Genomic DNA, 52731 nt, shown 5'->3' with positions numbered 1-52731 from the left:
GGTTTGGTTCATTATATGATTATTGTCCATGACTTTTATAATCAGTGGACGGGTCATGGTGTTGAGTTGGTGTGGTTCATTATATGATTATTGTCTATGACTTTTATAATCAGTGGACGGGTCATGGTGTTGAGTTGGTTTGGTTCATTATATGAATATTGTCTATGACTTTTATAATCAGTGGGTGGGTCATGGTGTTCCGTTTGTATGGTTCATTATATGATTATTGTCTATGACTTTTATAATCATTGGACAAGTCATGGAGTTGAGTTTGTGTGGTTTATTATATGATTATTGTCCATGACTTTTATAATTAGTGAACGGGTCATGGAGTTGAGTTGGTGTGTTTCATGGTATAATCATCGCCCATTACTTTTATGACCAGAGGATGTGCACTGGAGATTATGCAAAACTAGAGGCTCTAAAGAGCCTGTGTCGCTCACCTTTGTCTATATTGAATATTAAACAAAGGACACAGATGGATTTATGGCAAAATTGTGTTTTGGTGATGGCGATGTGTTTGTTGATCTTACTTGACTGAACATTCTTGCTGCTTACAATTATCTCTATCTATAATAAACTTTGCCCAGAAGTTACAGTGGAAAAAGTATTTATGAAAATGGTTAAAAATTTACTATAAAGGGCAATAACTCCTTCGGGGGTCAATTGACCATTTCGTCGATACATACTTATTTTTAGGTCTTACTTTGCTGTACATTATTGCTGTTTACAGTATATCTCTATCTATAATAATATTCAGGATAATAACCAAAAACTGCAAAATTTCCTTAAAAAATTCAGGGGCAGCAACCTAACAACGGGTTGTAAATTTTAGGGCAGATAGATCTTCACCTGATAAACAATTTTACCCCATGTCAGATTTGCTCTAAATGCTTTGGTTTTTGAGATATAAGCCAAAAACTGCATTTTACCCCTATGTTCTATTTTTATAGCCATGGCGGCCATCTTGGTTATGTGGCCGGGTCACCAGACACATTTTTTAAACTAGATACCCCAATGATGATTGTGGCCAAGTTTGGTTTAATTTGGATTAAATTTAGTTTCAGAGGAGAAGATTTTTGTAAAAGTTAAAGACAACGACAGACGACGACAACAGACGACAGACGCCAAGTGATGAGAGGCTATTGGTACTTTACGGAACGAAACGGAACGGAACGGAACGGAACGGAATTTCATTTAAGGTATCCAAAGGGGGCATTTATCAAAATTTCGAAAAATCTTTAAAACAAAACAAACTTTAAAATTTCTGTGTTTTACGGTTTTCCATATACAAATAACACAAATGTATACTTAATCTCATCTTCACAGGTGATAATGTAATAATGTATAACATCGGGAAATATTCTGTAGATGAATATGTCGGATTGTCCTGATAAATTATCATGAAATTAACGCATTTGCAAGTCATGCATTATGATATCTAGACTGACCTCACGTCGTCCTTGATTAGAGACAGTGATCAAAATGAATCTGATTTAAACTTTTTAATTTATTTTTCCGTTCCGTTCCGTTCCGCAAAGTACCAATTGCTCTGAGGAATTAGTATTTAACGGAAAAAACGGAAACATACATCTTTAATGTAATTAAAGCAGTATGATAAAAAAAATTGTCTGACACCTCTTTTTGCATGAGTGGTATGTGTTTTAGATAGCATTTTCGACTTGATCAATAATAAAAAATTTAACACAAAGGCAGGTTACACAAAAAGTCTTTCTCCTTCCATCGGTAATTATATTTTAAAAAAGGGGCCTTCAACAGCCCGTTCCGACGATGATGAGAGACAGTGATCCAGTTGGATCTGATGTAAACTTTTTAATTTATTTTTCCGTTCCGTTCCGTTCCGCAAAGTACCAATTGCTCTGAGGAATTGGTATTTAACGGAAAAAACGGAGACAGACATCTTTAATGTAATTAAAGCAGTATGATAAAAAAAAAATTGTCTGACACCTCTTTTTGCATGAGTGGTATGTGTTTTAGATAGCATTTTCGACTTGATCAATAATAAAAAATTTAACACTAAGGCAGGTTACACAAAAAGTCTTTCTCCTTCCATCGGTAATTATATTTTTAAAAAGAGGCCTTCAACAGCCCGTTCCGACGATGATTAGAGACAGTGATCCAGTTGAATCTGATGTAAACTTTTTAATTTATTTTTCCGTTCCGTTCCGTTCCGCAAAGTACCAATTGCTCTGAGGAATTGGTATTTAACGGAAAAAACGGAAACAGACATCTTCAATGTAATTAAAGCAGTATGATAAAAAAAAATTGTCTGACACCTCTTTTTGCATGAGTGGTATGTGTTTTAGATAGCATTTTCGACTTGATCAATAATAAAAAAAATAAGGCAGGTTACACAAAAAGTCTTTCTCCTTCCATCGGTAATTATATTTTAAAAAAGGGGCCTTCAACAGCCCGGTCCGACGATGATTAGAGACAGTGATCCAGTTGAATCTGATGTAAACTTTTTAATTTATTTTTCCGTTCCGTTCCGTTCCGTTCCGCAAAGTACCAATTGCTCTGAGGAATTGGTATTTAACGGAAAAAACGGAAACAGACATCTTTAATGTAATTAAAGCAGTATGATAAAAAAAAAATTGTCTGACACCTCTTTTTGCATGAGTGGTATGTGTTTTAGATAGCATTTTCGACTTGATAAATAATAAAAAATTTAACACAAAGGCAGGTTACACAAAAAGTCTTTCTCCTTCCATCGGTAATTATATTTTAGAAAAGAGGCCTTCAACAGCCCGTTCCGACGATGATTAGAGACAGTGATCCAGTTGAATCTGATGTAAACTTTTTAATTTATTTTTCCGTTCCGTTCCGTTCCGCAAAGTACCAATTGCTCTGAGGAATTGGTATTTAACGGAAAAAACGGAAACAGACATCTTCAATGTAATTAAAGCAGTATGATAAAAAAAATTGTCTGACACCTCTTTTTGCATGAGTGGTATGTGTTTTAGATAGCATTTTCGACTTGATCAATAATAAAAAATTTAACACAAAGGCAGGTTACACAAAAAGTCTTTCTCCTTCCATCGGTAATTATATTTTAAAAAAGGGGCCTTCAACAGCCCGTTCCGACGATGATTAGAGACAGTGATCCAGTTGAATCTGATGTAAACTTTTTAATTTATTTTTCCGTTCCGTTCCGTTCCGTAAAGTACCAATTGCTCTGAGGAATTGGTATTTAACGGAAAAAACGGAAACAGACATCTTTAATGTAATCAAAGCAGTATGATAAAAAAAATTGTCTGACACCTCTTTTTGCATGAGTGGTATGTGTTTTAGATAGCATTTTCGACTTGATCAATAATAAAAAATTTAACACAAAGGCAGGTTACACAAAAAGTCTTTCTCCTTCCATCGGTAATTATATTTTAGAAAAGAGGCCTTCAACAGCCCGTTCCGACGATGATTAGAGACAGTGATCCAGTTGAATCTGATGTAAACTTTTTAATTTATTTTTCCGTTCCGTTCCGTTCCGCAAAGTACCAATTGCTCTGAGGAATTGGTATTTAACGGAAAAAACGGAAACAGACATCTTTAATGTAATTAAAGCAGTATGATAAAAAAAAATTGTCTGACACCTCTTTTTGCATGAGTGGTATGTGTTTTAGATAGCATTTCGACTTGATCAATATTTAAATAAACAGCTGCGCCATGAGCGCATGATACGCCCGTCGTCTTGTGAAAAAACATAAATCTTTTTTGAATAACACAGGGTTGTACAGGATGTCATGCTTAGTATATCCTGACTCATTCCTTATTCCCGCTCAACAGGAAGATTGTACAAGATGTATTTGGAAACCCGACGCAACATTAGCCTGTTAAGTTTTAAGCAATAGAGATACAGCGCAACATGTGAAAAAAACCTCTTTTTTTACAAAAAACTCAATAACTCGAAAATATAAAAATGAATCATCACCAAAAAGTATACAGATCTTTAGATTAATATAACAAAGAAGTGTGTAAAGTTTTAAGCAATAATCATAAATCGTTTTTGAGATATGGTGCGACATGTAAACCCCCCCTTTTTTTTTCACAAAATACTCAATAACTCAAAAATGAAATTTTGAATCATCAGCAAAAAGTATACAGATATTAAGATTAATATAACTAAGAAGTATTTAAAGTTTTAAGCCATAATCAAGAATCGTTTTTGAGATACGGTGCGACATGTGAAAAAAACACACCCCTGTTTTAGTTACAAAGTGCCGTAACTCAAAAAGTTGTAATCTTATTTTCACAAAAAAGTATACAGATCATTTTACCATCATAAGAAAAAACTATGTTAAGTTTCATGATATTTGGATAAGTCGTTCTCAAGTTACGGTGCGACATGTTTACACCGGACAGACGGACAGACGGATGGACGGACGAACGGACACTGGACATTTGTATACCATAATACGTCCCGTCAAAATTGACGGACGTATAAAAAATAACACAAAGACAGGTTAGACAAAAGGTCTTTCTACTTCCATTGGTAATTATAAATTAAAAAAGGGGCCTTCCGAAGATGATTAAAACAGTGATCAAGTTGAATCTGATTTCCGTTCCGTTCCGCAAAATACCAATTGCTCTGAGGAATTGGTATTTAACGGAATCGAACAAAAACAGGCATCTGTAATGTAATAAAAGCAGTCTTGATAATATCAGTGCAAAGTTTTTAAAAATTACTTCTCATCTTATTCCAGTTCCCTTATGTCAAATTTTTAATTCAAGCTTTAAAAAATCAGTTTATCCATCATTATTCAAACTAGCTAAAGTCATACCAGTTTTTGAAAATAAATGTTAACCAGATGCTCCGCAGGGCGTAGCTTTATACGACCGCAGAGGTTGAACCCTGAACGGTTTGGGCAAGTATGGACACAACATTCAAGCTGGATTCAGCTCTAAATTTGGATTGTGATTAAATAGTTGACACAGCATAGGTTTCTGACACAGAATGAATGTGTTCTAATGAACTTAAAATTTTTGTTTTCTCTTAGAGCAATTCACTATGCTGTTGAATATTAATCCTCTCAAAAAAATGTTTGAAGAAATTTTCTTTTTTATTTATGAAATTTCAAATGAGAAAAATTGAACCCAATTTTTTTAATCACATCACCCTTTCCCTTATTCCAAAACATATCTCAATTAAAATTTCTAATGGAGTTTGCAACAATAACTACTCATTTAAATACATCATAAAATATTAAGATGTAAAAAAACTGCTTGTTATCACTGAATGGTAAAGATTATTTTAATTTATCAGTTGGTAGTAAAAAGTGAATATACATTGTATATTGTATATAACAAAGATTTAAGTTGATTCTGGACAAAGAAAGATAACTCCAATTAAAAAAAAATCTTGCTATTGCACAATATTTTGCAATTAGATATTTCTTGCTTACTATTCTGGACAAAGAAAGATAACTCTAATTAAAAAAAAAATTGCTATTTCACAATATTGTGCAATTAGATATTTCTTGCCATTGCGCAATACTGTGCAATTGAAAAGACTTGCTATTGCACAATACTTAATATAATAATTTTAGATCCTGATTTGGACCAACTTGAAAACTGGGCCCATAATAAAAAAATCTAAGTACATTTTTGGATTCAGCATATCAAAGAACCCCAAGATTTCAATTTTTGTTAAAATCAGACTAAGTTTAATTTTGGACCCTTTGGACTTTAGTGTAGACCAATTTGAAAACAGGACCAAAATGAAGAATCTACATACACAGTTAGATTTGGTATATCAAAGAACCCCATTTATTCAATTTTTGATGAAATCAAACAAAGTTTAATTTTGGACCCCGATTTGGACCAACTTGAAAACTGGGCCAATAATCAAGAATCTAAGTACATTTTTAGATTCAGCATATCAATAAACTCATCATAGATACCAGGACTAAATTTAGTATATACGCCAGACGCGTTTCGTCTACAAAAGACTCATCAGTGACGCTCGAATCCAAAAAAGTTAAAAAGCTAAATAAAGTACGAAGTTGAAGAACATTGAGAACCAAAATTCCTAAAAGTGTTGCCAAATACAGCTTATGTAATCTATGCCTGAGGTAGAAAAGCCTTAGTATTTCAAAAAAATTCCAAAATTTGTAAACAGTAAATTTATAAATATAACCATATCAATGACAATTCATGTCAGCACAAAAAGTGCTGACTACTGGGCTTGTGATACCCTCGGGGAAATAAATCTCCACCAGCAGTGGCATCGACCCAGTGGTTGTAAATAAACTCATCATAGATACCAGGACTAAATTTAGTATATACGCCAGACGCGTTTCGTCTACAAAAGACTCATCAGTGACTATCGAATCCAAAAAAGTTAAAAAGCTAAATAAAGTACGAAGTTGAAGAACATTGAGAACCAAAATTCCTAAAAGTGTTGCCAAATACAGCTTATGTAATCTATGCCTGAGGTAGAAAAGCCTTAGTATTTCAAAAAAAATCCAAAATTTGTAAACAGTAAATTTATAAATATAACCATATCAATGACAATTCATGTCAGCACAAAAAGTGCTGACTACTGGGCTTGTGATACCCTCGGGGAAATAAATCTCCACCAGCAGTGGCATCGACCCAGTGGTTGTAAATAAACTCATCATAGATACCAGGACTAAATTTAGTATATACACCAGACGCGTTTCGTCTACAAAAGACTCATCAGTGACGCTCGAATCCAAAAAAGTTAAAAAGCTAAATAAAGTACGAAGTTGAAGAACATTGAGAACCAAAATTCCTAAAAGTGTTGCCAAATACAGCTTATGTAATCTTCCTTTTGTAGTCATTAACATTGTGTTTAAATTTCATTGATTTCTATTTACTTAAACTAAAGTTATTATGCGAAAACCAAGAATAATGCTTATTTGGGCCCTTTTTTGGCCCCTAATTCCTAAACTGTTGAAACCAAAACTCCCAAAATCAATCCCAACCGTTCTTTTGTGGTCATAAACCTTGTGTCAAAATTTCATAGATTTCTATTAACTTAAACTAAAGTTATAGTGCGAAAACCAAGAAAATGCTTATTTGGGCCCTTTTTGGCCCCTAATTCCTAAAATGTTGGGACCAAAACTCCCAAAATCAATACCAACCTTCCTTTTGTGGTCATAAACCTTGTGTTAAAATTTCATAGATTTCCATTCACTTTTACTAAAGTTAGAGTGCGAAAACTAAAAGTATTCGGACGACGACGACGACGACGACGACGCAGACGACGACGCCAACGTGATAGCAATATACGACGAAAAATTTTCCAAATTTTGCGGTCGTATAAAAAATGATGTATTTAATTACAGACCAATTGCATTTTTACAATTAGTATCTAAAATACTTGAGAGACACGTAAAAACTTATTTAATGAACTATACGGACACATATAATCTGTTGTATGTCCTGCAATCAGGTTTTCGTTCGAACCATTCCTGTCAAACTGCCACGACAACTTTGTTAGATAAATGGTTAAAAGCAATTGATTAAGGCGAATTAGTAGGAGCAGTATTTCTGGATCTTTGTTAAGGGCCTCTTTTTTAAATATAATTACCGATGGAAGGAGAAATACTTTTTGTGTAACCTACCTTTGTGTTAATTTTTTTATTATTGATCAAGTCGAAAATGCTATCTAAAACACATACCACTCATGCAAAAAGAGGTGTCAGACAATTTTTTTTATCATACTGCTTTAATTACATTAATTAAAAGATGTCTGTTTCCGTTTTTTCCGTTAAATACCAATTCCTCAGAGCAATTGGTACTTTACGGAACGGAACGGAACGGAAAAATAAATTAAAAAGTTTACATCAGATTCAACTGGATCACTGTCTCTAATCATCGTCGGAACGGGCTGTTGAAGGCCCCTTTTTTAAAATATAATTACCGATGGAAGGAGAAAGACTTTTTGTGTAACCTGCCTTTGTGTTAAATTTTTTATTATTGATCAAGTCGAAAATGCTATCTAAAACACATACCACTCATGCAAAAAGAGGTGTCAGACAATTTTTTTTTATCATACTGCTTTAATTACATTGAAGATGTCTGTTTCCGTTTTTTCCGTTAAATACCAATTCCTCAGAGCAATTGGTACTTTGCGGAACGGAACGGAACGGAAAAATAAATTAAAAAGTTTACATCAGATTCAACTGGATCACTGTCTCTAATCATCGTCGGAACGGGCTGTTGAAGGCCCCTTTTTTAAAATATAATTACCGATGGAAGGAGAAAGACTTTTTGTGTAACCTGCCTTTGTGTTAAATTTTTTATTATTGATCAAGTCGAAAATGCTATCTAAAACACATACCACTCATGCAAAAAGAGGTGTCAGAATTTTTTTTTTATCATACTGCTTTAATTACATTGAAGATGTCTGTTTCCGTTTTTTCTGTTAAATACCAATTCCTCAGAGCAATTGGTACTTTGCGGAACGGAACGGAACGGAAAAATAAATTAAAAAGTTTACATCAGATTCAACTGGATCACTGTCTCTAATCATCGTCGGAACGGGCTGTTGAAGGCCTCTTTTTTAAAAATATAATTACCGATGGAAGGAGAAAGACTTTTTGTGTAACCTGCCTTTGTGTTAAATTTTTTATTATTGATCAAGTCGAAAATGCTATCTAAAACACATACCACTCATGCAAAAAGAGGTGTCAGACAATTTTTTTTTATCATACTGCTTTAATTACATTAAAGATGTCTGTTTCCGTTTTTTCCGTTAAATACCAATTCCTCAGAGCAATTGGTACTTTGCGGAACGGAACGGAACGGAAAAATAAATTAAAAAGTTTACATCAGATTCAACTGGATCACTGTCTCTAATCATCGTCGGAACGGGCTGTTGAAGGCCCCTTTTTTAAAATATAATTACCGATGGAAGGAGAAAGACTTTTTGTGTAACCTGCCTTTGTGTTAAATTTTTTTATTATTGATCAAGTCGAAAATGCTATCTAAAACACATACCACTCATGCAAATAGAGGTGTCAGACAATTTTTTTTATCATACTGCTTTGATTACATTAAAGATCCTTTCTCAATTTTATGTTTCCGTTTTTTCCGTTAAATACTAATTCCTCAGAGCAATTGGTACTTTGCGGAACGGAACGGAACGGAAAAATAAATTAAAAAGTTTAAATCAGATTCATTTTGATCACTGTCTCTAATCAAGGACGACGTGAGGTCAGTCTAGATATCATAATGCATGACTTGCAAATGCGTTAATTTCATGATAATTTATCAGGACAATCCGACATATTCATCTACAGAATATTTTCCGATGTTATACATTATTACACATTTCACCTGTGAAGATGAGATTAAGTATACATTTGTGTTATTTGTATATGGAAAACCGTAAAACACAGAAATTCTAAAGTTTGTTTTGTTTTAAAGATTTTTCGAAATTTTGATAAATGCCCCCTTTGGATACCTTAAATGAAATTCCGTTCCGTTCCGTTCCGTTCCGTAAAGTACCAATAGCCGTGATGAGAAAAGCTCACCTGGCCTTAAGAGTAAGAAAACATAGCCAAGTGTCTGTACTTGTTTTTCAGTGAACTAAGGGCCTGCATTCCATGAAACTAGCTGAATTTGCTAGGAAATATTTGTTATATACAATCAGCAAATTTTACTTTCAATTGGCTGTTTAACAAAAAAGAAGAAATAATTTTTACATAAATTTAATGAATCGTATGAATATAAACAAGGTTTTGGCAAGTAGAGATATTACAACACTACACATTAATGCTGCAACAAATATAGAATGATCAATATGCTGTAATGTAAAATTGACACCAGAAATTAGGTTTTTTAATCGCTGTCTTTCACCTTAACACTTTGAGCAATTACTGTAAATACTTTTTCCAAATTAACATTTCCTGGCCTTGTAATCAAATAAAAGTGTAAGTCATAGCCTCTTAAATATTCTCTTTTCTTCATACAGAACAAAGTTATATAAATTACAAGGAAATTAAACCAATGTTCATCAAGTAATGAAAAAATAACATGCATTTCAAAACATTAAGGTACAACACAAAAATGTTAAATTTCAGATCTCAAAACAGAACATTTTTTTTAAATGAAATACTTTAATTTGTAACTGAAGGGATAAGTTCACAACTGTAGACAGTTGCTATGGAAAATAAATAGTAAGCAGGTGGTCTTGGGTGGCTGCACGCCCCCAGAAGATGATTATTTATAGTAAAAAATTCTTATTGAAACAAGATGGTTTTTTTAAATTATTTTTAAGCCCATGCCTACAAAGCTACACTTGTAGACAAAACTTAAAGCTATAAAGCTTTTTGCACAGGATTTTTAATGAGGAACCGGGTCAGGTGTCACAATATACATGCATAGAAGGAATGGATTATTCTAAAATCATTAAACAATTTACCCTGACAATACACTCTCTTTAAAATAAAATTTATTTTAGCTTGAAAATTGAGCAGATAAAACATAAATAAACATCTATAAACCGCTGTAGGAGAAGACAAACAATATTTAAAGAAAAGACTAGGGTTAACTGCCAGACATTTTAAATCTGACTACATGCACATAAAGAGGACCTTTTGGATGCGCATTAACATAATGGAAAATAAACATTCTAGTAAAGATAAACTGCTGGAGATGTACAGACAAACTATGTACAGACAGGGGTAAAACAATATGGTTGTTGCATGGGCCCAAAACAAATAAAATAAACATCAACTTTCTAAAAGTGGCTCGAGATGGCCTTACATCTATGGAAAGTAACTTTGAACAAGTAAAAAAGGATTTTCATTATCTGATGGTATGTACATGGTGATTAGCAGATATGCTGTAAAGATGTCATACAAAAGCAATAAGCATTCTGAAATAGCAAATTATACCGGTATACTATATAGCTTATTAAACAAATCAACAATATATATTTGTAGTAAATAAATAAATATATTTCTTTATAAACAACATAAACAAAATCCTCTGTAAAGGAAGACTGAGGTATTTCATACTCATTTATAAGTTAAACCATTAACTACCATGTCATTTCACATAAACTCAGGACCATCGGAATTGTCTTGTTCTAAACAAAAATCAAATTGAAAATTTTGGAAAGGGGTAGGGGTTCTGATGTACCAGTAGGGCATCCAAGCAAAGTTCCCAAATCCTGGTTTATGGTTATAAACTTCATGATAATGCCAATTTTTCACAGGTACAATATGCTAGTTCAGGGGAGTTTTTGGAAAGTTCAATTCAATTTAGACCCACCAGTGATAACGTATTAAGAGAAAACTATTCAAAGACTTAATTTTTAAATATAAAACCTACCCCCACATACAGTAACTGGTTTTTTTTCACTCCCAAGACATACACAGTAACATGGCTCACCCTTGTCTTCTAGTGTGTATAATTCTTGTGTTACTATTAAACAACATTCAGATCATGCATGGAAAGTTAATTTCCATCATTAAGTGCTAGGTAAGAAAATGTAAAATATGTAATGTGACCAAAGGCACTTGTCTCAGAATTTTTCCCCCTATAGGTATATAGGGGGGGGGGGGGAAATCTGAGACAAGTGCATGTGAATGTGACTATGAAATACTTCAGTCTTATATTCACACAAACTATACATAACAATGAAAAAACACAACCCTTCTTTGGTAAATACACAAGAAATTCAATAAACAATTTTACTAATATACATACATTTTTACAAATGACTATTCAAATACATGTAGTGAGAATTTAAACTTATACAAATCTATATCAACATTTTGCAAAAGGTAAATTTTTACACGTCTTTTTTAAAAAGATCAATATAAAATAAATAAGAAGTAATGCTTTTGAAACTTATATGATCTTTGAGAATTAGATTGCTTTTAAAAAAAACATTATGCTGAGCTTTTATATAGTAAAGCACCTTAACAATAAACATCCTCAGCTATAATGTATGTGTACTGGTCCGAAAATTATCTCCCCTGTCAAACAGGCTAAATAGAGATAATTGTCTATTCAATGTTAATTTTCTATACGTAAATCGTTTGAAAGAAACATCATTTATAATTCTTATTATAAGAAATATTAGTCAAATGTAAATGTAACGAGTTCTCACTTTGGTTGTTTATATATATGTGACCCTTTTTAATAAGTTGAGCAAAACAAGGGTAAAAAAGTACATTAATACATCAACCAAGCACCAATTTACAGATATCAAATATAACAATATAATACAATAAAAATAGTATAGCTAAATCTTATTAACAAGTACAGTTGTATATGATATAAACAAACGTTCATGAGAACCTTCAGTCTGAATTTTACTGATCACAATTCTTTTAAAATTTCCTTATTGAAAAATCTGAACTAGTTTAACATGCCGTACTGAACTTTGAAAGTCCCCATAAAATAAGCTAACTTATGGATCGCAAATTTTGAACAGCAAATTGTGATACATATATTATATCACTGTTGGTGTGTATAAGGAGATTTCAAACATTCACACTTGCTCTTCATCTGTGCCAATCTTCAAGGTTGTTTCATGTTGGCCATTTTTTTTTAGATTTTAATGAGTCTCCTCATTTGAGATTACTGACTGTCAGAATCAAAGGTTGAATTCAGTCACATGCTCATGGATTCTGACACATCATACATTCAAATGTCAAATTAAACATGTAGATTTCTAGACAGAATGTTGATGGTTAGGTTGTTCTTGTCACAACAAAGAACATTCAATAAAGTATTCTGTAAATATCTGTACCAGGTTAGTCTAAAGGCATATCAATCATCTTACAAAACTCACTTCACAAAGTTTATACAAGTATTAGTAGTCAATCAAATCTTTGGTGCAGATCTGTCCTTTGTTTCAGTCTTCCGAAGTTGTATTCCAGCAAACTTAGGATTTTTCTTGAATCTAGTGAAAAAAGAATTAATAATAAAATATATGACAATAATTATTAAAACTAAGTATTCTAATTCTATATCTATAAAGTTTAATTTTATTATGTTGTTCATAGCTCTAAGATTTTAAACTTGTAATATAAAGTGTACAGTGTATTTTAAAAGTATTTATGAAATAAAGAAAAAGGTATTGTCAGAGACTGTAAAATATTGTTAAATGGAGGCTACAAAATATATCCTGTATTGTTCATATGCAATATTGTAAAAAAAATTGACTTATGGAATTAATAATAATCATTGTTATTAATTGTTTGTAATTATACTGCTCTCTTAGGGCATCCTTGATTGACAATAAAAAGATTGTATTGTATTGTATTGTATTTAGAAAATAATTATCAGGGGTTTACCATACAAAGTCGGTTGTTTGCATTTTCCCATTAATACTGCCTTATAACAATATAACTTAAAAAAAAAAAATTGATTTTGTTATTTGCATTTGATTTTAACCGAAAAAGAAATTTCCTTTACCAAGCAAAAGGTCAAAAGCAGGTCAATCTTACTGCAACTTACAAAGTATTGTAAACTACTCACACACATATACACAAAAATTCAATAAATTGTTGTAAAAAAGTCAGAAAATAACATAGACAACTCCATTTTTCAAGGAATGCTTTGTGATCAAGGGTTGTTTTTGAAGAAAAAAAACTCAATCAAAACTAATGACAGTGTTAGAAGTAATAATTTATTACATAATTGCCAAATTTAAAAGAATATCCCCTTCAAGGTTTACTGGAAACTGGTTAAAAATGACCTTTTCCTAATATTTTCCTTAGTCCCATGGCTGTACTAGGGGTAATGTACCTTACATTTAACCCTATTACAACTATAGGGCTGAGATGATAACAACAACATAACTTACATATAAAGATCTACTTGCTTTTTCATTATTATGTATTTAAGGATACAAAAAAACTACACTATGTGTAAAGCAATAAAGAAAATTTATATATTTTTTTAATCACATTTTTCATGAAATCTTCTGAACCCTTTCCTAGCATTTCTAAAATTAAATTTGATTATTGCATTTGAAGTCTTAGCTCAAAACATAAATATCTAAATCTAAAATGAAACCATCACCAAACTGCATGATATACCAATGTATAATTACATGCATGTAAACATTCTCTAATATTAGTACAGACTTGTTTTTGGACATTACAGCCAGGAAAATCTTAGACCAGAATTTTTATGAGAGGTTTTCAAAAGGTTAGAAAAATTATATTTGGCTAATCCTTAAAGCTAATGCTTCAGAGTTTGGAGTAGATGAATGGAGTTTAAAAAATTTGAAGAATTATAATAAACTTGTACATCAAAGCAACTGTTTCCTCAGTATTGAACTTGAAACAATGAAGTGCAGAACACAGTAATTTGATTTTAGGTAATATAAACTGTTATTACTTGATTCCCTCTTTTTTAGCCTGGGAACCATTGGAGTCATGTTAAATTTAAGATCTGTAAGGCGTAAGGAAAAATATCTTATCAAAATAAGATAAAAATAAAATCTCTATGTACCAAATTAAAGTTTAATTTCTGGCCCTTGGAATTGTATTACTAGGAGTTAACTAAATTTAATTTGAACAAAATAATCTTGTAAGTTTATCCATAGTTTTAGGGAGGAAAACAAATCTTAAAACAAAATTATTGTTGGCCTTTATAACTGGTATACAAATAAAATTATTTTCACATCATGCTGTTTCATGCATCCCATCTCCTGGGTTATATTATATACTATATAGCGATACATCTATATGAATATGTTTAATAGTATGTAATGTATTGTAGAATAATTCAGTTGTATTTTATTGTGGTTCATAATTTACAGTCTACTTATAAAATATTGATATGTAGAACCTAAATGTATTGCCTGATGACTAATAATTGTGAAAAAACTCCACATTGACATAACTGTAGTCAGAAAGAAATAACTTGAAATGTGTTTTACATACTTTTTTTTAATCTTTGGGTGGGAGTTTAAAAGAAAAACGCAAAAAAAACCCACACAAAACATAACTCAACAATGAGTATTAGATATGAAACATTACAAAAAGCAATTAAGGATCCTATCTAATCTCTATGAATGAAAAATGTGTGACAATTTGTTTCAGACAAAAAAAAAACTACCCGCTCGAAAAGTAGTTATCCCTTCCTCAAAAAGAACCTTTTCAATAAGCTAGCTTTATTAAATGAAATGATTCTTTTTCTTCAAATTTTAGTGTAATCAAGTTGTCTTCAATAGACGTCGGTCATTTTAAGACGTATCAACCGTATCATATACGTTGGCGTATACGCATCTGCAGATTTACCTATACACATTATGTGATCCAGAGCTTTAATTGTATATCCTTTCAATAATGCAGATGGACAACTGATTAATTTCTTATGCTAGTATTAAATTATGTAGATGACTTAATTGTTGGAACAGAGGGGCGAACGATACCGGAGAGACGGAGGGAAAACATATAATATTCTTAAGCTCTGGATCACATAATATTTTTTGGTATATCTGCAGATGCGTATACGTCAACTTATATCATAGGGTTGATATGTTTTTAAAGACCGACCTCTATTGTAAAATATATCAGAATATAAAGAAATAATCTAACACTGGTCATTTTTCACATATTTTTTTCATCTGTGCAAATTGTAATACTTTGCACTATCTTCTTCTGTGTGGTTGTAGTCTGCTACTGGAGTACTTGGTGGCGCCATCTTTGGTCCTGGTCCGGGAGGAGGTGGTGGTGGAGCTGGGGGAGGCTGGCTCATCTGTTGTCGATTGCTGTAAGCTGCTCCATTCTGAGAAATGACAGAAGATTTAGACTGTGCCCCAGGTAAAGGAGGGGGAGGGGGAGCAGTTGGTATAGGAGGTGCTGGGGGGATAGCAGTGCCGTGAGATGGTGCTGGGGGGACAGCAGTGCCGTGAGATGGTGCATGGAAGCTTGGTTTCCTACTTAGGGCAGGAGAAGGGAGGCGACTGGCAGAGAACAGAGTGGCAAGAGATGTAGCTGGGTTAGAAGATGTAGTGATTGGAGGGGGAGGTGGAGGAAGTGGGGGTGAGGGTGCAGAGTGTCCCATGTTATGGCCTCGTTGCTGTAACTACAAAGAAAGAACAGACTATCCTAAACATGCTATAGATCAATAACCAATGTTAATATTGACATGACATTATTCTCCTAGATTTATTATTAAAAACAAATTTAAAAAATAATGAATTGCAGATTAAAATATTTGTAAAGGATTTGATAATTTTGGTTGTATTAACTTTATTTTGTTTTTTACTTTCTTGAAATAAGTTTATAAATGTAACAAATTCATACAATGCATAAAAAGCATTTTGAATTTTTGAATATAAATTCTTTTCTTAAATACATTAATATACAACAAATAAGCATTACAATACCAAAAGGGAACTCAATTATTTGTCCAGGTAAAGAACGACAAAGTCATACCTTTATTGCAGACTGAAATACCATGATTAAAAAAACTTTTAATTTTTACAACAAAACACAATTTTAATAATATATTTGTTAATTTCCCGATTTAAACCAAATCATGCTGTTTGAACATATCTAAATATATTTAAAGCAAATATATGACATTAGACAGGAATGTATACACCAGATATTTGGACATGCTTGATACAATAGCCATATTACAAACATATACTGAGCATGCCCAGGACTACCTGAGAAAGAGGCGGTTGTTGAGAATAATGGGTATGATACTGTCTGGCATCGGCTGGATGCCGCGGTAGGGAGTAATAACCCTGGTGTACAGGAGGGTAATCAACCCAGTCACTATAAGGCTGAAAATTACAAATGCAGTTGAAAGGTAATAAACTGAAGACTTTCTCATCACAGAATTCTAGGATGTAAGTTTTATACATGGAAAGGTTTTTTTTTCTTTAAAAAGGAAAACATAGTCTACTATAAACAAATTAACCAAGAAATCTAAATACAGTTGACTCTCTGTCAAATTCATATTCATACATCATCAGAAACGGAATTAAATAATAATTAGTGTTCAGAATAAATTTATTTTGTTTGTTATTGAGGGTCAAATAAAAATTTATCAGTTAATTTAAAACATTTAGATACAATTTCTGTTGTGAGAAAGTCTTTTCTAGCTAAAGGAATAGAAAAAGCAAATAAAGTAGACAAATTCTAATGAAATGCATTGTGTAAGTAGTATAAAGTATATGTAGCATTTACAGATAATAAAAATAAGAGCTTAAATAGCTATTTAATATTTTAAAAGATATTTTTAAAGTATTATAATCATCAATCTTTATAAACAAACTTTATTTTAACCATAAATGTAATAAATAAATTTCAACTTTATCTTTGACCTTTACAGCTTGATTTAAGTTTTAAGTACTGTTCAATGTTATTTCTCATGTCAGTAAGATACCAGGGTCATTAACTAAATTCAATAATGCAAAACAATATTCAAAACAACAAATGTAACCCGATATATTTGTAAAAATTTACAAAAATGGACCAAAATTCCCATGCAAATAAAACCCAGTTAATACATACCTGATTTGTGGCGTTTACAAGTCTGAGATTTGAGCCCTCGTACATAGATTTAGGTCGTGAGGTTCTCCCTGGAACATCATCCATGAGGAAATCACCATGGTCTGACAAAGACCTGTTATCTAACAGATCACCCATACTCTTCACTCTCCCATTTAACCTAATTTAATATAAATATAGATAAATAACAAGTATAAAATGGAATATTTTTTTAAATGTTCTTTAAATGTTCAGATTAGTTATAAAGAAATTCAGTTTAAATCACTTTAAATACAAAGAAAACTTATTTTAGTTCATTTGTTACAAGCCTATGTAATATTTAATAATAAGTCTCTTCTTTAATGAACTGATGAACTGATAAATTGGACAAAGACAGACAAAACTGATTAATCCAAACACAGCAATAACAGAAAATGCATGTTTCTAAGGTAAAATAAGTTATCGTAATACTGTGGGTTGTATACTGTCACTAAAGAAAATCAACAGTCAAAGACAACTCTTTAAACGTTCCATGAATTCATTATCTTCTGATTTTTTATAATAAAGATAAATTAACTTACTGAGGAGGTGGTTCTCTTGGAGGAGAAACCGTAGGTTCTGTGAAGGACATTGGAAACCAACCATATCTGTAAACAAATAATCAACAATGTATAAACATTCTTATTCATCTAAGAAAACAGATACACTACAAAAGAACATTAACAATAGTGAAAAAAATATTCATTAATTCTAGCTTTTAATAATTTTGAAATTTCTACAACAAATATACAGTGGTTGCAATCACATTGCCAACAATTTGAATTGTTTCCCTGGTACATAATGTGAAAACAATCTGAGTTATATCCCATTGTAGTTATTATACAGAACACATTTTTTCACCATGTTACCAAAAAATTTAATTATCCTGTAAATTTTAAGCTTCAGCATATATTGCCATCAAATTGAAACATGTAGCAAACAATTGTAATCATTTTCCTTGTACCTACTGTCCCTTTACGTATTTATAGTATACAGCAAACCTTAACATTTTCCCACTTGTTCACAATGATTTTAAATTATAAGAATTATCTCCCTTGTACTAACTGTCCACTACAAGTATTTACATCACATTCAATGCAAAGCATTAGAATTTTAAATCTTATGCTTATTGCCAACATTGAGTATAACCCAACATAATTATCTCCCTTGTACTTACTGTCCACTACGAGTATTAACACCATATTGCCAACCCTCTGCTGGTTCACCTATCACATTAATTAGATCACCTTCTGTAAAACTTAATTTCTTATCTCCCTCTCCAACATGACTGTAAATTGCACGAACCTGCATGGTACCAGGTGGAGCTGCTGGTGGCACACTTATGCCACGGGAATGTGGCATTGTTTTGGCTGGAATTAGATAATTAAACCACTTATTTATGAGAATGTGGCAATGTTTTAGATGGAATTAAGATTATTGAAACACTTATGACACTTCTTCCATGAGAAAGTGGCATTGTTTCAATTGGAATTGGATAATTGAAACACTTCTTCCATGTAATGAGAATGTGGCATTGTTTTGTCTGGAATTAGAAAATTAAAACCACCTATCCTACGATTTATAGACTACTAAGATTTGTTTTGTCTTGTTTTCACTGATGGATATATCATGCATTCTTAGTAATGCTTCATCTTCTGGCAAAGAAGAAGTTTATTAATGCTGATTTTTTTTTATTTTCAGAGGAACATGTCCAACTCTACTTTAAACACTTTTAGGTATTAAGCGTTTATAAAATATTTACCTCCAAAGTTTCCAGCATAAAATGATTCTGGACTAGCATATTCTGACACAGGTCTCCGCTGCATATCATGAGCACTATTGGACCGTCTGTATGGACTACCAAGAGATCTGGTCTCGTCAGGTAAATGTCCATTACCCCAATATACACTGCCATTGCCTACTTCTTCCTATATTCAAAATAAAACAAAAATAAGATGTGGTGTGATTAATTATAATTATCCACCTGAAACCAAAAGTACTTAGATGAAAACTACACTACCCCATTCAAATATAAGCAAAACAATCCTGACTTTGTGAAGGACTTTTTCAGTCTATATTAAAATAAGAAGATGTGGTATGATTGCCAATGAGACCACTCTCTACCAGAGTCTAAATGATATAGAACAACTAGAACAACTATAGGTCACTGTGTGGTCTTCAACAATGAGCAAAAAAATCTTTCTCCAAGAACTTAAGATTATAGTTGTAACAAAACATACTTTTGTTTGGTAAAGAAATCTTTCTGCCTCTGGAGGTAATATCTGAGGCCGTGATGACAACTGTTTCCATTGAGGCAAACCCGCCAGTAAGGTGTCTGCAGACTTAAAAGTAAAGAATATAATAATAAGTGTTTCCATTGAGGCAATTCAAAGATTCAGATTTCTGCAGACAGCAAAGTCAATGTTATTATTTAATAAAAGATTACTAATAAAAAAATCCAAAATAAGAAAATTACAAAAATTTCATTCAATTTTAAAAACTAAAAAGGAATAGTTATCTCCCTTTTCATACAGAAATTTCTTGAATTAAATGCACATCTGAAACATTGTTGACCTGTCATGCATATATAATGAGTTCCAGAGGAAGAGATCTAATTTTGAAAACCTAACCTGAAACGTGGAAATAAAGTCAAGGCCTTACAATATCTATAATGTCAGATGGACTTGTATCAACATGCTCAACTATACCTGTTTATGATGATTTGCATATAAATAAGCTACTGCACTGAGTCTATCTAATAAGAAACAGTGACATTTTCTGTCCTCTAATAAAGCCTACAAAACAAATAAAAAACACTTATTATTAGGATATTAAATTATTCATTTAAATAAACTTCTTTTATTATGTAATGCATGCTTTGATGCTTTGCTACAAATTGGTTTTTAATTGCCTATTTCATTATGCTAACAACTTGTTGGGGTTTTTTTTTTAAATGTTTTAAACCAAAGTATTTAAGACCTATTTGTTCTTCAATGAAAATTTGATTGGTATTTTTTTAAATCATGAGAAAAAATTTAATTTTAATATGAATCATGATTTTTTATTTGATTATTGATGCATTTTATTGAATATATTTATTCAAACACCACTCAAGTGTACGGTTATATTACTCAAATTAAATTCATGTAAATAATAGTTTTTATAAAAAAAATTGTTCTCCTTAATCTCTTTTTTAAATTTCACAAAGTAATTAGTGTTAGACTATGATGCAGTGAAAAAGTGTAAAGAAAGTAGAAATAAATATTAGATTTCTTCATTAAATACCTAAATTACTTTAAAGTGATGAGCAGGAGAGATGATATTTGAATGATATAAAAGGGGGACTATCTGATTTTCTTTCAATGTAGATTTGTGGTATGCCTCTTATGTGTTGAAATAATACATCCAAACTTACTAATGTCAACATAGAAATTATTACATATACTTATGAGTTATCAGCAGAAAATGCCAATTTTTATGTTAACATAATAATCTACTTGCACATGCATGCACATGTCATTGGCGGATCCAGGGGGAGAGGGGGTTCCGGGTGGTTCAAACCCCCCCTTTTTTTGGATGATCAATGCATTTGAATGGGAGCATATAGTTGGAACCCTCCCTTTACTCTGGGTTGGGAACCCCCCCCCCCTTTTTTAAAATAGCTGGATCCGCCCCTGCATGTGTCCTTTTAGTTTTGTCAAAATACCTAACCATCATTAGGTATACTAAGCTATCATTGGTTTATTTAGGAATTTTGAAAGGCAAGAGCTTAATTGTCTAAAAAGAAATAAATACTGCGTTGCTTAGCGAGGTTAAAAAAACTGTTTGGACAATTTTATGCTTAAACATAACACATTTTCCAATCAAAGGGGTTGGGCACACCTTTTTATTCTCTCTCCTAAATTTCCAACTGGCTTTGGATACATTCAAAATTCAATTAACCAGTTGCAATGTAATTGGTTACTACTTGTATGTTTCATGATATAATAATAATTTTATCTGACGAAAATTTACATTCCACTGCAGCTAAGCTTTGTTCATGAGCGATATTCATAATTCTTTAATAAATTTATCTATATAAAGTACAGTAGTTTTAAAATGATCTTCCTGTAAATATCTGATTTGATTGGACCTTTGTGACATTCAGGATGAATCTAATTATCTATATATCAGTAGTCAAACATCCTATTTGGTCAATATTTATATTTGTATAAGTTATCTTTAATTGATATGTTATCGATAAAAACATAACAAACAGCTTTCACACCAAATATGGTCATAACTACTATGTACTGATGTATTGGTAACATGTTATAGTCAAAACAGTACAATAAACAGATAAGAGATATCAAGATAGTGGGAGTGGGGATCTAGGCATTAAAAATATTACCTTATTTCATTTCTGAACTTTAAACCTAAAACTAATTACAAATAGAAAATTTGACAAATTTCATTCTAATACATTTATTTGTTGATTTGTTAATTTTAGAACTTTATTAACTTCCAATGACAACAAAATTCTACTCTCAATTGTTCCACATACAAAGTGATAGAATCAAGGATGTTTTTTAAAAGTCCTTGAAGGAATATAGCTGTCAATATAACATAAAATTACCAGTTTTAAACCCTGTACTCTGTATTCATATAATTTTTCATGACATCTTTCTAATGCGTTTATGTACTGAAAAAAATAAGAAAAAAGCATAAAAACATTCATATAATACGTTTTTAATTATGGTTGTGGTTGGAAATTGTTTTTTTTTTATTTTCTACATAAATTAGGAATTTAGTTTTCTCTTATGAATTGTTTTATATTTGTAATTTATGGGCCTTTTATAGATTTCTATGTAGTATGGGTTTGCTCATTGTTGAAGGCTGTATGGTGACCTATATTGGTTGTCTTCTCTGTCATTTGGTCTCTGGTGGACTGTTGTCTCATTGGCAATCATACCACATCATATTTTAACAATTCCACGTACCATCCCTGTTGATACCTGAACCATCTGATGCTTTACCAAATAAATATCAGATTCAGATTGATAATTTTTCAAGATTCTTTGTTTTGTCTTTCTATTTTTGAAATCCTTTGTTTTCATGAGATTTGATAGTAAATCTAAATCATCTGATAAAAGAAATGTCACTGATCAAGGTTAAATCTGGATAACATGAACTTTGATTCACCTCATCTTTTTTATCAAATCTTTATGAATTTCAGTTCCTCTTTCTTTAATCCAGAACTTCAAATTGATGGTTTCAACATATTCAAATCCACCTGTTACCTTGGGGTGTAGGTGCTGACCTTGTCACCAAACATCTGTAGAGATCTGATGATGAGTCAATTTTCAAATGTGACCTTGTGATCTCAGAGAGTTACCTTATTGCAGTCACAATTTTGTCTAATTTGTCCCTAGATGAAATGATGTTATTTTTGTCTGTCATATATTGCTTGGTTGCTATTTCATTGGTGTTAACCCTTTGTTTTCATTTATACCTGAACTATAACTGCTATTCTTTTATCTTTTTATATAAAGTTTTCCCTAATCTTGAACTTAATACTATGCTTACATGAGCTTCTTTTTGGTCGTCATATACCACTTTATTCTTTGTTTTCTTCCTGAACTTTTTCAGATTATCGCTGGCCTTGACATATGGACTGATGACTGCTTTGTGACCTTGAGTATATCTTCTGTGTTGTGCCTGTAGATATATCATCAAATAAGGGAGATAAGAACAAAAACTCTAAGTACTTCTACACTCTTGTATGTTCACAGATTTTAGGATTGGTATACGCTACATTCTATCTTTTAACATTTTAATTTTTAATTAAAATTTGAAGTGTATCTTTAGTATAATTGTTTAAGATATTCAGACTGAATCATAGCTACCATTTCAAACTCCAGTCAATACAAGTATTATATAATGTTTGCTTTTATAATTATTGTAAAGTGCATAGCTTCCTCTTTTTAAGTATTAAAGACACATTCAGTTAGCTTTGCAAATTTATGTATTGTTTATGCACAATACGTGACAAAGTATACAGAAAGTCATTTGGTTACCATTACTCAATATTTTTGTTAAATAAATTCTTTATGATAAATGTCAATTCAGTAGATAAATCTTATACAGAAAACTGATTAGAATTACAGTTTTACCACTTAATTATCTATAAATATGTCCCTATAACCAGGAAAAAAGTCTTTTTCAAAACAGAATATAAGTCCATCCATCAAAATATTTTCTAAAATTTGTTTGTTTTTCCTATGTTCCCATTGATTTTAGAAGAAAATATAACACCATGAAAGCCACCATGATATGGAACCTTTTTACCCGCACTTAAAAAGATCCTGGTTGCCCTTCATGAATTGAAAAGTCAATGGCTCTTCATATCAAATTAGAGTTTAATTGGTTACTTCTATACATTGTATTTTACAGCCAAAGGCTCTTCTAATTGAGTTAGAGAGTTTAATTGGTAACTCCTATACATTGTGTTTTACCATAAAAAAACAATAAATGTCTTCAATGGTATAATCCATCATGACTGAACCTAGCAACCCAGTATTGGATTGATTAGTCTGTAAGTTTACTATGTTATTTAGGATAACATTTAGCTTGACCTTGACAAGGACAACATACCTAGGACTCTGTGGGCCTACCAAATCTTCATATAACTAAAAGCTTTAAATAAATACAAAACTGTCAATGTAACTTCCTTATTATTACTCAGACATCAATTTGGGTACATTTATCTACTAGTAATATTATTTTATAATAGCTCTATAGGCTATTTTGGGGTGGCCATCTGTTATTGGCGGAGGAAGCTGGACTGCAAGGTGAGAACCATGACCTTTGGCATGAAATTTAATTCTGCATACTGGAGCAGGACTCCTAAGCGCATAATAAACTGGAGGACTCACATAATGAAAGCTTTGGTTTATTTGCTTCATCAGTTAAGGATTTAATGGCCATTTTATTTTGTATATGAAATGTGATTTTTCATATATGTACTTCAATGAACTATTGTAATTTTGGTTTTTAATATGAATGAAAGTAGTAGTAGAGTATAGGTCAGTGAGAGACAGCAACCCTAAATCACAACATAGAGTAGTAGAGTATAGGTCAATGAGAGACAGCAACCCTAAATCACAACAAAGGAGTAGTAGAGTATAGGTCAATGAGAGACAGCAACCCTAAATCACAACAAAGGAGTAGTAGAGTATAGGTCAATGAGAGACAGCAACCCTAAATCACAACAAAGGAGTAGTAGAGTATAGGTCAATGAGAGACAGCAACCCTAAATCACAACAAAGGAGTTGTAGAGTATAGGTCAATGAGAGACAGCAACCCTAAATCACAACAAAGGAGTTGTAGAGTATAGGTCAATGAGAGACAGCAACCCTAAATCACAACATAGAGTAGTAGAGTATAGGTCAATGAGAGACAGCAACCCTAAATCACAACAAAGGAGTAGTAGAGTATAGGTCAATGAGAGACAGCAACCCTAAATCACAACAAAGGAGTTGTAGAGTATAGGTCAATGAGAGACAGCAACCCTAAATCACAACAAAGGAGTAGTAGAGTATAGGTCAATGAGAGACAGCAACCCTAAATCACAACAAAGGAGTAGTAGAGTATAGGTCAATGAAGGACAGCAACCCTAAATCACAACATAGAGTATAGGTCAATGAGAGACAGCAACCCTAAATCACAACAAAGGAGTAGTAGAGTATAGGTCAATGAGAGACAGCAACCCTAAATCACAACAAAGGAGTAGTAGAGTATAGGTCAATGAGAGACAGCAACCCTAAATCACAACAAAGGAGTAGTAGAGTATAGGTCAATGAGAGACAGCAACCCTAAATCACAACAAAGGAGTAGTAGAGTATAGGTCAATGAGAGACAGCAACCCTAAATCACAACAAAGGAGTAGTAGAGTATAGGTCAATGAGAGACAGCAACCCTAAATCACAACATAGAGTATAGGTCAATGAGAGACAGCAACCCTAAATCACAACATAGAGTATAGGTCAATGAGAGACAGCAACCCTAAATCACAACAAAGGAGTAGTAGAGTATAGGTCAATGAGAGACAGCAACCCTAAATCACAACAAAGGAGTTGTAGAGTATAGGTCAATGAGAGACAGCAACCCTAAATCACAACAAAGGAGTTGTAGAGTATAGGTCAATGAGAGACAGCAACCCTAAATCACAACATAGAGTATAGGTCAATGAGAGACAGCAACCCTAAATCACAACAAAGGAGTAGTAGAGTATAGGTTAATGAGAGACAGCAACCCTAAATCACAACATAGAGTATAGGTCAATGAGAGACAGCAACCCTAAATCACAACAAAGGAGTAGTAGAGTATAGGTCAATGAGAGACAGCAACCCTAAATCACAACATAAAGTATAGGTCAATGAGAGACAGCAACCCTAAATTACAACAAAGGAGTAGTAGAGTATAGGTCAATGAGAGACAGCAACCCTAAATCAAAACAAAGGAGTAGTAGAGTATAGGTTAATGAGAGACAGCAACCCTAAATCACAACATAGAGTATAGGTCAATGAGAGACAGCAAACCTAAATCACAACAAAGGAATAGTAGAGTATAGGTCAATGAGAGACAGCAACCCTAAATCACAACAAAGGAGTAGTAGAGTATAGGTCAATGAGAGACAGCAACCCTAAATCACAACAAAGGAGTAGTAGAGTATAGGTCAATGAGAGACAGCAACCCTAAATCACAACAAAGGAGTAGTAGAGTATAGGTCAATGAGAGACAGCAACCCTAAATCACAACATAGAGTAGTAGAGTATAGGTCAATGAGAGACAGCAACCCTAAATCACAACAAAGGAGTAGTAGAGTATAGGTTAATGAGAGACAGCAACCCTAAATCACAACAAAGGAGTAGTAGAGTATAGGTCAATGAGAGACAGCAACCCTAAATCACAACAAAGGAGTAGTAGAGTATAGGTCAATGAGAGACAGCAACCCTAAATCACAACAAAGGAGTTGTAGAGTATAGGTCAATGAGAGACAGCAACCCTAAATCACAACATAGAGTAGTAGAGTATAGGTCAATGAGAGACAGCAACCCTAAATCACAACATAGAGTAGTAGAGTATAGGTCAATGAGAGACAGCAACCCTAAATCACAACAAAGGAGTAGTAGAGTATAGGTTAATGAGAGACAGCAACCCTAAATCAAAACAAAAATCAATGTTTACTATTCATGGATAATACAACTATTAATTAACTGATATATCTGTGATATGACAAATTAAAATAACAGAATCTTAAATTTTTAGATTCATCTGGAAAATTCTGGTTACCATAGTTATGAAGTCAATATATTCTAATATTTGACATTTTTGCAGTAGTTTAAAAAAAAAATGTTAAGTACAGACATCTTAAAAACCACATGAATAAAATATGACATCTAAATTAATAGTACAGAAATGTGATATTACTACAAAAGATATTTTGGAAATTTTAAATTATGTCATACTTTTTAAAATGACATGGAACTCAATGTTAACAATCTGATCAACCTAAAACAGTTTTGTATTATTTCTAAATGAAGCTGTTAAAATAAAATTGCCTTTTAAAATTCAATTCAATTACTTTAAATTTCAATCACCTATCAAAAAGTGCAGGTTTTATCTGTGTCAAATATGTTTATGAATGTAATTTATAGAATTATAGCCCAACTCTGAGTACATACAAATTTGTAAATGTTCATGACTAGATTTTTTTCGATAACTTTTAAATTGCTCAGAAATTTCTGGTGTTTTAAATAATAACTAACGTATTTGCATCTTTTCATAACTTGATTTTTATATAACTATAGTTTATATTCTGTTTAACTAAAGTTTTCCCTGTAAATGCAATTCTACTCTTTTTCAAAAATATTTCTTGAAAAAAAATATCAGGAAATAAATCAGTTTATTGTACCAAACTTATCGAAAGAAGTGTTTATTTAAATATATTTTTGAAAGATGCATAGTTAGTCTCTTTCAAAAAAATCTTGGTACAAATCAGCTAGAGAAACAAATTCATGCTCAACTTTTCATTAACTTTAAGGTTATAGCACTTTTTTTTATAATTGTTTGGTGACAAAAATATACTAAACTATTTTTAAGTATAACATTTAAAAGAAAAAGATAATTAGGAGAAAATAAACAACGATTTAATGATAATTTCCGTGAGTAAACAAACATTTAATAGGATTTTACCTAAGTAACTAGACAGGCTGACAAAACTCTCTCATTAACAAACAATTGACATTCTCAATGTTCAAGTTTTGTAATGTAAATTGTCAAAATGAGAAAGGTGATTTGTCCACAAACATTGAGGGTAGAAATTAGGTCCTCATCAGCGCAATGAGACAAAACTATGATGAATATGTTTAAGGTTTTATCTTAGAATGTGGAAAGTGATTTGTTCACAAACATTGAGTGTAGAAATTAGGTCCTCATCACCCCAATGAGACAGGACTATGATGAATATGTTTGAGCTTTTATCTTAGAATGTGGAAAGTGATTTGTTCATAAACATTGAAGGTAGAAATTAGGTCCTTGTCACCCCAATGAGACAAGGACTATGATGAATATGTTTGAGCTTTTATCTTAGAATGTGGAAAGTCAACAACACTTAACATGGCTCTTCAAACCTATTGACTATCTATAGATTTATCATCATCAAGATAAAGACACATTTGTTGTGTACAGTATGATAGATAATCAGATGTTATCCGGGTCTTCAATTATCAAAGAGAAGAACCCTATATTTAAAGGTGTAAATTTTGATGTATCATTTAATTAGTGAAACAGACATTAAAACTGTCAGGCATCAATTACAAATAGTTTGATCCAATGTAATTTTCTATTATTCAATTTTCTTTCTTTTAAGTCTGTTCTTTTTAAGAAAGATTTTTCTTATTAGGATCATATAATTTTATAGACAAAACATTCATGACAGAATAAATTGTTGACAGCCTTAGCAGCCCTCTGCACCAGGTCATTCAGGTTAAATTAGTTTCTGTTTATCAAAGGTAGCGTTCATTGTAATGTAGTTGATAAAATTGTAAAAATCAAACTTTTTCTACAAAAAATCAGTATTTACCATATATTACTCAAATGTTGTTACTTGCAATGGGAAAACAAACGCATGAAATTTATTTCAATGGTATGACACACACACTCTTTTTTTGCCAGCCCTTATATTTTAAATCCATCCTGGTCAATGTGGTTGTCAGACTTTATAACTTAAAAGTTTCTCATGAAAAAATATTCTTATCATACTTTCTTGAAGACAACTAGTTAAATTTTCCATCTTATATTCCTTCTTTAATTAGGCCATGAACTATGAACTTATGTACAAGGTGTACTTTAAGTAATTATAAATATCTTAATACTAATATGTCATGTTTATAACATTTTTAGAGTGGGCTAAATCTGGCTTACCCTAATAGTCTATATATCTTTACATAAAGAGGCTTCACTACAATAGCATCTTGAAGAATCACAACAATACAACAATTTGATAATTTACTACCATTTCTTTTCTTATTGATATCAACCTTCTTTTAAACCCACAGAATGTGATACAGATTACTACAGCCATTAATAACTTTATTTCTCTAGTTTTTACATATAATATAAACCATATAAACCAGTATAAAGTATTAGGGGGTATAGGTGATAACAATCACAATAAGTGCTGGTATCTAACCATTTATGAAAGGACAATGATTTTTATTGCTGCACTTCATCTGAACGATTACAGTCTCATGAGATATTAGACCTATCTATCAGTTGTCTCTAGTCATGGGCGGATCCAGCCATTTTTAAAAGGGGGTCCAAACCCAGGATAAGGGGAGGGTTTCATTTATATGTCCCCATTGAAATCATTGATCGTCAACAAAAGGGGGGTTCCACCCCCGACCACCCTCCCTGGATCCTCCACTTCTAGTAATACACCTTTATAGTACATTCAACCAAGGAAGTTTGATATTGAGCTTCCTGAATGTAATCAATCAATAGAGATTGTTTATGAACCAAGGTATCAAAGTGCACTATAGTTGATTGAACATTTGATTTCCACCTTTGGATAGACATCTCACATATACATTCTACAATAATTTAATTGTTATGTCTTTCTATTGTGTTCTATACCAATCCATCTACAAGAAATGAATATCTAACTACAAAAGACTTACAAAGGTATGTCATATACAGAAAGATCAAAATATGGGCGTGGTTCATACAGGTAATCAAAAGTGATTACAACCAAAATTACAATCAAATCTTACCGAAGATCTTTTAAAGTCATTTTCTAATCTCTGCTCCAAGGGGAGGATAAGTTCTGAAAACAAAGCTTTGCTCTGTAATAGAAACAGCAAATAAAATTAATTTAATAGGATCATTATAAAACCTAGAGATTTTCTCTTGTTGAAGATGAAATCTCTGAATAAATAGAATATGTAATAAAGATATATTTGTTTTGTTCATGTTTTAATTCTTTAAAGAATTTAAAGTTCAATGATGAAAATTTTTGTTTTTCCTCTTAAAATTTTGAATGAAGAAACAAATTGCATTACCTCTAAAAGAAAACCTTTTTTTTTATTTTAGAAAAAAAAAGCATAAATAAAAAAGCCTAGTAAGTACCATGGTGGATTCAGAAATTTCTCACAGCTGATCAGATCCAGAACTATTCATTTTGACCAAGATCACATATTTACATATATAATAAACACTCACAATTTATTATTACTAAATTTTTGAGTTTTTTAAGTTGAATAATGTCCTCATATTGAATTGAAAATCTGTTCAGAATATGAAAAGAATATTTTAGTACATAGTTTTATTCATTTTATAAGAACTGTCTCCATGGTGACATTATGCTTAAAAAGTATTTAATATGTTCTGACTTATTTCTCAGTGCTTTACAAATATAAAAGTTCAATCCCAGTCTTAAATTCATTGACAAAAAAAATGTAAAGATTACACCTATAATTAAAATTTACCTGAAAACTTATGTTAATATAGGGGAGGGCAGACATAATACACTATATTTAAATGCATCATATTATAAATGTTTGATTTAACAATTATTCTTTTCAATATTCATGGTCTGTTCACTATTTCAATAAATATGCACTTTTGAAAATTTGCATCTAACTGGTGCATGTGAAGTGTAAAAAAGTAGGTCCTTCAGAATTTCAATGGCAAGTGGATTTAAAATATCAATTAAGCCATGAAAAATTCACATAAATTTTGTTATCTGTAATATGAATAAAACGAGTTTTGGGGACATATGAATAGGACAGCAGCCAAACAATACAAAAAGACATTAAGATGCCATCAGATGCCCACTATATATTTTAAGGCTCTAATAAACCCAAATCTAGAAACAAAATGTCAATAGATTTACATCTACTCACAGATCTATCACCAAAACCATCAGAGGAACACATCTTAGCTTTGTACATTTTGTTATTTCGCGGGGGAAAATTTTCTCAATAAAAACGTATGGAATGGTAACACAATACCAATATTGAGTATAAGAAGATGTGGTATGTGTGCCAATGAGACAAATCATTTGTAAAAGTAAACCATTATAGGTCAAAGTACACTACGTTTTTTTTCTTTCATTTTTTCCCTTCATATTTCTGTTCTACACTTTCCTATCAAAATAAAATTCCTGAGCTCATACTACAATATTCCAGGAACGGTTAGTTAATGGCTGGCCTGCTAACCGTTTGATAGACGAAATTATGATAATACTCACATTTTCCTCGATTCTTGACTGGATTTCTTTTTGAGCTTCGGCAATCTGATATATAGCTTCACCTACAAAATAAATTTGTACCTTTATATGTTATATTCAGGTTATATTTGTGTCATTGGGACGCTGTTTCGTTGGTACATGAGATCGTACATACTAACCCCGATGATATCCATCTAGACATTAGAAGATGTGTTATGAGTAAATGGCTTAACTCAATCAAAAGACATATTAACACAAGCGCCCTGCACTAAACGAATAAATGTGATGTGTACAATAGAGCCCTTTAATTGGTACTAAAATGTTACCTTTTCTTATTCTTATACACACATATGCAGTCTTTTTGTAAGTCTTCTTCTCCTGACAAAGTCATATCCATTACAAGAAAAAGGACAGCGTATCAAGAACCAAAAGAAAGTATTCAAAAGGACTAACAAGTATGCAGATCCTGCTCCACATGTGGAACCTGTCGTTAACAAGGTTCACATCTTTAATGGCATGTTTTCTTTTATGGTAAATAAACATCGCAATAACATTTAAATAATTTACGGTGTCAAGATGGGCTCTGCAAAACTAGAAGCTGGGGTGATTACTTGGGACAGTATGACTATATTGGTGTTCATAGCAAACAGTTACACGAAAACACCATGGATTCATATATATGCAGATATGCATGCCGCATAAACTGAAGAAAATAAAAGATTTTCTCATTAGCGTACACAACAATACTACATTGCCTTATTACAGCCGAAGTGTGCATTCGTCCTCCTAATAACAAAAGCCTTAATTTGCTCTGGTTCTCCGTGTGAATGCAGATGCAGTACTTTTAACAAATTTAAATGATTTAAAGGGATATTGTATATTAAAATAACTCTTATATTCAAGCCATTATGTAATATGTATACAGGTGACTTCTAGGTAACTTTTGTTTTCAAAACAAATCATAACAAAGATATTGATAGGCAGGTCTTATTTGATTTTCCACTGACGCACACACAGACAGGCGTTGGAACGGAAAATAGTTAACCGATGTGCTAAATCTTGTCTGTTTGTAGTGACATCGTCTTCGGTGATCGGAAATAACATTAGGATGATAGAAATGTAAATAAAGTTAATAGTTTAATGATGACACGTGTGTCCTGTCTGTAGGAAGTTTGTAACTGTTTTAAAGTTCAATGTCTTTAAAGTTAACATGTAAAATAACAAACTTATCCATTACAGGGTTACGGTGTTAGTCAGTTTAACTGTCGAAAAAATGAAAACTCAGTTCAAATCCTAATGCATCACACTTTGTGTCTAGTATTCAGAGGTATACTCTGGTAAAATCATAATGCAACACACTTTGTGTCTAGTATTCAGAGGTATACTCTGGTAAAATTATAATGCAACACACTTTGTGTCTAGTATTCAGAGGTACACTCTGGTAAAATCATAATGCAACACACTTAGTGTCTAGTATTCAGAGGTATACTCTGGTAAAATCCTTAAGCATCACACTTTGTGTCTAGTATTCAGAGGTATACTCTGGTAAAATCATAATGCAACACACTTAGTGTCTAGTATTCAGAGGTAAACTCTGTTAAAATCCTTAAGAAACACACTTTGTGTCTAGTATTCAGAGGTATACTCTGGTAAAATCATAATGCAACACACTTAGTGTCTAGTATTCAGAGGTATACTCTGGTAAAATCCTAATGCAACACACTTTGTGTCTAGTATTCAGAGGTATACTCTGGTAAAATCCTAATGCAACACACTTTGTGTCTAGTATTCAGAGGTATACGCTGGTAAAATCATAATGCAACACACTTTGTGTCTAGTATTCAGAGGTATACTCTGGTAAAATTATAATGCAACACACTTTGTGTCTAGTATTCAGAGGTATACTCTGTTAAAATTATAATGCAACCACTTTGTGTCTAGTATTCAGAGGTATACTCTGGTAAAATTATAATGCAACACACTTTGTGTCTAGTATTCAGAGGTATAATCTGGTAAAATCATAATGCAACACACTTTGTGTCTAGTATTCAGAGGTATACTCTGGTAAAATTATAATGCAACACACTTTGTGTCTAGTATTCAGAGGTATACTCTGGTAAAATCCTAATGCATCACACTTTGTGTCTAGTACTCAGCGGTATACTCTGGTAAAATCCTAAAGCAATACACTTTGTGTTTAGTATTCAGAGGTATAATCTGGTAAAATCCTAAAGCAACACACTTTGTGTCTAGTATTCATAGGTATACTCTGGTAAAATCCTAATGCATCACACTTTGTGTCTAGTATTCAGAGGTAAACTCTGGTAAAATCCTAAAGCAACACACTTTGTGTCTAGTATTCAGAGGTATAATCTGTTAAAATCCTTAAGCATCACACTTTGTGTCTAGTATTCAGAGGTATACTCTGGTAAAATCATAATGCAACACACTTAGTGTCTAGTATTCAGAGGTATACTCTGGTAAAATCCTAATGCAACACACTGTGTCTAGTATTCAGAGGTATACTCTGGTAAAATCCTAATGCATCACACTTTGTGTCTAGTATTCAGAGGTATACTCTGGTAAAATCCTAATGCAACACACTTTGTGTCTAGTATTCAGAGGTATACTCTGGTAAAATTATAATGCAACACACTTTGTGTCTAGTATTCAGAGGTACACTCTGGTAAAATCATAATGCAACACACTTAGTGTCTAGTATTCAGAGGTATACTCTGGTAAAATCCTTAAGCATCACACTTTGTGTCTAGTATTCAGAGGTATACTCTGGTAAAATCATAATGCAACACACTTAGTGTCTAGTATTCAGAGGTATAATCTGTTAAAATCCTTAAGAAACACACTTTGTGTCTAGTATTCAGAGGTATACTCTGGTAAAATCATAATGCAACACACTTAGTGTCTAGTATTCAGAGGTATACTCTGGTAAAATCCTAATGCAACACACTTTGTGTCTAGTATTCAGAGGTATACTCTGGTAAAATTATAATGCAACACACTTTGTGTCTAGTATTCAGAGGTACACTCTGGTAAAATCATAATGCAACACACTTAGTGTCTAGTATTCAGAGGTTTACTCTGGTAAAATCCTTAAGCATCACACTTTGTGTCTAGTATTCAGAGGTATACTCTGGTAAAATCATAATGCAACACACTTAGTGTCTAGTATTCAGAGGTATACTCTGTTAAAATCCTTAAGAAACACACTTTGTGTCTAGTATTCAGAGGTATACTCTGGTAAAATCATAATGCAACACACTTAGTGTCTAGTATTCAGAGGTATACTCTGGTAAAATCCTAATGCAACACACTTTGTGTCTAGTATTCAGAGGTATACTCTGGTAAAATCCTAATGCAACACACTTTGTGTCTAGTATTCAGAGGTATACGCTGGTAAAATCATAATGCAACACACTTTGTGTCTAGTATTCAGAGGTATACTCTGGTAAAATTATAATGCAACACACTTTGTGTCTAGTATTCAGAGGTATACTCTGTTAAAATTATAATGCAACACACTTTGTGTCTAGTATTCAGAGGTATACTCTGGTAAAATTATAATGCAACACACTTTGTGTCTAGTATTCAGAGGTATAATCTGGTAAAATCATAATGCAACACACTTTGTGTCTAGTATTCAGAGGTATACTCTGGTAAAATTATAATGCAACACACTTTGTGTCTAGTATTCAGAGGTATACTCTGGTAAAATCCTAATGCATCACACTTTGTGTCTAGTACTCAGAGGTATACTCTGGTAAAATCCTAAAGCAACACACTTTGTGTCTAGTATTCAGAGGTATAATCTGGTAAAATCCTAAAGCAACACACTTTGTGTCTAGTATTCCGAGGTATACTCTGGTAAAATCCTAATGCATCACACTTTGTGTCTAGTATTCAGAGGTAAACTCTGGTAAAATCCTAAAGCAACACACTTTGTGTCTAGTATTCAGAGGTATAATCTGTTAAAATCCTTAAGCATCACACTTTGTGTCTATTATTCAGAGGTATACTCTGGTAAAATCATAATGCAACACACTTAGTGTCTAGTATTCAGAGGTATACTCTGGTAAAATCCTAATGCAACACACTGTGTCTAGTATTCAGAGGTATACTCTGGTAAAATCCTAATGCAACACACTTTGTGTCTAGTATTCAGAGGTATACTCTGTTAAAATCCTTAAGCATCACACTTTGTGTCTAGTATTCAGAGGTATACTCTGGTAAAATCATAATGCAACACACTTAGTGTCTAGTATTCAGAGGTATACTCTGGTAAAATCCTAATGCAACACACTTTGTGTCTAGTATTCAGAGGTATACTCTGGTAAAATTATAATGCAACACACTTTGTGTCTAGTATTCAGAGGTATACTCTGTTAAAATTACAATGCAACACACTTTGTGTCTAGTATTCAGAGGTATACTCTGGTAAAATTATAATGCAACACACTTTGTGTCTAGTATTCAGAGGTATACTCTGGTAAAATCATAATGCAACACACTTTGTGTCTAGTATTCAGAGGTATACTCTGGTAAAATTATAATGAAACACACTTTGTGTCTAGTATTCAGAGGTAAACTCTGGTAAAATCCTAATGCATCACACTTTGTGTCTAGTACTCAGAGGTATACTCTGGTAAAATCCTAAAGCAACACACTTTGTGTCTAGTATTCAGAGGTATACTCTGGTAAAATCCTAATGCATCACACTTTGTGTCTAGTATTCAGAGGTATACTCTGGTAAAATCCTAATGCAACACACTTTGTGTCTAGTATTCAAAGGTATACTCTGTTAAAATCATAATGCAACACACTTTGTGTCTAGTATTCAGAGGTATACTCTGGTAAAATCATAATGCAACACACTTTGTGTCTAGTATTCAGAGGTATACTCTGGTAAAATTATAATGAAACACACTTTGTGTCTAGTATTCAGAGGTAAACTCTGGTAAAATCCTAATGCATCACACTTTGTGTCTAGTACTCAGAGGTATACTCTGGTAAAATCCTAAAGCAACACACTTTGTGTCTAGTATTCAGAGGTATACTCTGGTAAAATCCTAATGCATCACACTTTGTGTCTAGTATTCAGAGGTATACTCTGGTAAAATCCTAATGCAACACACTTTGTGTCTAGTATTCAAAGGTATACTCTGTTAAAATCATAATGCAACACACTTTGTGTCTAGTATTCAGAGGTATAATCTGGTAAAATTATAATGCAACACACTTTGTGTCTAGTATTCAGAGGTATACTCTGGTAAAATTATAATGCAACACACTTTGTGTCTAGTATTCAAAGGTATACTCTGTTAAAATCATAATGCAACACACTTTGTGTCTAGTACTCAGAGGTATACTCTGGTAAAATCCTAATGCAACACACTTTGTGTCTAGTATTCAGAGGTAAACTCTGGTAAAATCCTAATGCAACACACTAGTTAGTCTAGTACTCAGAGGTATACTCTGGTAAAATCATAATGCAACACACTGTGTCTAGTATTCAGAGGTATACTCTGGTAAAATCCTAATGCAACACACTTTGTGTCTAGTATTCAGAGGTATACTCTGGTAAAATCCTAATGCAACACACTATTTAGTCTAGTACTCAGAGGAGATCTCCAATCACATCTTAAGCAACACACTTTTTTGATTAGAACTCAGAGCAGAACTCTTGACACTTTCTAAAGCAACACACTGTGCTGATCAACACTCAGAGGAGAACTCTAGTCACACCCTTAAGCAACTAGATTGTTGTCTAGTACCGAGAGGAGAACTCTGGTCACACCCTAAAGCAACAAACGAGTTTGGTACTCAGAGATTAACTAGGGTCACTACCAAAAGCAACTGTTTTGTCTAGTACTCAGAGGACAACTAGGGTCACTACCAAAAGCAACTAACTGTTTTGTCTAGTACTCAGAGGACAACTAGGGTCACTACCAAAAGCAACTAACTGGTTGGTCTAGTACTCAGAGAACAACTAGGGTCACTACCAAAAACAACTAACTGGTTGGTCTAGTACTCAGAGGACAACTAGGGTCACTACCAAAAGCAACTAACTGGTTGGTCTAGTACTCAGAGGACAACTAGGGTCACTACCAAAAGCAACTAACTGTTTTGTCTAGTACTCAGAGGACAACTAGGGTCACTACCAAAAACAACTAACTGGTTGGTCTAGTACTCTGAGAACAATTAGGGTCACTACCAAAAGCAACTAACTGGTTGGTCTAGTACTCAGAGGACAACTAGGGTCACTACCAAAAACAACTAACTGGTTGGTCTAGTACTCAGAGGACAACTAGGGTCACTACCAAAAGCAACACACTGTTGTGTCTAGTACTCAGAGGACAACTAGGGTCACTACCAAAATCAACTAACTGGTTGGTCTAGTACTCAGAGGACAACTAGGGTCACTACCAAAAGCAACTAACTGTGTTGTCTAGTACTCAGAGAACAACTAGGGTCACTACCAAAAGCAACTAACTGTTTTGTCTAGTACTCAGAGGACAACTAGGGGCACTACCAAAAGCAACTAACTGTGTTGTCTAGTACTCAGAGAACAACTAGGGTCACTACCAAAAGCAACTAACTGTTTTGTCTAGTACTCAGAGGACAACTAGGGGCACTACCAAAAGCAACAAACTGTGTTGTCTAGTACTCAGAGAACAACTAGGGTCACTACCAAAAGCAACTAACTGGTTGGTCTAGTACTCGAAGAACAACTAGGGTCACTACCAAAAGCAACTAACTGGTTGGTCTAGTACTCAGAGAACAACTAGGGTCACTACCAAAAGCAACAAACTGTGTTGTCTAGTACTCAGAGAACAACTAGGGTCACTACCAAAAGCAACTAACTGTTTTGTCTAGTACTCAGAGGACAACTAGGGTCACTACCAAAAACAACTAACTGGTTGGTCTAGTACTCAGAGGACAACTAGGGTCACTACCAAAAGCAACTAACTGTTTGGTCTAGTACTCAAAGAACAACTAGGGTCACTACCAAAAGCAACTAACTGGTTGGTCTAGTACTCAGAGAACAATTAGGGTCACTACCAAAAGCAACTAACTGTTTTGTCTAGTACTCAGAGGACAACTAGGGTCACTACCAAAAACAACTAACTGGTTGGTCTAGTACTCAGAGGACAACTAGGGTCACTACCAAAAGCAACTAACTGGTTGGTCTAGTACTCAGAGAACAACTAGGGTCACTACCAAAAGCAACTAACTGGTTGGTCTAGTACTCAGAGAACAACTAGGGTCACTACCAAAATCAACTAACTGGTTGGTCTAGTACTCAGAGGACAACTAGGGTCACTACCAAAATCAACTAACTGGTTGGTCTAGTACTCAGAGAACAACTAGGGTCACTACCAAAAGCAACTAACTGGTTGGTCTAGTACTCACAGAACAACTAGGGTCACTACCAAAAGCAACTAACTGGTTGGTCTAGTACTCAGAGAACAACTAGGGTCACTACCAAAAGCAACTAACTGGTTGGTCTAGTACTCAGAGAACAACTAGGGTCACTACCAAAAGCAACTAACTGTTGTGTCTAGTACTCAGAGGACAACTAGGGTCACTACCAAAAACAACTAACTGTTTGGTCTAGTACTCACAGAACAACTAGGGTCACTACCAAAAGCAACTAACTGTTTGGTCTAGTACTCACAGAACAACTAGGGTCACTACCAAAAACAACTAACTGGTTGGTCTAGTACTCAGAGAACAACTAGGGTCACTACCAAAATCAACTAACTGGTTGGTCTAGTACTCAGAGGACAACTAGGGTCACTACCAAAAGCAACTAACTGGTTGGTCTAGTACTATGAGGACAACTAGGGTCACTACCAAAAACAACTAACTGGTTGGTCTAGTACTCAGAGGACAACTAGGGTCACTACCAAAATCAACTAACTGGTTGGTCTAGTACTCAGAGAACAACTAGGGTCACTACCAAAAGCAACTAACTGGTTGGTCTAGTACTCAGAGAACAACTAGGGTCACTACCAAAAGCAACTAACTGGTTGGTCTAGTACTCAGAGGACAACTAGGGTCACTACCAAAAACAACTAACTGGTTGGTCTAGTACTCAGAGGACAACTAGGGTCACTACCAAAAGCAACACACTGTTGTGTCTAGTACTCAGAGAACAACTAGGGTCACTACCAAAAGCAACTAACTGTTTGGTCTAGTACTCAGAGAACAACTAGGGTCACTACCAAAAACAACTAACTGGTTGGTCTAGTACTCAGAGAACAATTAGGGTCACTACCAAAAGCAACTAACTGGTTGGTCTAGTACTCAGAGAACAACTAGGGTCACTACCAAAAGCAACTAACTGGTTGGTCTAGTACTCAGAGAACAACTAGGGTCACTACCAAAATCAACTAACTGGTTGGTCTAGTACTCACAGAACAACTAGGGTCACTACCAAAAGCAACTAACTGTTTGGTCTAGTACTCAAAGAACAACTAGGGTCACTACCAAAAGCAACTAACTGGTTGGTCTAGTACTCACAGAACAACTAGGGTCACTACCAAAAGCAACTAACTGGTTGGTCTAGTACTCAGAGAACAACTAGGGTCACTACCAAAAGCAACTAACTGGTTGGTCTAGTACTCAGAGAACAACTAGGGTCACTACCAAAAGCAACTAACTGTTGTGTCTAGTACTCAGAGGACAACTAGGGTCACTACCAAAAACAACTAACTGGTTGGTCTAGTACTCAGAGGACAACTAGGGTCACTACCAAAAACAACTAACTGGTTGGTCTAGTACTCAGAGGACAACTAGGGTCACTACCAAAATCAACTAACTGGTTGGTCTAGTACTCAGAGAACAACTAGGGTCACTACCAAAAGCAACTAACTGGTTGGTCTAGTACTCAGAGAACAACTAGGGTCACTACCAAAAGCAACTAACTGGTTGGTCTAGTACTCAGAGGACAACTAGGGTCACTACCAAAAACAACTAACTGGTTGGTCTAGTACTCAGAGGACAACTAGGGTCACTACCAAAAGCAACACACTGTTGTGTCTAGTACTCAGAGAACAACTAGGGTCACTACCAAAAGCAACTAACTGGTTGGTCTAGTACGCAGAGAACAAATAGGGTCACTACCAAAAACAACTAACTGGTTGGTCTAGTACTCAGAGAACAATTAGGGTCACTACCAAAAGCAACACACTGTTGTGTCTAGTACTCAGAGAACAAATATGGTCACTACCAAAATCAACTAACTGGTTGGTCTAGTACTCAGAGAACAACTAGGGTCACTACCAAAAACAACTAACTGGTTGGTCTAGTACTCAGAGAACAATTAGGGTCACTACCAAAAGCAACTAACTGGTTGGTCTAGTACTCAGAGAACAACTAGGGTCACTACCAAAAGCAACTAACTGGTTGGTCTAGTACTCAGAGAACAACTAGGGTCACTACCAAAATCAACTAACTGGTTGGTCTAGTACTCACAGAACAACTAGGGTCACTACCAAAAGCAACTAACTGTTTGGTCTAGTACTCAAAGAACAACTAGGGTCACTACCAAAAGCAACTAACTGGTTGGTCTAGTACTCAGAGGACAACTAGGGTCACTACCAAAAGCAACACACTGTTGTGTCTAGTACTCAGAGGACAACTAGGGTCACTACCAAAAGCAAGTAACTGTTGTGTCTAGTACTCAGAGGACAACTAGGGTCACTACCAAAAGCAACTAACTGTGTTGTCTAGTACTCAGAGAACAACTAGGGTCACTACCAAAAGCAACTAACTGTTTTGTCTAGTACTCAGAGGACAACTAGGGGCACTACCAAAAGCAACAAACTGTTTTGTCTAGTACTCAGAGGACAACTAGGGTCACTACCAAAATCAACTAACTGGTTGGTCTAGTACTCAGAGAACAACTAGGGTCACTACCAAAAGCAACTAACTGGTTGGTCTAGTACTCGAAGAACAACTAGGGTCACTACCAAAAGCAACTAACTGGTTGGTCTAGTACTCAGAGAACAACTAGGGTCACTACCAAAAGCAACAAACTGTGTTGTCTAGTACTCAGAGAACAACTAGGGTCACTACCAAAAGCAACTAACTGTTTTGTCTAGTACTCAGAGAACAACTAGGGGCACTACCAAAAGCAACTAACTGTTTTGTCTAGTACTCAGAGGACAACTAGGGTCACTACCAAAAGCAACTAACTGGTTGGTCTAGTACTCACAGAACAACTAGGGTCACTACCAAAAGCAACTAACTGGTTGGTCTAGTACTCACAGAACAACTAGGGTCACTACCAAAAGCAACTAACTGTTTTGTCTAGTACTCAGAGGACAACTAGGGTCACTACCAAAAGCAACTAACTGTGTTGTCTAGTACTCAGAGGACAACTAGGGTCACTACCAAAAGCAACTAACTGTTTTGTCTAGTACTCAGAGGACAACTAGGGTCACTACCAAAAGCAACTAACTGGTTGGTCTAGTACTCAGAGGACAACTAGGGTCACTACCAAAAGCAACTAACTGTTTTGTCTAGTACTCAGAGGACAACTAGGGTCACTACCAAAAGCAACTAACTGTTTTGTCTAGTACTCAGAGAACAACTAGGGGCACTACCAAAAGCAACTAACTGTTTGGTCTAGTACTCGGAGAACAACTAGGGTCACTACCAAAAACAACTAACTGGTTGGTCTAGTACTCAGAGAACAACTAGGGTCACTACCAAAAGCAACTAACTGTTTTGTCTAGTACACCTAAAAGCAACATATTTTTGCTACTCACTATAGGAGTAGAACTCAGATCACATTTTAAACCAACTATCTTTCTTGTCTTGTACTCAGAGAGGACTCTGGTCCCAAACTAAATAAACAAACTTGTTTTGCATATAGCATCTGCTATCATGAAACAATGAAATTGACAGGAATTTATATTAAATGAAAAACAAGAACATATTTCTTAACACCAATAAGAAGTCATTAGATTTCACATGGACATGCACAATACACAATCTGTGACTTTACAACCATTCTATTTATTAGTTATGATTTAAACCAGGCTAAATTGGAGAGAAGGAAAAGAAGAAAATAGTTTCTGTTTGTTGACATTATACCACTTATGACGTTATGATATATTTGTTCTGACAGCCTTTTGTTATAATGCACTTATGATGCGGTCACAGTGTTATATGATGTATAGTCGGTAACAGATGTACATTTATAATTTGTATACAAAACATTTATGTTATATATGTTCATATAGATTTCTTGTATCTGCAACAAATCCTCCTACACATAATACTTGCAATAATCGAAAAAGTTTTACACAATGCTATTACATCTAGGCAAAAGTTGAGGCATGTGTTTTTCTTTCTCAAGATGCACGTGCAATTTTAATATGCTTATAAGATTCATATCGATTCATTTTTTTTTTTCGTACAAAATGTACATATTTTGCATTTACACGAAGTTGGATCGATCTACAACACACAAGAAACATTTGCACGAATTTCGAATTGCAAGTCTGTCACAGTCGCCGATATATCGGACGAAATCTTCGAAACTCATCATCCCGTTTCTACGTTGAAACTGTTCCTTTTTTTCAGAAAAAGGTGGCTGCAAGTGAAACATATCTTTCAAAATGATAGCACTTACAACGTCAGAATTCTTTGTTTTCATATTTTGCCGGAGAGTGTATACAAAAAATATAAGAGTTTAAAAAAAATGACTATATGTCTTTTATGTCATGATGATTTTTTGTCTGATAATTTTGTTTAAAGGCTACGTTGCACATGACATTATTTGAGAATATGTAATGAATTAATATAGCTCTACAAACAGAGCCTGCAGTTACCTGCATCCGCTCACTTGCTCGTCTTTTCTTTTTCTATGATATCTGCATACAAACACATTTTTTTTATCCCGATACCTTTCAAGAAGGATTCTGTTGTGGTTTTATTTTATAGTAAGATGTATATATAAAATAGCTATATAGTTACATTTAAGGTAAAACCAATAACTACATCAATATGCATTAAACAAGAACACTGAACACATTTTCCATCGATGAAATTGTGTTCAACAAAATGACCTAGTTAGACAACCCACGTGAATTGGTGTGTGCTTAAATGTCCAGTGACAAATATATTCCACGCACATATAGGGCGAGAATTGGTGTGTGCTTAAATGTCCAGTGAAAAATATATTCCACGCACATATAGGACGAGAACCAATTTAACAACATGGAACATCTAGCGCAAACTGTTTACACAAAATTTATTCGGTTTGAATGCACTCCCAAAATGAACCGTTATTTGAAAAAAGAACAATGGACCTTTTTCAGTCAAAGCAAAGATACTGTTTTAAGGGAGTAGGCTAAAGTTTTGAAAGAAAAGTTAATACAAGCGGTAAGGATAGATGTCCTTCATGAGAGAGGATTGAAGTTTTGAAAGAATATTTGTTCGTGGGGTCAATATCGTTGTTCATCTCTAGATATCATTCGAACTGTTATATCATATATCAGCATCCCGTCATGTTATATCATATATCAGCATCCCGTCATGTTATATCATAAGCCGGGATGAAGTTTTGAAACATCAATAAATACATTACTTTCATTTGATCTAGGGATATATGTTTGAATAATCTTTCATAACAATACATAACTGCTAGAAGGTATGGATTTTTTCACTGCTCAACGGATTGTTGTCAGATTGTATATATATGTATTATATGTAAATTAATGAAATGCTTGGTGATGCAAAGGGCAACATGTCATAAAAATTTATCTTGGTATTTTGCCTCTGAGCTAGTGTCATTATAAATTGTAATGCATCATGTTCATACAACGAATATCTCGTCTTTTTCACACCTGTTTCAGTAAACTATCTCCTTGTTCAACTGATCTCTGTCCTTTAAGGTCGTTTACGTTAGAAAAATAAATAGACCGCAGTGGCTGATGAACAATTTTCAAAAGGCAAATATCAGAATGAAAAAAAAAGTTTAAAAAAAAAAACATTAATTTTCGGAGTAGCTCGGGTGGTCTCGCTCCCTCGATCCGCTCTCTGAATCAAACCCTGAATCGCCTATTTGAAGATGTGTGGGTCTCGGTGACGACAGTGTTACTACAGGGTCATCATCGGATTCTCGGTGTTACAGTAGGATCTACAGCTACCTCTAACGGCTGTTTGGAGGGAAACAACATTTCTTTATTTCGACCAATTAAATTATATATGATGGGCATATGAAGAATACGGAAAATGCGATTATGAGACCTCAACCATTGTCAAAACAATCCATATGAACAGAAAATACGCTTTAACTAAATATTGTGTAGCACGAAACCTACTTAAACATATAAACCTTTGTTACAAATGGTGTAAATGGCAGATCAGAAAGTTTTTGTGGCATAAACTTGTTTCGATCAACCACATTTATGCCTGGAGATCCTGGCAGGAAAAAATCTCTGCAATATCCATCTAGAGATATATACTGAATCTGAAAGAACTTTACACACTTTTGATTGAATACAAGTCCTATCCCTAACGTTGTCTTTTCGGGAGACCACCCCCCCCCCCCCCCCTCAAAATCCAGGAACCATACCTTATTTTACCAATCTGGTAATTTTTAACTTTTGAAATGTACTTTATTTGTTATTTGAAATTGAGATCGATTGTCATGAAGATAAATCGGTGTAAATGAAATAGGAGTTTCCGATAATTATAAGCCTGTACATGACTATCTGTACATTTTATATTGGATTCGGGAAGTGATCAGTGAGAATCGCTGTTTATAGGGAAACAATTAAAATTCGCTCTTATTAGTCGTTGGCAACCAGCGGCGAAAGTCGCGACAGATCAAACTATAAATGGGATTGCATATTTTAAAAGTATTTCGTTAGTTATTATTAAAATTTTACTTCGTTGTTATTGAAAAAAATAAATTGCAAAAGACTAAATTTTGATATTATATACATTGTTGCAAATGTGCGAGTAGCCTGCACATATCATAGTATACGTGATGCATGATTTTTTTATTAGTTGTTAAAGGCTTTGACCTTTCTGTCAGTTAACTGCCAGTACTCTCACATCTGTACCTAGTGGTTTTTTTTGTTGTTGGGATGTACAAGTATCCGTCCACGTCCACTTGTATTTTTTTTTCCATCTGATGAGTTCGTTCTTATGTTGTACTGTTATACCGCTGTCCCAGGTTAGGGGGATCCCGCTTACATATTTAACCCCGCCACATTCTGTATGTATGTGCCTGTCCCAAGTCAGGATCCTGTAATTCAGTGGTTGTCGTTTGTTTATGTGTTACATATTTGTTTTTCGTTCATTTGTTGTACATAAATTAGGCCGTTAGTTTTCTCGTTTGAATTGATTTACATTGTCATTTAGGGGCCTCATGATTATAGCTGACTCTGCGGTATGGGCTTTGCTCATTGTTGAAGGCCGTACGGTGACCTATAGTTGTTAATGTGTGTGTCCTTTTCGTTGTCTCATTGACAATCATACCATATCTTTTTCAGATGATGGCTCAAAACTGCACTTTTGATAGATTTGGACAAATTTTGAGTATTTATCCAGAACACTTTTAAGATGAAGAAAGAAAACGTAACGTTTTCAGTGCTAAGATACATTGTAAAGACTGTGAATTTCAACTTCTTAATGTACGGCCAGTCTAATAGAGACGGCGGACAGTTCTGTGAAAATGACGGGCAGAATCAAAAGCTTAAACTAATCCATTTACTTACTTAAAGATTATGAAATTACCATTAACCGCTGAATTCGATATTTACATTTTTTGTACAAAAAAATAATATGTGGACATACCAGTATGTAGCCTAGCTAATTCAACATGTCTTTATACTAAATGTATATGTGATACAATATCTAAACCAATTTTGGAAAGTGCAGAAAACTTTTAAATCCTTAGAATTTTATATCTTTATTTATTTATGAAATGCACATTTATACCCATAGGGATTGAAGGCATATACAAACAATACAATACAATATACATAATGGAAAAATTTACATATATAAAGTGGTAAAACAGTACTATATATGCAGGCGTTGTGTCCACTACCCTCAGTGCAAATGACTTTTTAATGAACGGAACAGTAAGCTGCATAATATCAAATGAAGATAGAATTAATTGTAATCTATCTGCTTCAGACAATTTAAAGTATTCTGGACATATATTATTTATATCTTTTTCAAGCTGATTACGTAAAGATTTATTAATTTTACATTTTAAGAAAAAGTGGGTTTCATCTTCAACCGCATTTATAATATATGACCCGTGTTAATTACATTTCAAAGTTTGAGAAATAATTTAAATATCAGCAAGCTTTTATGGTATTCAAATATTCAATTTTTGGCAACAGAAAGATTCTGAAAACTGAATAGAAACAAAGTAAAAGATGTAGTCCACTTCCAGTTATATTGTCCTCTATACAAAAACCTTTTACAGAAGAATTTGATTAAATTGGTGATTTAAAATCAGAAATACATTTACTTAATCTGATGATTTGTTTAATGCCAGAGAGATGAGTAATTATTTAAGTCAATCGTTTCAAGTTCGTTGTCAGTTGGTCTACCCATGGAAGTAATATAGAGAATATAATACTTTCATGGTCTACCATAAGTGGTAATAGGATAGGAATAATTATCACTTTATTTACATTATTTGTCATGGTTTACATGGTGTACACCTAATATGCATTGTATCATATGTGCTTGGTCAACTGATATTTTATTAAATTGAATATCTAAATGGATTGCCACCTCCTTATAAAACAAAACCACAATAAAATGTTCAGGCGCGTAGCTCCCTATACGCTAACACGCAGTTGCGTGCACATCGATTCGGCATGCAAAAAAAATAATGGCAAAATAAAAATTTATAAATTGAATGTTAAAGGAAACACCTATGTTGTCACTTTTTTAATTGATGAAATATCATTAAATAACGGCATTTGGTTTCAAAATAAAAGTTTTATTGGAGATGATGGCAAAATCGGACAGTAACTTGTATCTTTTAAAAGATTTGAATTTGTAATACTCAGTCTAAGACATGTAGTTTTGGAGCACATTTTACAGTGTACGGTTCATCAGTTTGGAATGAGATGTACCAATCGGCGTTAGAATTATCAGAACTCTTCGATATCATTGAAAATATGCCGAGGCGATGTGGTCAGCAGACTACCGGAGTCAATCACCCTGCAAACACGCCAAAACAGTATTGGAAAGTCTCATTATTTTTAGCGTTCATAGACCATATGAAAAGGGAACTGGAGAGTGGAATCGTGTCTAGTATTATCAGAAAATCGCTTCTTTGTGCTGTATCTGCTTCATCGTGTTGTAGGACATATAACAGACGAACAAATCTCAACATTGTCTGAGACATACGAAACTGACCTGGCATGTAATTTTGACGAATTTAATTGGGAGGTCGCTCGATGCCGAACATGTACGCTGGTTTATAACATCTTGCGAGTGCTACCATGGGGATCTATCAGTCTACTACGTATGTTGAAAACAAATGTACGATCAACAATGAACAACGACATGCAGTTACTGCATATTCATCGGTATTTCAGTGTGAATATTGACAGTAATAAAGAAGTTTGTTTCTGCCTAGACCCGAAGAGCAGATTTTTGACGATTTTGAGTAAATTATGTATCACAAATATGTGTTGTTTATGTATTACTCTATTCAGAAGATTTATTAATAGTTTTACAATCATATATTTTTTATAAGTCCTGACTACATATAGCGCCTCTTTTAACCGTCCTATGACCGAAAACCGAAAAAAAAAACATTTTTCTGCATAAAAGGGTCCCAAATTTGTTTCGCCTCGCTCCGCTCGGCGGTAGTTGCTTGCACATCATTTCTTTCTAGCTACGCCCCTGATGTTCCAAATTGTCAGTTCGTTCTATTAACAATTAGATGTATACCTCCCTAAGCCAAATTTCAATTTCAAGAAGAAGAAACAAATATCAGAAGAAAAAGGTTGCAAATCGTTGTTTAAAGTAGTTTTAAGATAAATGTTAGAACTTTTTATAACAGCGAATGGTCCGTTTGTTGGAGCATGTGCTGTAAATATTAAAATGAAAAAGTATTTATTTTTGTAAATACTGTTATCGTTTGTTGTATCTGTGAAAAGTATAATATATCATGTCCCTGGTTGTATATCTTATGTATATAACCTTATATTTGACTTATTTTGAGGACCCTCAGGAAGATAAGCTTTGGCTAATAAGCTTTTGAAATAAAGATTGACTTTTCATGAAACTTATATCCCAATGGTCTTGTATTTTTAAAAATCAACAGAAAGCTGACAGACGGAGATATTTCAAATCTTCACCCCCGTTCAGCTACGATGTTGTGGGGCGGTTAACATATAGAAATATAGCCTAGCTGTTATATAGAGGATTTGATATGATGACTTTTTAATCAACAGAAATTAATGCCTACCTATATCTTCTGTTCCTCCTTTACATGTAGTCCGGGCGGTCTGTCCTACCCGTAATAACACTTCATTGTATGTTCTTGCAGCCGCTGCTACACCTGTTAAGAGTTAACTGATTTGTATGAATAAAAAATATTTTTTCACGCTACATTAGAACTTATATTGCATTACACGACAGAGGACCAAAATATGAGGGCTGATATGATACAATGTTAATATTGTTGCTTACTAGATTTTTTTCATATATCAAAACAAATTACAAGTCTTGTATAGCCCAAGTTTAAAACTGAATATATAATTATAATCCAAAGCCAAATAATTAAAAACTGAGAGTCAACTTTTTACTTTAGTTCTTCGTGCTATCATTGACCTCACAAACATTTTGTCTCAACCAAACCAAATGAAGATCAATTCTAAAATAATTGTCGTGGGCATCGAAATTCGTGTCATACTTTTTATCCTGGGACGATTTAAGTACATGTGACATAGTACTGGAACATATGCAATCATGGACTGCACCTCCCCATGTTGCACACACACATATATATATATATACTACACACACTTTTGGTACAAGGGTTTCAGCAAATGGACATGGAAAACTTCAGTGGAAAGGATAGTTTTGTAATTTGATTCAACCTTCAAGGCACTGAATAGTTTTTAAACAGTATCCCGGCAAATATATATAACCCTTTGTAATACCTGGTTCGAAATTGCATGCAATTACCACGCACGATGCATTGAGATAGACCTTTTATTGAAATATTTCTATAGTGTTATTTTTTCCCATATTGTTTTTAATTTTTCGCCATTTGTTTTTCTTCAGTCAATGACACCGAATTTTTAGAGTAGGAGCAGTGCATAGAAACAGTGATGACTACATACAACGATCTTCTTGCCTTAACAAAATCACTGTAAAAAGTTCTTGGATGTTCCATATAAAAATACCTTATCTATTTGTGTTTATACCAATCTTTTTATCATCAATTTAAATCTTCCAATCTTCATATTACGTTCCCTATGGATTTATCCGTGGAACATCTTCCTCATTTTTCATTCTATACGTTTTATATAAATATAACAAATGATATTTTGCGGAGGTAAATGTCTTCTTCATTCTAATATAATAACGTGTAATAAAAGAAGATATTAAGTTGGACGGATTACTTTTGTTTACTAATGGGATTAATTTGTAGAAAATGCCGTCAAGTAAGATATAAGTAAACATTGGGGGTTTATATTATTTCTCTATTATCTTAAGAGCACGGTCAACATATTGGAAAACGCGTTCCAAAGCAGTGTAGGACTATGGGGCTTACTTTTCAGAGTGTTGTGGGAAATAAACAGGTGGATACTATATTCTATCAAAATCATACACGATATCTTTAAGGGTTTTTTTTCTTTCTCGGGGGCAGTACATATAGCCGGCGAAATGTGGGGTCCATGTTTTGCCCTCTCTCAAAGAATCTACAAAAAAACTCCCTCTTCTCAAATCATTTTTAGTCTAGTACCCGGTGAAAGAAAGTAAAGATAGTCACTTTTCGCGTTAAAGTCTAAGGTCCCAAGATGACTGAAACGTAGCAGTTGCTTGCTTTACTTGATGTGCAGTGAGAAATATTTCATGCTTATTTTGGGTGAGAAGATACAATATGGTGGGACGGGACGACCAGTTTGAAGGTCGGAAAGATGGACAGCCATGGGAATATAATTAAGGATACTATTGTAATTATAAAAATCAGACGTAAATGTCAATTTAGTTGTTATATGATTAATATGGTTCCAGTTGTTTCTCTTCTCTGCAGTCACAATAATACTGTGTGTTGAATGTTGGCAAAATTTTGCAATACAACTGTCCAACTGCTATATATTTATATATATAGATAGAGAGAGAGAGGGTGAGTTGTTGCGATATTTTCTTTTTAACGTGCAGAGAACTTAGCATTCATCCTCCCTGCGGAACATGACATGTAGCTACCCCTTCGAGTTTATATATTTCAAAAGGCAAACGAACGCCGATTTCAGCAATGATTTTATTGTCGGAACTAGAAAACTCCAATGATAAAGACAGACGCCCATTTCAGCAAGAAGATTTGACGGAACGAGAAAACTCAAAAGATGATATAATTTGTATACCCAAGTCAGTCTTTGGTGCCTTGCAAGGAGCTTACCGATGTGCTGACCTCTTGCAGAATCAGCCGCTATCGTCCTCGAAAGTTCGAATATTAAGTGAATTTTAAATCATTATAAGGACTCACAGTCGAATTCATAATAATTTGGGGTGAATGATAAAATCTTAAGGGTTGTCATTTTGAAATATTAAATTCTTAGAAGATAACAATCTTAAAAACAGTAGACTTTAGGAAGTTATGGACTACATATACAAACAATAATAATAGAACCTTGAAAGAGGCGAGAGTAAAAAGTCTAACATGTAACTAACTTCTTTCGGGTATTCTTGCCCTCCAGGTTTGCCTGAGGCTTGCCTGAGTGATCAGTTGATGATCAATTAGGTACAGTATATAGTATATGTCTGTATTGTAATTTTTCTTTGGGATGTCTTGCCTTGGAAAATTGACATTCAAATATATTTTTATCAATGGAACAGGTGTTCGTATTTTTGTATTTGAAAAAAAATCCAAACAAAGTCTAAATTGAATTTTGTTGTTCGCTTTTCGTCCCTATTCGAGCTGTATCATTTTTTTAATTTTTGGACCTAACTATCGAAAAAAGACATAGCCCCGAGTAAATGTTTATCTGACGCCTAGAGTACGTGTTCACCTCACGCCCTGTGTAGGCCTGTAACCCTTCTTATCCTTCATGTCAAACAACCTGTCACTCAACTACAAGAATGACTAGGGTACTAATTTATAATGATAATCATTTATCTTGAGAGTGTAAACTACATTTAAAACAAACATACCAACCAACGCCTTGTGATAAACTTTCCCTGCTAATATAATCTGTCGTACACCCGGTGTAAAATTGTCTGTTAATCCCTGTAAATATACAAGAAAATTCTAGTTCAGAAAATAATAATAAATGAACTGAAAGATTGCTTATTTTGAAAATATAACATGCCATCTTAAAATTAAACTACACCCCTTCCCCATAGAAGTTTTAATCATATAGATCATACAATTGTAATGACATATATCATTGCTTTATATTCTCTGATCATACCAAGAATATAATAATGTTAATTCTTTTATCTTTTTACGTTTAAACAAACATGAAAAAGTAAACTGCGGTAAGATATAACGTTCTACAATATTAATTGCAAGTGACAACAAAATTAACATTAACAACTTTTTGCTGTATTAAATTCAAGAGGAATATGTATACATGTAATTTGTATCTTAAACACTATTTTATTTTAAAATATTGTTGTTATTTGATAGAAGAAAATATTAAATACATTATTAATCGATAATCATCGCTGTCACAATATTACGATTATGCATCTTAAATGACAGGTGTGGCCAGGTGTACCTACCTTATAAATTGTCTCCGTTAATTTGTGGGTCTCGTCGGTGTCCTTCATGTTTCTCTCTGCACTTAAAATCCACAAATAAAATAGATCCTCACATTAAAAACGTGTATCCTTGTTTCCGCAACAAGGACGTATATAAACAGCCAGGTGTATTACCGTTAGACGTCAAAGTTCAGAGGTAACAGGTAAAATCAATAATATGTATTATAGGTAAAAAATGATAAAATTTGTAAAGCTGACGTAATCGGATTATCTTTGTGAGTGTCAGATACATTGAAATGTGAAAAACCAGCTGATAAATAAGAGGTGAACACGTTTATTAAAAATGTTTTATTGCGATTTCATAATTTCAAACATCGCCTTTACATGTAGTTCGTATCATAAAGTCTTGTGTGTATATGATAATTCTTTTGTATAAATACCTCTATCTGGACCAAAATTAACACATCATACACTTATCAGAGTACTTGTGCATGGCAAAGG

The 52731-nt window shown here is 33.5% G+C and overlaps 1 protein-coding gene across 5 annotated transcripts; it reads right to left on the bottom strand.

The window, feature by feature from the left end:
- Positions 1–9682: 9682 nt before the first annotated feature.
- On the bottom strand, positions 9683–52462 carry LOC143046273 (BAR/IMD domain-containing adapter protein 2-like). 5 transcript variants are annotated; one of them, XM_076219356.1, is made up of 16 exons: positions 52252–52462; positions 51679–51754; positions 48764–48856; positions 31297–31358; positions 29819–29890; positions 23070–23201; positions 22120–22185; positions 20213–20299; positions 19745–19846; positions 19267–19432; positions 18682–18874; positions 18047–18112; positions 17490–17646; positions 16637–16756; positions 15558–16047; positions 9683–12907 (listed from the first exon to the last, which is right to left on the bottom strand). In XM_076219356.1, the coding sequence occupies exons 1-15, from the start codon at positions 52297–52299 to the stop codon at positions 15583–15585; spliced, it is 1905 nt and encodes a 634-aa protein (XP_076075471.1). In that variant the 5' UTR covers positions 52300–52462; the 3' UTR covers positions 9683–12907; positions 15558–15582. The 5 variants fall into 5 exon arrangements, with proteins under 5 accessions (XP_076075471.1, XP_076075470.1, XP_076075473.1 ...); XM_076219355.1 differs by having other exon boundaries at positions 15605–16047; XM_076219358.1 differs by having other exon boundaries at positions 15605–15747; positions 52252–52460.
- Between the last annotated feature and the right edge of the window lie 269 nt (positions 52463–52731).

Source organism: Mytilus galloprovincialis, chromosome 9 (assembly GCF_965363235.1).
Source record: "Mytilus galloprovincialis chromosome 9, xbMytGall1.hap1.1, whole genome shotgun sequence".
NCBI classification, from domain to species: Eukaryota; Metazoa; Mollusca; class Bivalvia; order Mytilida; family Mytilidae; genus Mytilus; species Mytilus galloprovincialis.
Note: the sequence above shows the minus strand (reverse complement) of the source record. Positions and strands in the feature narration are given on the sequence as shown.

What these genes read in the sequence shown, in the direction of transcription:
- LOC143046273 (XM_076219355.1), bottom strand. Translation starts at nt 52,299, where the DNA reads ATGAAGGACACCGACGAGACCCACAAATTAACGGAGACAATTTATAAG. An exon ending in GTTAATACTCGTAGTGGACA is followed by an intron (nt 18,113 to 18,681) that starts GTAAGTACAAGG and finishes ATTTGTTTACAG; the next exon opens with ATATGGTTGGTTTCCAATGT. An exon ending in CCAAGAGAACCACCTCCTCA is followed by an intron (nt 17,647 to 18,046) that starts GTAAGTTAATTT and finishes ATATTAAATTAG; the next exon opens with GTTAAATGGGAGAGTGAAGA.